This window comes from Poecile atricapillus, chromosome 2 (genome assembly GCF_030490865.1).
Source record: "Poecile atricapillus isolate bPoeAtr1 chromosome 2, bPoeAtr1.hap1, whole genome shotgun sequence".
Classification (NCBI taxonomy): Eukaryota; Metazoa; Chordata; class Aves; order Passeriformes; family Paridae; genus Poecile; species Poecile atricapillus.
In genome coordinates this window covers 63,162,477-63,234,565 of record NC_081250.1, presented here as the reverse complement: position 1 = coordinate 63,234,565, position 72,089 = coordinate 63,162,477, and the positions used below count along the sequence as shown (strand labels likewise).

The following is a 72,089-nucleotide window of genomic DNA, read 5'->3' as shown; positions in this document are numbered from 1 at the left end:
ACAAGATCTCAAGGGCCTTTCAAAAAACCAGATAATTACATAGTTTATTCAGTGGTCATTTGATAGTCAAATTAGTAAATCTCATTTACATAACAGAAAGATGTGGAGAGAAAAATTTAAGGATGAAGCAAAGTCCTATTCAGGTTACACATCAATAACTGATTGTGATTTCATACTGGCTTTATAGCAGTAAAAGCCACCAACTTCAGTGAACTTATTCCTACTTAATAGCACAGCTGGGAGAAATAGGCTGGAGTCTAAACTCATCAGAGACAAATGTGGATTTTGCATTAATACCACTGCTGCAAGAAGTGGGCTGAGCCCATGTTTTCGCATCTGTTTTCCTTTTAAGTCATCAGACAGCCTGGCTACTTGGCTTCACCATCGCAGTTTGAGGGGGTGAAGTTCTTTTGTTTTGGCTGGACATAGTCTGGTTTACCAGGCTTTTCCAAAATATACTAGACCAAATAGCAACCCCAGTGAGGTAGAAAAACTGCCTCAGTAAATAATTATATTTACAAATAAGCAAACAAAATCAAGAACGCACAATTGCAGAAGGACTTGGGCAGAGAAGAACTCAGCAAAAATAAACTTCTGGTGTTGCTTGTATACCAGCTGATGATTTTTTTGGTAGCAAATCACCTACTATCATACAGCACATAAGGATTTCACCATGTTACAAGCCAGACTCAGCTGGGGCTGGCCATACCCTCTCCTTCTGTCAGTGATTGAACTCCAGCTTGGAAAGAAGCTTGCATCTGAACTTCATCCATTAATTCTAGCCCAGAAACTCCCAGTAATCCATTGTCAATTCAACCTGCTCATGTAAATAGAGGAAAATATTAAGTTCAAGAAGAAATTTTGCATAAATGTTTCTCTCACCAGCAGCTGATTTTACAGTATGCAACAGATGCAGTCACAGCATTGCTGAGGCAGTGCAAATACTAATATTGCTGTTTGCCTCTTTATTTTTAACGTAATACCTAGATCAATGTGCTGCTTTCTTCATATAAATCTGTTGCATGTGGAATTAGTGCTGTTGTAGGCTTATTCCCGAGTTTGTCTTACTCAGGACCAAGGTGCTTAACACAGAAAAGAAAATAATATCTACTTCTCTTGCACTTAACACCATTGATTTGCTCAGTCTCTTGAACATAAATCAGACTGAGGTTCTGAAAGTCCATTTCCTGCTTATGGAGAAGGGCCAGCACATTGCCTACTCTAATCTTGGCAGTTGTGGATTTTTTTGGCTTGGTGCCCAAAGTCTGTTTGAATAAGCACACTGCCATTGCTATATGAAATAAATATAAAGCATAAAAACATTTTTTAAAAGCCCCACCCATTATATAATTAAGTGGGATTTTCTTCATTTTCGGGGCTTTCCTTGACATTTTTATGTTGGGTGGAAATGTTGCTACAAATTTTAAGCTGGAGAAATGCTTCTGAACTGTGAATACCTGGTAATGAACAGCTTTCAAATCCAATTTAATCTTTGGAAAAACTAAACAACTTTGCTGCCCTACTGCACCATCTACCGGCAGAAAAATGATCCTGTTACAAAATGTTTTAACTGTTTCAAGCACTTTCTTTAATCCTTGCAATTAATACATAAAACTAGAATTTTTCTTTTTAAATATTAATTAGTATGAGGGCATTATGCCTTTTGTGTGTAAAATGACATTTCATACAACTCTAAATACCTTGTACACTTGGACCAGGGAGCTTGCCTCTGCAAACCTTGTTTTAATTTGGATCTTATCATGGAGATGTAGAAAACAAAATTGGCTTGGTCCTTTATTGCAGTTTAGGCATTTAATGGGATGTAGATAAAAGCTGTTGCATTTATCAGCTGTCATGCACTTTTTTCATAAAGACACCTACATAAGGATTATGATTAACATCAACTCAGTTGTCACCACTATGCCTTTTTTACCCATGATTCTTCACTGGCTAGAGTTAAAGATATTCTTAAAATGACCTAGAAAATGCTGCTTCCCTTTCCCACAGCAAATAAAACCCTGCTAAGTATTCTCGTATATCATTATGATAAAACGGGAAGGGAAAATTTAATGCCTGAGCTTGTAAAATATGCTCTAGTTTTGCAAGGCTGTTTAAAAAGTGAATATTAGCATGTGAGACCACAGTAGCTGCACATCTGTAGCTGCTGGTAGCTTAAATCATGCTGGTAGCTTAAAGCCCAAACATGTGGTTTGGGTGCCCATGTTCTTTAAGTAATCAAATAGGAAAAATACAATGTGAAACCGATGGATCAAATCTCATGAACTGCTCTCCTCCTTTTTAGGAAGAAAGCAGACCTTTTTTAGTTGTTTTCACCTTCCTGAAAATACGTGTGATTAAAAAATTACATCCAAGTGAAATAACATCCTTAGTAGTGGTAAATAGATATATGCATTCTGTCAATAAAATTTGAAGGAATTGAAGTGATTTTGTTCTGGTAGAACAAGGGGCTAAACTCAAGATCACTTATCTACTTGGATTTTAGTCTCATATGTAGTTCCTCTGCTGGGAAATCTCTGGAGCAAGAACATTATTTGGTGCTGGATATGCAGCACCCAGAGGCAGTAAGGCATGGATCCTAATTACAGTCTTTTTTCATTTGTATAACGAATACTTCTGAAAACACTGCATGTTTTTGGTCTGTTCTTCCACATCTTTGCCTAGAAAATTATTAGTTTGCATTTTGATTAGTGCCTACCTCTCTTTTCCCCTAAGCTGCTGTGTAGCAGTGCTGGTTTCTAATGTTAACAGAGCTGGCATGTTTCACCCCGTCATCCATATTCAGCAGAGGCAGAAGCCACTTCCATGTGCAGTTTGTGGGATCCATCAGGATGAAAGGTGTGATACAAATATTAGATACCATTTATTCCCTTTTTTTTTCTGCAGCACATACAGTACTAATAAGTTTTCCTTTCATCTTGAGCTCCCCTGACTAAATTGTCAAACATCTCAGTAATACCATGAACATTTGCTTCAGGCAGTCATAATCACTGTTCTGTTAGCTCCATCCTTAGAAAAGGATGGCTATTCTCCAGGCACACAATTGACTCTCCTACTACCAAATGCCTCTTCTTATCATCCTTGATAGCTTCTCTTACAATTGCCTTAGAGTTTCCCTGCTTCAGTCTAATCCTCCAGATCTCGTTCAGGCCCTATTTCCCATGTCAATTCACCTGCAGTACATTGTTACGGCTGTGCTGATCCTGTATCGTGAACAAATAGGACCATAGGGATAGTTCTTTGGACTTCTGAGTCTTCCCTTCCCTTCCCTTCCCCTGTATTTAGATGGCAAAGGCTCTTTAGGCAGATCACTCTGAGGAAAGCAGTAATCAGCATCTCTAAGCTACCTAAACAGCACCTCATTCTCTTTTCAAGGGAGAAGCAGAACACAATTGCTTTTCTGAGCCCCTCTGCCCAGCTCTGTGGGAAAGGGAATAATTAGCCTCGTTAAGCTACAGGGCCAGCAGCCCCTTGCCTTGCCTTTCCTGCCCTCACTTGACCCCAGTGTTTTAGAGCTGCAGCGGTCCCTGAGTAAATACAGCTGAGCAGGCAGCCGCTCCCAGCTGTGCCCACACTGCCGCTCCCTGCTCCTTCTCTGGTGCTGCCCTGACACCCACCCAAGGCTGCACAATAGGCCCTTGAGAGCTCTGATGGTGAAAGCACAGCATGGAGGGGCACTTCTTCACACTCCCTCTTTTTCATTCCTCATTATTTCAGCTCAATTAATTTGCTCTCATATTCCTGAACCCTCTTGCATTCAACTGCAGGCTACTTTTCCCGCTGACACCCTGCTGCCGGGTGGTAGGTAATGTGTTTCTAACTAGAGCAAGAATTTGTCAAGAAAATTGATGACCTGCAGTGTCCCTTTGGGGTCAGGCAAACAAGTCTTGAGGAGTTTGTTAAGGTATGTGGGGCTATGCTGTCATGGGAGAGAAAATATAGGAATAAATTAATGTCTATTAATGTTCAGATTTCTAATTTTGAAAATGGTTCATTTGAATCACTGTGTCTGGTGCCCAATTTAGTAAAAATGCATCTTTCTTTACTTCTTATTACTTTCCCAAGCCACCATTTGGGTTGCAGTGTAGCAGGCTGATATACATCATGGCACACAATCTAGCTTCCCTCACTTCCCTAAGTGTAAATTGGGACTACATCCATAGGAACCAGTGGTGGTGTCATCATATAAAGCTCGCGAGTGTATGATCAAAGGAGTCCTTGTTTTTCTTTCCCCACAGCTCATAACAGAGCTCAGAAATACAGAACCATTTTGATATTTAAAAACCATTTGATATTTAATCAGAACAGAAGCTTGGCATATGAAGAACATAGGCATATAGCTGAGCTGAGCTTTGGGAGACATTAAAAATGAATTATGCTGATAAAGAACAGCTGTATCCTTACATCAGAAACCATTGGGACAAATAATTCATTTGCCTTCATTAATTTCCCAATTCTTTCCTGGCAAAAAGTCCAGAAATGCTTAGACTACAGATCTAATTGCCATCAAGTGAACATATGTATTAAGAGACTGTATCAATTATTGGGCCATCAAGTGTTTTTATGAAAGCCAGTTTCTCCTCGTGCAATGTTAACATCCCTGTTCACCTCCACCCACCCTGAGTAATTTTTGTTGCCTACTAGCAGGAAGTCTGGAGAAACGGTGATAAAATGTTGATGATAATTTTCTTATTTAATAAGTCTGTTTATGAATCTTGGCTGAGCAGAGCTGCACACAGCTGTGAGATGGAAGAGGGAAGCAGGGTACAATGTTAATTCCCTCTTGAAAGACAGCACTATGGAGGCCACACCATATTTGTCTCCCTTGCCATTCTATACTATGAAAAATAGTAATCCGTAGGTTTAAATTCGATGGCTCGTGTGTGGTTTAAATAAAATATAAGTAAATCAAACCAATTGATCAGATAAATGTGGGGGTTGAGTTGGGTGGCAGAAGAAAAGGGTACTGGAGGGATGGTGGGGTTTGTACCCAGGTATTTTGAAAGGATGTCAGGTACTCCTCTTACTGTGCTGGAGAAGGACAGTCTGCCCTTGCTGCCATGAGGAGTGCACACTGGAGTGCAGGAAGAATGCCAGGACACACTCAGCTGCCCCTGGCTTCCAGTGAGCAATCCCATGCAACAACCCCTTCCAGAGGGGGCTTTTCACTGTCTTCTCTGCCCAGCAGTGGCCCATAATGGGATGTGTAGAGGTGGGCTTGTCTGGAAGGAAAGTATATCCAAAGCTTTGCCTAGCTTCTGGTGGAGCCTTCCATCTATGCCTCTGATGCTGGAGTGTAACGTGGGTTTACATTTAGAAAAGATAGGGATATACACATACACAGAGTACATATATAAAAAAGCTCTACATCACAAACACCAAGCCTACAGATGGAGGAAATTTTTAGGAACTGACAGATAGTCAAATGATAGATTGGGACTCCTGGGAAATACAGGCTAAACCTCAGCTGGTGTAGCTCTTCTGAAAGATATAGACCTTATATTTATAATTTATTGAGTGCCTTTGAATGAGTCAAATTTTGTTTCAGTGGCAGGCAGATCAGAAATCTTGGCATTGTTTTTTGTCATGAAGCAATCTTGACAAGTAGATATTGCTAGTACTTAAAAATTCCTACTGTGTAGTTGAAACACTTCCAGGCATCATTTAATCAGGTGAAGGAGATCTTAGCTCACTCCTTGTTCTTATTCAGTTTTGCCAATTATAGCTTGTCTAGAATTTGTCTCCTCTTACTTGCAAACATCTCTTCAATTCTCACTAATTTCTACAGCTAGACCAAGTGATTAAACCCAACCTTTTTGGCAGGCATGGCATCTGCTCTCTATCTGTGCACCATACTGGCCATGCTGGTAATCACTGTGAGCCCTCCAGCCTGGCTGGGTGTAGGTCTGGAACTTTGTTTAGCATGGGCTGGGAGGGTTTGGGAGGTCGGGGTGTGCCAGCCCACAGACCCCTACTCATGGCCAGAGGACTCATGTGGCTCGGGGAACACCAAACCAGACAGCCAACTTTGCACCACAGGCTGGGCAAGCTGAGAGCTGTCCTCTGTGTTTGGCCTTGCCTTGTGGCCAGTGCTTGAGTGTATTTCATAGAATCATGGAATCATTTAGGTTGGAAAAAGTCTTTAAGATCATTCAGATGAACCATTAAGCCTGGCACTAAACCGTGTCCCCAAGTGCCACATCTACACATCTTTTAAATACTTCCAGGGATGGTGACTCAACCATTTCCCTGGGCAGCCTGTTCCTTGACAACCTTTCTGCGAAGAAATTTTTTTATGTAATACCCTACCTAAACTTTCCCTGGCACAACTCAAGGCAATTTCCAAGGTGTTCCCGCTGGACAATGGTGATGCTGCGTCTGTTTTGGTGTGGATTTTTTTTTTTTTTTTAAGGTGTTTGTCGGGGGATTTTCCGGTTAATATAGAACGCTAGCAGCACAGAGGGAAGCGATTTGTATTCCCGGGATCCCTGAGCCCCGCCGTTGGGCGCGGTGGATGCCGTGCCCGGGTTGGTGGCGGTGCCGGCGCCGCCTGCAGAGGGCGCTGCACCCCCGCCCTGTGCCCGCCGTTCCCTTTTCCCGGCGGGGAAAATCAGCATTTACACCGTGAAGCGTCTCCCCGCTTCTTTTCTTCCAGCCTGCTGGAGATAGAGGAAGTCACCCAATCCACTGTCATATGTTTGGCTGAATAGCATGCAGTTCATTTGCGTGGCATGTGATTACAAGGTTCTAGAGGACACTAATTAGGAAGAAAATCTGGGGAGAGAATGGGGATTAGAGAGTATCCGTCAGTCAGATGCCTGTCAGCCAACAGAATAATAATAATTAATCATGATTAACAATACGTTCTGTGTCAGTAGTGCATCTTATCTGAGGACTCTACAAGCGTTTTGTGTTTAATCTGTGCAGCTCCTTCTGAGGGGAATAGACATGATAAAATATTTAGAACTGAATTTGCAAATGGCATTTCTGAAATGAGACCCCTAAGGCAGTTATATACAAGTGCCAAAATAAAGTGCCTGGTTTTGAGACGTGCTGAGCATCTGCAAAGCCCAGAGTTGGTGTGCTAGTGTTACCTCAGATGTCTTTCAGCACAGAAAACTCGAATACCCCCTTTTTCCTTGGTGAGGGACAACATTTCAAGTCATGAAATGCAGGCTGTGCTGGGAAATGCAAATCTGACCCTGTGGCCTTGCCTGCATTTACTGCTCTTCTCTACTGTTTGCATGCAAGCATGCAGTCTGCAAGGAAATAGACTGATCATACGTGCAGGGCCAAGTTCTTATGAGTAAGATGTGACAGCTTGGGGATGTGCAAGGCAAGCATGCCACAGGCCAGTTCACCTGCAAATACTCCAGTTTCAACTCTTCTTAACCATGGTGTGAATGCTTTGAATACATCTGGGACACTGCCAGCAGTGCTGTTTGCAGGACTCAGTGTACTCACTCTGCCTAAATCAGCTCCCAAATCATTGTACAGGCATTCTCCCAAGCATAAGAAGTGTTCTGGTGAACAAAATGCCAACTTGCCTTACAAGTCAAACTTCTGAGTCATAACCAAAACAACGGTGCTGAGAAAAAATATCCAGCAGTTTTAAGAAGTGCGTTTTGTTTTCATATCTATGCTTTTTTTCAGTGCTATATGCCTCAGATAGGATCTAAGGATGTGAAATGCTATTTTTAGCAGCCTCTGAAAAAGAAACCAAAGCAAAAAACAAAGCCCCCTCCTGCCCCAAAAGCCAAAACAAAACAAAACAAAAAACAAAATCAGACTTTGAGCTCACATGTACAATGTCTTTCTGCCACGTTTCCCACACACAGATAATTTCTGTAATTTTCATACTCAGCAGCCCTGAAATCATAAGTATTACAGCCTTAAAGCTCAGACCAGGCTGTCCAGGCTCACTGGAGAGGTACATGCCATTTCAGGTGAAAAATGTTTGCTTTGTCCAACTAATAATGTGGTTAAGTCACTTAATTAGATTCTGCTCTACCTCCTGCAGACCTGGCATTTTTTTTTGCTAACACAAGTTAACTGAATAAAAGCAAATAAACCTATGCCACAAATGGCTCTTTGCAACACCAGGGAAAATATAGTCCTTCCTGGCCTGTGTTCAGCCTTTTTTGTCCTTTTTTTCTATCACCATTGTAACAAAGAACTGGTATACTCTGTAGGGAGAGAAGCCTAAATTATGCTATGTGATCTCCTAGGTCTGTAGCACAATGGTAAAAATCCTCCAAGTTCTGTAACAAATGCAGATGAGTTAGGAAATCCCTCTTTAGAATTTATATGGAATGAAAAATACAACCAGCGCTACAAATCTCTTGCTATTTATCTGAGATCACATTTTTTTCTCCTTATTTTACTAGTTCTCAAAAATTCTGTTTCTGCCTTGCTGTAGTGCTTTTGAGCCAGAATAATGCAGACCCCTAGAAAAAGACAGATATAGGACAAAAGGTTAGGAGTCCTGGCAGTGGACAAATTGCAGTACATAGATTTGTAATGTCCCTTTTGAGTCTCAGACTTGTCACTACTTTGTAAGCAAATGGGCAATCTTCACAATCCTCCTAGATGTTGTTCCAAGTTGTCTGGGAATACAGGCAGAGCCTTCTAAACTGGTGACAATCAGATACTAAAGCCAGTAATAGTCACAACTATGGGCCCCAGGGCATTTCCTCATCTTCAAAGATAAAATTCTGCAGTTCTGTTCAACACAATGCATGAAAATGTTATTTGTAGATTTGGTGATGTGGTTGGTGAGGTTTCTGGGGGTGCTGTGAACCCACTGTGACTTTTCTCCCATGTTCATCTGGAGATATGTAACTTAAGCTTCTGCAGAAATATTTCTTGCATTTTATACAGAAGGGTCTTTTTATTTCCACAGATGCCTTTTCTACCCTATAGGCAGTGTCAACTGTGCTGTGACTAAATCAACTTAAACTGCAGTTACCCCAGTGCTTCAGAGGACAGTATCACTTGGGGCACAGAGTGAAAGTTCATCCCTTAGGAAAGAGTTTGCCATGATTTTGCAAGGCACAGCAGTAACCTGGTAACCGACATATCCATTTCTGTTACATTTTCTAGGTCAGTGTGAATCATTCTTAAGGGAGAAAATTTAACCAGGCAAGTTGAGAGGATTGTAACTGCTCTGCACTCCCCCTCCCTTGGCTAGTTCTGCCCAAGGAGAGGCTTTTGTGGCACATGGTGTAGTCAGGGAAATGCAGTCCCCATCCTCTCTTCATCCTCTCAGGATGCTTTGCTGTTGACAGGAAGGCTAACAAAGGATCCCATCCCTGGCATACCACTGAACAAATGCAGAATAAAATAAGGGAATGAAGCAATTTCAGTCTGAGTCAGGAGGTGTAGATGTAAAGGCACAAGGAACCAGTAGGAAGACACTGCTCAGAGTGAGAGGCAGATTCCAAAGCAAGGTGCAAGCAGAGAGGCAATTCTGGTATACACTCTAGTCTAGCCCTATACTGGACATGTGAAGGAATCCATGGTCCTGGAAATAGTAAGAGTTCACCCATTACACATATTCAAAGATAGTGACATACATATGAAAACAATACTCTTCCATGTGCTGTGAACAACAGCATCAGTGGTTGACACACAGCTCTCTTTTATAATAATTTCAGGAATAATACTGACCAGCAAGGCAATGGTGTGTGGCATGTAAATTTGATCCTGCTGCACCCTTTCTTTGATGTTATCACTGCAGATACTGTGGGCCACAGTCTTGGCTACTTTCAAATCTAAAGATCTCATGCCATAAAGGTAAAAAAATGTACTGGCAAGGGTTACAGACTGCAGTGATTTGGGCTGAGGACCAACAGGGCATGACATACTGAGTAACATTCAGTCTTGGTTCAGCAGTTTGTGGGCAATGAACATCTCTCAGCAGGAATAAACCATGAAAAACACAGAACTCATCTTTTTCAAGTACACAGATTATTTCTTAGCCCAGAGGTATCACCAGTTAGGCAAATTCTTTTCTCTAGTGAAGAACTTCCTTTTGACCCTTTATAGGATACTCTACTCCCTGGTGCCTCAGTTTCCACACAGAGGATAAAAATATTCCTTTAACTTGCAGAGATGTTCTGCTGATTAATTAATGCCCAGCTGCACTTTCCAGGCTCTTGAGATGAAAAGTGCAATGTATGTATTTCCTTTTAAAATTGTATTTTACTATCTTCCTGAAAAAGGCATAATTTGGACCACTGCCAGTGTGTGAGGGAAGAGTTCTCAGCGGACACAGGAGATCAGAACGAAGCATATCTTGTTTACCCCTCAAACCCTACACTTCCAGGACTTGCTCAATGCCCATTGTAAGACCAGAATATCTGCAAAATACCTGCTATCTCTATCTAGGTTTAATCTTGGCTAAATATTATTCAGAGAACAAATTGTGACAGCTGCTGTTCAAACACTGGGCCTTCTGTTGATGTCAGTAGTTGTATGAGAGACGAATTTGGCTTGCTGTCCCATTTTAATGAGTGCACGAGTGTGTGTATCTCCTGTGCGTAATACTGAGACAGTGTTAAAACAGGTCAAGATTTGGTTTAAATCACTCAGTCTCTGGGGCTGTCTTATTTCGTGCTGAAGAAATCAGCTCTTCAGCAAAATGTGTGTCACCTCAGCAGAATCAGGGGTGCCATCTGCAGTTAGAAAGTTGGGCTTCACAAAATGATGCCTTTGCTTTCAGTGACTGCATTGCATCTCCTCATGAAGCCTCTTGGATCACAGAATCACTGAATGTTCTGAGTTGGAAGGGATCCACAAGGACTACCAAAGTCCTGGCCCTGCACAGGACAGCCCCAAGAATCACAACATGTGCAGCCATGGATGTGGGCCTTGATTTTGGAAGAGGGGTCCTGGTTTGTTCTGTCAGAGCAGCACTCACTGTTTCTCAGGCTGCTGTGCAGGGTGAAGTGAGTGTGCTTTTTCTTTTTATCCACCTCTGCAACATCCCCCAAAAAGTGTGTGACAGGGAGAAATAGCTCTACCTATTGGAGGACAGACAGGCTCTAAAATGAATTTTTAGGTACAAAAAATGTGTGGGTTGAGTGAGTAGCTGAGCAACATCTGAGAAGCTATGGAAATCAGAGTTTTTCTAGAACTAAGAAGTTTAAATTTTTCAATGGGAAATAACTGTGCCCTGTTGTAACAAAGCTGAATTTTTTTTGGACTGTGTATAAACCCTTGATTTTGGCAAATAATGGCTGACTGGGAAGCTGGAAGCCATGTGCTGTGCATGCAGTCTGTAAGCCTTTTGTCATTCTGAATGTTGGTTCAAGTAATCTTTCTTTGACAGCTCATTTGCATCTAAGCTATCCCCAAAGAGTCTGAGAGTTTGGAAATAATAGAGATGACATTTGGGTAAGTGTTTAAAAATGCACAGCAGCAGCATGCTCGGAGGCTTGCATTAACAAGCAGAAACGAATTCTGAAAGTGAGCTACAAAAAAAAAGAAGAAGAGAATCTGTCTGAATGAAGTAAGTTTCACTGGGCATCTGATGACTAAGTAGGAAGCATTTTGTGCCAAAACCTGGGAAGGTAGCGTTACTCACAAGATGACAGTGCCAGAAAAGAAACCAACACCAATGTGGCTTATGGCTAGAATGCAGTATTGAGCACAGCATACTCCCAACCTCTGTGAAGTACTCCATTGAGAAAATTGCTTGGAAATCAGGCTGAATGGCAATGGAAAAACAGGGCAACAAAATTATTTCAATGAGCCAAAAAAATTATGTGATTTTAAGTGTTCCTGTCCTCTAGCACAGGCATGGTGCCAGCAAATCTGTTCAAGCAAGCTTTGAGGATTAGGGCGATGCAATTTTGCTAGTTCCCGGGCAGCTGATATCATGTGCAACCCAGGAGATGTTGCTGGATACCAGTAGGGTGTATCCTGACAGGAAAAGAGATGGTGGCTGCTGTGTTTGGAAGAAAACTGTGCCAGGATGGGTATATGTCCTGGGGTGAATTTATGATGCTTGTATCCCCAATCGTCTGTTCTGTTTATGCTGGATGTTAAGTTCTGCCCTAAACCAGGACAGTACATTAAAACTGTCTTGGTGAAGGTAGCTCCATGCAACCCTGGCACACAAAATAGTAGGTTTCAGGAGCATTAAAGTTTGTTAACTGGATTTACCACTGGTGTTTCCATGTGCAAATGTTCTAATTTTCATTCCTATTGATATTGTAATAGTTTGTAAAGATAGCAGTTCAGCTGAGAGGTTGATTTTACAAACATATAATGAGAGACAGCATTTGCCTGAAAGCTCATTAGTCCAAATGGGGTGAAACTAGTAAAGAATTGAAGAAATAAAAAAGCAAGATGAGGGGAGGAATTGCTGTGAAATAAAAGGACATATTAGGGTGAAGCCAGAACTATCAAGTTCAGCATCATGCCAGTAACAACTCTGCAGAGCTACTCAGTGGATATAAACCACAACAGGACCGTCTTTATATATTTGTTTGGCAAAGCATAATTGCCTTCATAAGGGAAGGCAATGTTAGGCCCTCTGAAGGAAAAGGACATAAGCACTCAGGAATTTGGCTCTAAAATGGGCATTTTGGCTCTAGAATGTTACAAAAGTATATTTATTTGCTGTAGAAGGATGGAGATGAAATTCAGGGCACAGAGTCAGGACCCAGCTAGAAGTACCTGGACCTCATCTGGCTAGGGTTGGTGCAAGGACACAGGATTTGTGTGGTGCTCACTACAGCCTTGACCCAGGGCTCACTTCTGCCGAACTCCTGCCTGGTGCTGTTTATTCTAAACAAAACTCAGCAGAAACTGCTGATCTTTGGAAATTAGTTATAAAGGTCAGTGATTCCAGCCATTCATCCTTGCTCGATTTCCACGTGCTGGAACATACATGGTTTTACCTGGAGCCTTTTTTGGAGCTTTCCTTTCCTCGGTGGCATAAACAGCCAACCTGAAGTCTGAGCTCGTTTGCCCATCAGTGTCATGCTCTTGAGCAAAAAAAGGCCAGAAACACTCATATAAATTACCTGCAATGAAAGATCAAAGGCAGTGAGTGAGTGTTGAGTGTTCTCATCTGTTTCAATGAGCAGCCATAGCGAAGCAGAGCTCCCACAGAGAGCCAGTGAAGCCTTCCCTGTTTCATTCAGACCTCTCACCCCAAGTAGTTCCTGATCTGTATTGCTGGCTTTTAGATCCAGAGGAAACACTTGAATTATAATAGTGTTCTGCAGTAATATGGGAGCAGGAGTGCTTGATACCTGTGCTCCTGCCTGGAAAGGCCACAGGCTCACTCTAGATGCAGGCAATAAGGCAGCAGGTGAAGCAGCGTGGACAGTGGGATCTTGGACTTAGCAGGACTGAGGCCCCAAGCTAACACAGCAACACAGACAAAACAAGATAATTTGTTTTTTTGCAGAGGTCAGCCATTAGGGGGCCTTTGTACAGAGAATCTCTAATAAATAACTCAGAAGGGAACAGGATTTTCTCTGTGGTGAGAAAGGTGGAGATTTTGAGAATTTATCTGTTTCCTCTTATTCTTGAACAGACCCTCAGAGCTCTTTGTGCAATACCTGTCTTCTTCCTCTGTTTCCCTGTCAGGTGCTTTCCCCTCTTTCATAAAGGGCTGCATGAGGAAACAGCCAGGCAAGGAAACAGCTACTTGGACACTTAAGGAGCAGGATGAAGAAACTCTGGTTTTGATAACTGATGTTTCCAGAAACACAAAGTTTTTATGTTCAAAAAATTCTGAATTTCCATGGGGGAAATAAGTAAGAGCCTACCTCAGAAAAAAATTTAAATATCCTGCTCACCCAACTGCTATTCTGGAATGGAATACAAGTAAAAATGCGATGAAAGGCTCAGACAAAATAGCAATTTAAAAGAGAGTTTCTTATTAAACCAACAAATATTTTTAAAACACCAGCAGGGTCTGTTTTAGGAGAAAGCAGGTGATTCTTGATAGATTTGATACAGAGGTTGTGAAGAATCTCAAAGCCAAATGATTTGTCAAGTGAAAATTTTGTGTTGATCTAGTAAAGCTAAAATTATCTTCTACTCTTTTGTTTCTGTCTTTTTCATCTTTTCAACAAGGATTTAAGAAATTTTGGGTTAAATATGCATGGAAGTCTTTAGGATTGGAATTTTTTTGAAGATTGCTGCTGAACCCAACCCATTTCAGAGTATGGCCAGCTGTAGTGAGAACAAAGAAAAAAGTAAACAGCAGTGGACAGACCTTCTCATCCCCACAGAAACTGCTGCTCAGAGACACAGATAGAAGTTGCTGGAAAGTTCTGGGTTTTATATTGGAATGGAGAGCTGAAGAAAAATTTATTTTCAGACTTGGGTCAGGGAATAAGGAGTGAAATGACTCATAATATCCTAGACCTGCTAAATAAAACTTGTTTGAAATGACAGCCCACTGGAATGTACAGTGTTTCTTGAATCAGTTTAGAACCTCAGTATATAAATTCTGTGATCACAAAAAATGCCTTAAAAGGCTTTTTCATTTCCTTAGCACCTCAGCTCCTATGGATTCTGGACCCTCCCAAACAGAAGAAAGTAGGTGACTTGCTTGCTCTTCTGGAATAATGTGAGAAGCAGACTATAGCTTTATTTTAAGAAGGTGGGGGTGGATGTGCCTCTTTGGTCCACATCCTATCTGAGAAAATACCTTTGTTGTTTGGGAACAGGCGTTACTGTTTGGGAACAGTAAGATGCCTTGATGGGTTTTGCAAAGGAAGAGAATATTCTGTTCACTTGTCTCTAACTCTAGCCCTAACTCCCTCTAGAGCAATCACTTCTCACAAACAGACTGCAGACTAAAACACTATGAAATTCGCAAAATCCATTAATAGTCATTAACTACAAAGGGCTCTGGAGAGATTACTGAATGCTTTACTACTAGGATAATTTGCAAGTTTTTCTATATTTTATTCCTTCAGGCTTCTCCCCAGTATTTCCAAATCACCCATGTCACAAATTTTATCTGGGGAACATAAAGACACCTCCAAAGAGCACAGTCACAGTCCTTTATCAGAGTCCTTTCTTTGAAATTTCTTTCCTCTTGTTTCAGATAGGTACAATTGAACAATGTGATCACGTCCATGGTTAGTAGGTATGGTTAGTAACATGAAATACCTTATCTGTGTCTTCATCTGCAGTTGCATTTTGATTTAGTAGAGTAACATAGTGTTGAAATGAACGCCCTGCTTATTCTCATTCTCAGTTTTCACAAAATTGCTTGGCACATAGGATCTAGGCTTCCTCTGAAAGAAACTGCACCAAAAGCTGTACTCCAGATTAGCATCACACATGCCCCAGCTCTCAGTGAGGCTCTGGACCTACGACCCGTCCATCAGAGAGCTTCAAACCACTTGCCTCAGGGTGATCAGATGGCACCCTGCATTAAACCAGATGAATTCAAGCTCTAGATGCAACTTGTGCAAAAGACAGAAGGGAAAAAAGCAGCCTAGACTGCCAAGTAAAGTCAATAGCAATGGTACAGATCACTCTCTTCCCTGGAGATACTTGCTGTGTGTCAGTCTTGCTGACTGACTGATTCCCTCTTTCTCTCTAGCATTTGAAAGCCAAAAATAATTTAGGAATTTGTTATAAATAAATTAGCAGTTAGCACTGTTAGTGCTGTGCAGGGAGGCCTGTAAAATCTGGGCTAGGAGCCCTGGAAATGATGCTGCTGAAGAGTGAGGCCTGGTCAGCCATGGCCTTGGCTTCACAGAGCACTGATGCCAACCTTGCTTGGGCAGAATTCAGGGGAATTAAGAGGTTGATGTGGCTTGAACTCTGATGCCTGTCAGGAGCAAAGGTGCCTGACTGTGTCCCTACTTTCTCATATCTGTCAATTAACCACGATTTTTCCACTTCTTCAGGTGCCTGCTTTGTAGTCTAAACTATTTGGTAAGGGTAGCTCCAACTTTGAGGAGTGGGCTGAGTGCAAGCAGCTCCTATTTGTTGTTACTTTGTCTGTGTTAAGCATTGGATTTCTCTTGGAAAAGCACTTACTGGTTTGTGTCTTGCCCTTGCTCCACTCCTCAAGTACTTTATGGGGCCAGAGCACTCCTCATGAGCTGAGCAGTGTGTTGGGTGTGCTTCAGATCCTCAGTGTTTCTCTAGCTCTGAAGTAGGAGACTGGGAAATTTATTTGCTATTTTGGCTGCTTTTATATGCTATATGATTTCTCTGTGCTTCAAGCACCACAGCTTCTCCTGATTCTGTCTTCCTGTCATTATTCTGAGCACAGACAACACTGAGAAGGCACATGGTGCATGCTGGTGACACATCAGGCCAAGTGGTCACGGTGAGCTGGTTTGTGCAGCTGACAGCTAGAGGTAGGATGCATCATGTTGAGCTGCTTCTGATTCAACCACCTAAAGAAACTGATTGTGGCTAGTCCATATGGGACTAGTATGAGTTTTGAGCAAGATCTCTGGACCTGTAGCAAAAGTCTGGGTGACAACACCAGCAGGCCCTGCCATGGGCGCAGAATCATCCCAGATTGCATAAATCCTTAAAATAGCAAATTTCTGCAAATTGTCTTTCTTCTATTTCTTGTTGTGTTGTGGTTTTAAACTAGTAACAAAAATTACTTATCTTTTTGTTGTGAGATATGGATTAAAATAAGAGCAAAACAGGCTTAAAACTTAAAAGGAATAAAGACAGTTTATTAACAAACTATTAGAATAAGAGTACCAAAATAAACTTTCAGAAAACCCTTTTACTTCTTACTACTCAATTATTTCTTTGTACACATAACAACATAGAGACAAAAAAAAAAAAAAAAAAAAAAAAAAAAATTAGAATTTTGGTGGTTAAAAACAGTCTCAATTTTTTAGAGTCTTTTCATCAGTCCCTGTAGAGAAACAGAAGTCTCTTCTTGCCAATCTGTGGAGTTTCTAGAGTCCACTCCTCCCATTTCACACTATTCTGAGGTGTGCAATGGGTCAAATTGAATCTAGGGATGTTATTTTTAAGGATAAGTGATTCAAAGGTAGAAATCTTCTTCAGCTGTTTCTGTGAGCCTTCCTGGAAAACAGCCATCTCTTTGGCTCCTTTAAGGCTTTAAAATCTTCACTCGCAAGTTCCAGCAACTCACAGTATCACAACCACCTTTCTTTTCTCTAAAGTCCACACTTTGAATACTCTATTCCTCCCATACTCTAGTCATGAATTAAAGGAGTCTTTAAACTACTGTCCATCTCCATAGCTGTAACAGAAAGACTTTTCAGCAACAAGCATCTCCTTTTTTCTCTCTTTCTTATTTAAACTTAACTCTTTTCTTCACTGTTTTTGGTAGTTTATGATGTCTTACATGTTAATTGTCTCTCTTTCTCTGTCTTTTCTAAGAAAAAGGAGTAATCTGTTGTTTATCTAGGTAGTAAAAGAATTAAAAGTTTTAAGAAAGCTGCAAAAGTTCATAGTGTCAAGTTTCAGTCTAGCAGCAGACCTTGAAAACTAAACTAAGCTGCCAAGCTCTGCTTTTCTCTCCTTCCCCCCCCCCCTCCCTGCGGCCTTGTCCCGGGCCTGAGGGGGGGGGGGGAAAGCCAAGACAGAGCTTGTTACCTCTCAAAAGCCGGAAACCAAAGAGAACGAGACAGCTCTGAGTGTACTTCTTAAGGGGGTGTTTACAAGTTGAATTCACTTTTTAATGGTCAGATCTGCTGTCAATTCTTGGAAATGACTGATAATTGGTCAGGAAGAAAAACTCCCATCAGTCACCAGTAGCTTCAACTTCCCCTTTTTTTTACTCGATCTTGAAGGTGAAGCTACCCCATGACATGTTGGTTTCTCAAGGAAATGTCTTGTAAGGGCTCACTTTTTAATTCAGTCAAAGCATCCAAGTATCTTTCAGGGCAGTCTCATTTTAAGCCTCTTCTCTATGTTCCCACAAGAAAGTAAATATGACTTCAAACCCTCAGGTCTTATTCCGCTCTCATGAGATGACAACCACACATCACAGCTTGGAATGCTGGGGCTGTGATGGATTGTCTGCTGCAAGCTGGTTCTGTGGGTAAGATCAATGGGCTGGAATACCATCCATTAAAAACAGACTCCAAGAAAAGGGCAAAAATGTGGCTATATTTTTTCTGATCTACTTTAGCTACAACACTTAAATATAGTGAAATGATAGTACAGTAAATATTGTCTTATTTACCTTTCTGCTGCATGAAAGAATTTAGCTCCTTGAAATATTTAAGGACAATGTAGTCACAATCCACTGAAAACAATTACAATGGCAGAAGAACCTGAGATGCAACATAAAACACCTTTGATTGTTTTCTTCCTTCTTTCCTGTCCTTTTAGATCTCCTTAACATGGTTTTGCTGACAGCAATAAGTCGCATTTTTTCCTAGGTAACTTTTGTTGTGAATTTTGTAAGATTTTTTTTTAGCCATACTTCAAGGCGGATGATAAGATGAATTACTGAAGGCATCCCATTATTCTGCAGTTCATATCAACCTCATGATTAAATTATTTGACATGGATACACACTTTGCACATTGATACACTATTTTTTCTGTATATAAATCAAATGGGAATCAAAATAACAAAACAAGAAAACAGACAATGTGAGTACATTGTCGGGCAAAGCAAGCCACAAGGCTTCTACTAACAAGGATTATTGATATGTTTATTAAAATAATCCTCCATTTCCATCTCAATGTGCATTTGATTTGAATGTCATAAATAAACAATCAATTCTTGAGTTTTGCAATGCTAAGCATGAAATTAGAGCACAGAGAAACCATCCCACACAAAAGCCTCTGGCTTTTCATAGAATCATGGCATCTTAGAATGGCTTGGGTTGGAAGGGACCTTAGAGACCATGTAGTTTCAACCCCCCTGTCATGTGCAGGGACACCTTCTACTTGACCAGGTTGCTCAGAGCCCCATTCAACCTGGCCTTGAGCACTTCCAGGGATGGGACATCCACAGCTCCTCTGGGCAACCTCTGCCAGTGCCTCACCACCCTCACAGTAAAAGAATTCTTCCAAACATCTAGTCTAAATCTCTTCTCTTTTAGTTTAAAACCATTTTTCCTTATTCTGTCACTCCCTGTCCATGTAAATGTCGTTCTTCCTCTCTTTTATAAGCTTCCTCCAAGCAATGGAAAGCTGACTGAGTCCTTTTGGCTGAGCTTAGGTTTGTCTGAGGTGCTATTGATGGGCAGAGGTCTGTAAGTGTTGCATTCAGACCAGTTTCAGGTAGTTGACTTAAACAGTGGATCTCATTTCCTGAGAGAAGAAAATGGTGTTATTACTAATTGCTTTCTGACTGATAAACAAAACTCAGGTCTTGGGTTAGGCTTTTAATAGGAACTTCTTTACACTCAGATGGTCCACATGAGCTCTTTCTGTCATATCCAGGCAGAAGAACAACAATCAGGAAATGTTTGAGTATTGTTTTTCAATTTTTTCAATTTCAATATTTTTCAATTTCAGACTTTGAGGGGAAAAAAAAAGAATATTACAGTATTGACATATCCAGGTAAATTTATCACATAAGAAACTAAAATCCTTGATTTTGATATGCTGTACTATCATGGTCAGTCACCTAATAATTATGGCCTGGGTTCAGCTAAAAGCCAGCAGAAATTCTCCTTTGGCTTAAGTGGAAAGGACTTGCATCTTTACATCAGGAGCCCACTGGTTGTCTCCAGGCATCCATGACTGGTGGTGCAGTTGTATCTGCAGATATACTGTGGCCAAGGGATGGTTCTGCAGATACGTTTCATCGTGGAGACGAAATGTAAAGAGGCAGCATGAAAGGTTTCCAGATGGTGCTGCCTCTTCACTGAGCAAGAGACTCCATATGCAAGTTGGATATACATGACTGTTGGTTTCTTCCAAAAATAAAGCTGGTCATTAATATGATTCCGTTCTTTTTTGTTGATGTTATTAAACTGAGAAATAAATCAAGTGTTTGTGGGTATGTAGGAAGGAAGGCACATAAAAGAAAAACAGAAACCCAGAAAGAGGCAATCCCAGACAGCACATGGCTTGAAAGCACTTGCAGAATTAGGTTGTGTGTCTCTGCAGTGTTTTTATTTATTTTTCACCCTGCCATAATATGTGGGAAAATATCATAATGTGCTGATACACTGGAGGGACACAGTGGGCTTCTGTTCCTGTTCCTTGAGGGACTTTAGTTTATTGAGACTGCCTTTAATTACTGGGACTGAAATTATAATCAAAGAAGGGCTTGAATAGGGTTGTTGATATTTCTTGTGTCCACAGAAGTGAGAAAAATACCTCAGGCCAAGGTTGCTTCCCCAGAGATATGTTTGCTCAGTTATCTAACAGATCTTGCAGTTGGCAATGCCTATATTTAATTACAGCTTCAGAGTCATGGTAATAGAAAACAGTTTATCCTCTGCCCTTAGACTCTTAGATGTCAGGCTCATCCAACTGCTGCTCTTTTTCAACTCCCTGATGGAACTGCAGTGAATAACAAGCCGGTGCTTCCGGATGCACTGTGCATAAATACTCCTGGAAGCTACCCAGAAAATACCCTCCAGGAAAATTCCAGAGACTCTCTCGATGATTCACTCAGTGCTAGTGAACCACCTAACTGGATGTGAGCACTCACCCTGTCGTAAAGGGCTTAATCTCATGAGCAAAACAGGAGTCTTGACTCCCAGTCCCTTTTATTTTGCTTCTTCTTTCAAAGCCATCTGCCTCTCCGACCTATTTCAGAACATGCAAATTCACAAGCGAGGTGAAATTTCCCGTGGACCAGTAGCCTGTGAAATATAATTACTGTGCTAATTTTGAATTCCAAGCGGTCAGCACAGGCTAGGAGTGCTCACTCAGCAAACATGTTAACACAATTACAACGAATATTAAAAAAAATGCCATGTTGAGATTTGGCAATGACTCTGGAAAATGACAGGTAGCTTTTTTGGGGTCAGAAAACAGACAACAAAATGCCTGATAAATGTTTGGGTTTGTTTTTTGTTTTTTGTTTTTTATGACGCACAGATGCATTTTCAATGGAAACAGGCAAAAGGAAACGATGAGCGAGAGCGCATCACATCCAGGCTGCCTTCCCAGCAACGCTCAGAAAATGAGAGGCTGTTATGAAATCTGTGCTCCCTTGTGAGGTCTTTGCTACCTTGGATGACCTCTGTCAAGTTATGCGCTCATTCAGCACTGCAGCCTGTCTGTAACAGAGGCTAATGACACTAAGCCTGCTGGATAAATCCATGTGGGATTTATGACTGTGCAATGCACAGCATTTCAAGGTATACAGTATGCCAATTTGACAGTATCAGTGACGGGTAAGGCTGTGAAGCTGTTTCAAAAAATCTTAGAAAAATCCTGCTTATAAGTCTCCCATTGCTTCACAGTGGAATAGAAGAATGAGATTTAATACCGTATTTTAATGTAAATAAATTTACTGCTTCCAGTAAAGACAGTACATGGCTGATTTTTTTTTTTTTTTCATTTTTTCAGGAATGCCTTTGGGATTCACCTAGTATTAAAAAAAAAAAAAAAAAAGGTATTTTGATGATGATAGCAGGTGGTACATTATCCAATCTCTGGAGTAAATTGTACTAACACAGCCTTGCTAATCAGGAATGACAATTTTGCCCATTAGTACCTCTAACACCAGTGGTGGGTTTTGAGCTGTAATGCATTTGCAGAGGGAGCTCAGCTCAATGAAGCAAAGCCCCAAATCTCTTCTGGGGAAGCAACACTCTTTGACCTGCTGTGCTGTTTACCTTAGAAGAGGAGCTACAGTCTCTCCTGGTCTGGTCATGGCAGAATCTGAGGGAATCAGAGTGAAAAGCATATTGCACATTTCTTGGGAGGGCTAGTGTACAAGATGTGCATGGAGTGGAAGGGGGAATATGTTTCCTTGCATCTGAGACTAATTTCAATCTATTGTGGCATAGACAGAAAAATCTGATGTGCTCAGCAGAAAATATATGGAAAATATATGGAAAATATATGGAAGAAATGCCTAATGCAAAGATAAGACAAAATGTACTGAGGGGGTGTGGGGGTGGGGGTGTGTGGAATTAATTTTGACATACATGCTTAAATCAAACAGCCCAGTGGTTACAGCAGTGCTTCAGATGTAATATGACTTTGGTTCAGCTCTGGCTGAAAATCCAGTTACAAAAGGCAATTTCTCTCCCCCTTGGCGCTGTCTGTCCACCCTGTAGGGTTTGGGGGCAGAAGAAGGTGTAGGGATGCTGTGAGATGGAAGTGCCAGGCAGCACAGGGCTCTTCTGCTGCAGGTACTCATAGAAGCTGCCCTGCAGGTTCAGGACATCCATCTGCAGTATAAATGTGTTCTAACAACCAGGGAAAACCATCCTACATCACATGGCTGGCATGGTGTGGGAGCTCCACGAAAAAGCAGAATCAAATCCAGCTCTTCAGCCCTGAGAATTGCTGCTTTAAGCATAAAGCCAGTTTTCTCCTCCCTCCCTGATGCTAGAATGTTCTCCAAGTCAGAGCCATTCGAGGGAGGCAGGGTAGAAAGAAAAATCACCACAATGCAATGATATATATATATGCAGAGATGCAAAGATATATGCGAATGCATGCATCTATATGATTTGGATCACACACACACAAGGGTTTTGCGTAAACAAGATCTTTTAGGATTGCAAAACAACATATTTTCCCTTTGTGTCATTCTTAGAAAATTTTGGTTGAGACTTAAAAAAACCACCAGCAGTCTGAAACAGACAGGCAACACAGTAAAATCAATTCTAAGTGATGCAAATTGGCACAGTTATTTGAATAGTGTTATAGGCAGACATAATAATTGTTGCTGCCTGCCTATATTAAAACATTTCTGCTATACAAAGCCTTCCATGGGCTGCAGTTCTCCTTTCTTTAAGTAGTTGTCTGAGCTTGTTTGCTATTTATGATAAAACAATACTGAATGTTTTGCTGCCATGTGGGGTCAACCGTAATGACAGACGAATGAAAGCACAGGCAGACAAAACTGAGGGGTCAGTGTATAGATGTCTGACATTATATCTGGCTGGAAATGATTCCAAAAGTCAACATATGCAAGTACTTAAATGTGGCTTATATTTTCTCTTTGGTCCAGGGCCCTGACTTCCTTAACAGCAAACACTCACAAACACACCATCTGTTGTTGTAGAGTGAGCAGTTTAATGAAGAGGATCAGATTCTTTCCATCTCACTTATTCCTTGGTGCCTGTTCCATTTTCTGGGCAGTTGTCTACAAGTAATACAGAACTTCCTTTGGTTTCCTTGAGCTCTTGTTCAGGCTTTTAGTTCATTAGATTGGTGATTTGGGATCCAATCAAGGATATCAAATACATTTTATGATTTTTGAATCATTTTCTTTTAAAAGGAAAGAGACCTGATGGAATCACTCAGGTGTTATTGTCAGAGTAGCTGTACAGTGTTTTAAAAGCAGAGGTGTAGCATCAGCAACAGCAGAGAGCCATGCATGTACCTATGCATATGCAGCCTCTGTAGTCAGCTCAACCCAACTTTCATCAATCTGTCAACAAAGGGACAAGGTGTCCCTGTGTACTTCTTCATCTGGAACATTTTTTATGAGCTTTGGGACCACAATTTAGAATACATCTCCCACAGCACATTCCCCACACTGACCTGGAGCACTCATATCTCGTGGGCTTTTGCCTTTTTCCTGCGAAAGGGCTTCACGTCCTTTCCCTGCAGTTTCCCAGTGCTCCTTTCCCAGCACGAGCCTGCCAGGATAAATGAAGACTTTTGCTCCAGGGCATGATGATCCTTACTGAAGCTTTACCCAACCAGCAGGCTTTGTTTCCATAAACCCAAGCCATTTATTTCTCTAAGCCCATTTCACGGCTGAAGAAGCCTGACAGTCCAGGTGGAGCAGCAGAGGCTGCCATATTCCATCCCCATCAGCTACTCCCTGTGGCCTTACACTGTGTTTGTGCCAAGAAAAATGCCAGCAGGGGCCATGTCCAGACCAAGACATAACTGGACCAGTTCCTAATGTTTGAGATGACTATCCTGTCATGTCACTGTCACCATGAAATAGGTCCTCAGATATGCCCCTTTACACAGTCCAGTTGGGTTTACATCAGTTTGGAGGAACTGGGAATCTTGTTGGTTATAGCAGCATTGATGGGAATGTGTGGTTTGTTGGGATAAGGGAGACGAAGCTTGGAGAAAAACTGATATCTCACACTAATTAATGTCCGTGTAAAGACTCCTACAGTAAAATGAGGCATATGACTCACCTCCCTTAGGCCTAAGCAGCTCTGGAGAAAATGTTCACTTGTCAGAGAAATGATCACAAGGGAAGCACCACAGTTAACTCACCCACCATGAGCATTCTCTTTTAATAGAAAGGCCTATCTTTTGTAGGAGGGCACAGCATTTTCCAAAGGATGGAAATTCCAAGGTAGTAATTAGCTAATTCTTCAAATTAAAACCAGAGGGAAAGAAAGAGTGTCATGGGGAAAAAACATGTCTCACTATTTAGTGGAAACAAGAGATGTGCCCATCTCTGCACAGCTGAGATCCTGATCTAGGTGACAGTCTTAACTTTGAGCTCCCAAGCTGGAGGTTTATCTGGTTTTGCTTCAGTGTCTCTTACAGATAAAAGCCCTGAACAAAGTCTAGAGAGCTCAAACACTGTCCTTGGGCCTGTTTTTGGGCCAAACTCTTGCACCTTGTAAGATCTCTAAGAGGAAATACAGATATCACAAAAACTGTTAGGGAGATGGATGAGAACTGAAAATTCCAATCTAGACTGGAGTCTGCTGCAGGTAAGTCACTGACAGCAGAGAGAAACAAAGGTTTAGGAGGAATAAACAATTAATAACTCTGATTTATTGGAGACTGTTCAGGAAACACTGCTGTAAATACTTTCTCATCTTGGATGAGTGAACTAGAGATATGTTTCCTCTCAAACCCTTTCTAGATTCAAGAACATCACTAGGAAAATCACAGTGTGACTGACTATACTTTAGATGCATATTTGATTTTTTCTTCAGAAAGTTATTAGTAGCATCACCAGTTTTGGACTGCACACCTGGAAGGCCAGCTGTCTTTTTCTTCTTTGATACTCAGTTCATCAGAGATCCAAGTACCCACACTGTGCCATCTCATATTTTAAAAAATGCATCGATGTCCTTTGTAAAAAAGGCAAAAGATCAGAGGAGACAGGCAATTTGTAGGAAGAACCAAAATGCAATAGGTGACTGTAGGGATTTGGTGATTTGGCTTGAATTAAGAGTGGGAGAAATGCTGCTATGTATCAAAGAATATGCATGCAGGCAGAAGGTGATATAGAGTTGAGGAAGCTGGCATGCTTCTGGAATTTGCATCCAAGAAACACAGAGTGCAGAAAAGGACACTCAGAAACATGAGACTGAGCCAGGAATGATAAGCAGGGAAGTGTTTTGTGGAGAGAGGGAGAACCAGGAGATTACAAGTAGAGCAGTTATGAGACTGAAATATCATCTTGCACATGGATAACACTTATTGGTAGGTATCCAGTAAGGTGGTGGTGAAGCTGCAGAATATTCATTGCAACAGTGCTGTATCCCTTTCACAAACAGGCTGTGCAAGGAAAGGCTTCAAGGACAAACGTGCCCCAGTGCAATCCCAAAGGACTCGAGTTTTTAGAAGAAATCTGGGGAGACAACACTCAGCTGAGGATTAGCTATGAGGGTTGTATCTACACCAAAATAATGTTCTTCCTATGTGACCGGTATTAAAAAAAGAAGGGTTTAGCAACTTGGGGTTGCTGATTTAACATTTGCGTAGCCAAGAGTGAGGAAAGAAACACAATATGGTGCAATTTATTATTAGAAACCTCTGCAAGGTACTCAGTTTTGGGGGAGTTTCCCTTTTTCTTCTTGTCACTTGTTCCTTACCCTTGTTAGTTTCTCTTTCCACAGTCATATGTCCCCCTCCCACTCAAGGACATGATTTTCAGCAAGAGCTGTGCTGCTGATGTTTTAGTCACCAGACTGTGCTTGGTTTCTGGTGTTACTCTGCCTCTTTCCAGCTACTACAGAGCTCCCCACTAGAGAGAGGAACTATTGTTTGCAGTCCATGACCATGAAATAATGACCATGAATGGGGGCACAAAGATGCTGAGAGGACTGGAGCACCTCTCCCACAAAGACAGGCTGAGACCTGGGGTTATTCAGCTGGGAGAAGGCTTCAGGAACACCTTGGAGCACCTTACAGTGCCTAAAAGAAGCCTACAAGAGAGCTGGAGAGGGAATTTTAAGAAAGGAATGCAATGATAAGACAAGGGGAAATATCTTTAAATGGAAAGAAGGGGGTTTGGATTGGATATTTTGCAGAAATTCCTTACTGTGAGGGTGGTGAGGCACAGCCACAGGTTGTCCAGACACATCATGGATATCCCATCCCTGGAAGTGTTCAAGGCCAGGTTGGATGGGACTCTGAGTAATCTGGTCAAGTGCAAGGTGTCCCTGCTCATGGCAGATGGGGTTGGAACGAGATGGTTTTTAAGGTTCCTTCCAACCCAACATTTAGATGATTCTGTGATTCTGTGAGCTTGGCTTGAAGAACATGGCAGTTAATTTTCAGGGAAACTCTTCAGGTAGGAACAGAATTTGAGAGGGAATTTCCAGAACTTGCACAGCTGGGAACCTACCCAGCATCATGTTCTTTTGGGTAACAGCATCCATTGTGGCAGCACATTTCTGTCTCTTTTTTTCCTTTCAGAAGTTTTTCCACACCTTTTATTCCTACCAGTCTTCTCCAAGAAGAGGCTGGCAATTATTCTAAAAGACAGAATTTAATCTTTTTTCTCTCCCTCTGTCTCTTTCCTAAAAATAAAGCCTTTTTCCTCCTGTTGTAGCAAAGGCATTTTTCACCTAGGGAATACAATAACTGTTGTAATTTACTTCTTCATCACCAAGGGAGGTTCAAATGCTTGTCTCCCCCAGGGTTGGAGAGCTCTCCTGATAAGGTTGCAAAGCACCACCTCCAGTGTGCTAAATATAAAGACCCTGCACCTGCCCTTCAGGATTATCCACAGTGTTGTCAGTGGGTTGCACAAGCAGGGTGCTCTCAGGCCACTCCAGTATTGCTTCACTTGGTGGGTCTTGGAGAGGGGAAGGAGGAAGTCAGTTGCTCAAACCACAGCAGAGCTGAAGGCATTTTTAAAAAATTCCAGTTCAAACAGTGACCTAGGCAAGCAGTTTTAAGGTCACACACAGACACCCGGTGTGTCAGTGTACCTTCGGGGCCAGTTTGCTTTTTGCATTGCCCTTTTGGAATTGCAGCTTCTGAAGCAAGAGCTGGTTTGGCTTTGTAGCACAAGTCCAATTTTTGGCTCTGTCTCTGTGCCTGGTTTATTTCAATCATCAATACTGCTTGAATGAGAGTCCTCTATTGACTATTTATAATTCTAAACAAGGAAAACAAATACTGTCTCTTCAGATGAGGTGCCAATGTCTCTGTAATTCCCAAAGTTGTAGTGCTATGATTGGAATTTGGTGCCAGATGCATGGATTCCTCAGACAAACAGCTTTCTGGCAAGAGAGAGGAAGATCTGGCTCTGGCAAGCCTGTTTATGTAAGAAGTTGCCATGTTACTGGCTCTCATTACCTGCATTGGCTTGGTTTGAAGAAGCAAAGAAGCCAGACACAAACTACTGGATAAAACAGAGCTGGCAAACCCCTTCACACACACACACACCCCTTGTTATTCCCATTGGAACCACTAAGTGATCCTGACAGGGCAGCTACATACAAAGTCTTGTTTTGACACCCTAATGGTGAGAGGAAAGATTATTTTATACTGATTTCCTTTTTTCCAGCTGCCAGAGGTGGTGCCCTTTGCACTCCTGACAAGGCACAGAAAGAGGTCGGGGTGGTGTGTGTCTGTCATCCTTACTGGACAGGATTGGCCAAAGCAAGTCAGATTGTTTCCTGGAGTAGAGTTTAGCTACTAGATGAAGAAGGGTTGGCTTCAGAGCCTGGATTCCAGGAATCACTCGTGAGAGAACAGAAGAGTCTTCAAGAATAAGGAAGGGTTAGCAAAGAGCAAACATACTAAACCAGGTTACTCAGGAGAGAGTCAAAGTGAAGGCAAAGAAAGGCATCAGCTTTCAGGATTAGACTGATTCCCCACCCAGCCCAGTCTCCAAGCAAAGAAATGAAGTGTGCCTTTTAGTTGATGAGAATTGGCAAGTGACCTGTTGTCAAGCTCTGGGAAAGCTGGTATGGTCTGTTTGCTTGACCTTTTTCTTTCAGGAACTTGGCTTACACGTAAGTGCTTTGAAAGTTTGCTGTTGGCCAGACCCCAAAGTCCCCTACCCTGGCATGAACCAGAGGTCATGCTGAGCCCTGCTCACCATCCCTGAGCATCCAGGAGCACCAGCCCCATTCAATCTTTTGGATCCCTTGTGTCCCATGCTCATATGGAAAGAGTGTTCAGAGTCGTCACAATTTGATTTTCCTGCTACTGCACCAACCAGAGACTCCTTAGCCAGGGCTCTGAGAGTCCCTACTCAACATTCCTCCTGGTGCCTCTTCCTAGCTCACACGACCCATTGCAGGACCAGAAGACCCAGAAACCATGGTAGCTTTTACCACCCAGTACTGTGGAAGGTCATGTTGAACCATGGGGTTCCAGCTGATGGTTTACCTTGCAGTCATGTGGTCCTCAGGGTTCCTTGCAGATGGGGAGGTTTGGCTGTGGCCTGTCTGGAGAGTGCTCCAGTAGGAGTTTTCCTGGGGAATTAATGGCCTGGCAGTGGCTTGCTTGCCCAAGCATGCCTCATCTCCTGCCTGGCCCTCTCCTGCCTCTCCTAGTCTGCATCCCACCCAGCCCATCCCACCAGCTAAGGGTCAGTGGTGCTCCTGCCAGGCTAGCTGTCCCAGGTGAAGCCACAGCCCTGGACCCCATAGTGGGAGCCCCCACTCAGGCTTCTTCCAGCAAAACTGTGCTCAGGCTCTGCCTTGGAAAGTCCACCTTTCTTCTAGCAGTGTACCCCAGGTTGTGGGGTTTTTCCCCTCCACAATTTTACTTTTTAAACCCATTTGTCAGCTGCTAATTTCTGTTTTAACAGGCTCCAGCTGGCTGAATCTGAGGGCACAAAGTGATTGAAGCATTTGCCTGGCACTACAGCATTCTTTCACAGAAAATGGTGGTGGTGATGATTCCAGAAGGATGTTTGACCAGGCATTGCTGAAGCTAAAATTTGTCAATTCATAATTTTAACACTCCATGGAGTTTGTTGTTCAAAAGCATACACAGGAAATCTGAGCTGTTATTTTCCCCGTCTTTGATCAACATGCCAGCGTGCTGCTGTGAAATGAAACAGCGTAGGCTGACAGATGAGGATTTTCCCCCAAGGGCGTTCTCCTAGGAAGGCAACACTGCTGATTTAGCAAGGAAATAAATCTCAACATATATGAATGCTGCTGTGTACACGCTTTTATGGCACTTGGGGAAGCAATCAAAATAATTCAAAAATACAGAAGCCTTCATTTTACAGTTCTTTGCTATTTGAACATTTTGTATGTACCTTGAAATGAGCAACTATGAGCTGGAGGATGGAACTGTGCCTTTATACCAGCTGGAGCTTGGAACATCTCAACATGCTGCCTTTGGAGCTCCTCTCCGACTGAGCTCTCTGTAAACAGAGACCTTGGTGCAGCAGGGGGAGGATGAAAGCCAGGGAGATACCGGTGGAAGTCTGGAACTTCACAGCCCTGTCTTATTTATTAATAACACTCAAGTGTAACTGTACTTTAGTACTTTATCTTCTCCAGATTTTCTACATGTAACCCTCTCCCCACAGGGCTGCTCTTAAATGCTGCTCTGCCCTCAGGAGGTGCACCTCACTAGCAAGGCTCTGGCTCAGCAAGTTGTGTTGTCTCCAAAAGTTTTTCCCATTTAGGTAGCTGTGGTGGAAATTTGAGACTACGGCCCTTTAAAGTGACATTGCACACAGGCAGTGGGATTATAGCAGCTGCACTGCAATTCTGAGGACAAATAAAAACTGAATGTTCCATGAATTTTCTTGCTAATTTGTACCAGCTTTGTGTAGCAGATATTGGTACAGGAGCTGACTTATGTGTGAGGTACCAAATGAAGCTTTGTGATCAATGCTGCAGAGGAAGAAGTGTAAAGGACACGCACTCCAGTTACTCCCACGAACTGTGCTTTTGTTTGCTGGTTTGGGATTCTTCTCAACCCCTCTGCCATCCATTGCAATATTCAAAGCACCTCAGGAGAAAAGAACAGCACTTCGGTAAACAAGATGTGATTTTTTCTGCAGTATGACTAACTGGCATGTGGAGTTCAAGATTTCCTATCCCTTCTTTTACATTCTTCACGGCACTCGGCAGCTCACGTGGACAAGACACAGTTACTCCTTGTAATAAAGGGTACTCGACCCACAAACATTGAGCAACACAAGTCACAGCAGTGCTGGATGGTTAAGCAAAACTTTCCTAGCAGAGCATGATCAACTACATTTCAAGCAATGAAGTCTGTGAACAAATCAAAGCTATTCTTGCATCGTTTTACATCAAATTTTTTCTTACATATAAACCAAGTGAGGCTTTTGTGGTGATTTACAACACTGTGAAGAGGTGAGCTGCTGCTCAATTCTCAGGACAGGTAACATCATTTCATTAAAAAAAACCACACTCCCCACTGATCGGAGACCCCTCCCACCTAACTCCATCAGCCTTCACTTGTTGCTGCACACTCTGCTTTGCCAATACAGTCCCAGGCTCCCAGCAGCTTCAGGCACAGCCTGCACCAGGCCTGCACTCAGACCTCACAGTTTGGGTTGGTGCCCTGCACAGCTTTCAAACACTAAAGAGGGTATGTTTACACAAGTCACAGGATTTGGCTAAATTCCACCACTGCCGTATAACCGGTCTCAAACCCTACCTTGATTAGAGTTCTAACTACTGGAATTATTTTTATTAGCAAGGTTTAATTACACAGTCAATTTAATTACAAGGACCCAGACCTCATGCTTGCCTATTTTAACAGCTTGATCATGTTGCATGCTTTAAATCAGATTCCTGTATTAATATCCATTTATATTAATTTATAATCCATTTCAGCCAGCTGCCATAAAATAATGGATTAGATGTTACTAACACAATTTGGTTGTAATCTTGGAAGCAAAGGTTTGCTCAAGCTTCTGTATGCTGGAACAGTAGCTGGGTAGCTTTCTCTGAACACACTCCCTGTCATTGCAGAGCACAGATCTGGAAGTGCTGAAGCACCATCTCTTCAACAGTGTGAAAGGAGAATTCTTAAGTTAGCAAGTATGAATAGCTCCAATCCGAAAAGACAACAACACATCTGTAATTAAGAAGTTGCTAAACAAGACTACTGAAAACAACTCTCTACTCTTAAGCTGCATTCTTTAATTTCTCTCATTCCCCTGGAATACAGCTCCAGCTATATTGCTCCAGATTTGGGGCAATTTACCATAGGAAATATTCTTTACAAAGTCAATTCAGAAGGCTATATTACAGTTTGAATATGTCAGCTGTTTTAATGTTCATTGTCTGTAACAAATGTCAGTTTTCTTCCCTCCTTTGCATGCACTTGAGAAGACCTCATTACCTCAAATGTGACAAAATATTCAAGACTGTAAACACAAAAATACTGCATTGTGTTTTCAGTTCAGTAATGCCTCAGATGAATTGCAGAACAAAAATCAGTCTTAGCAGTAACAAAGATTTTTCAAGTCCTTTATTAATCTGAATATAAAAAAGACAGAAGCTGCCTACAATATAGGACAAAGCTCTTGCTTCATGAGGAAACAAAATTTTCTTTACAAAGTGAAAAAATAAATACCCTCTTAGAGTAAGGTTTATATGCTAATGTGTCATAAAAAAGTAGAGTTTTAATATTTTGACAAAATGTCTGTGCAAAGAAACAGATGCATAAACACACATTACTGCTACATTAAGGCAATATGAAAAGTATAGTCAGAAAATTTCAGTAAAGTGACAGTGTACTTTTCTAGCTTTGATTAAGCCAGTATTGCACCCAAACATGGCCTTCAGTTCCCACTGTACCCTGGAGAAGACACTAGGAAACTAGAGCCCAAAATGCCCACATAGGGGGGTGGAAATCAAGAACATTTTATTGGGTAGGTCATTTCCTGCTAAAGACACTAACTGAAGAAAGCATTTAAAATTATACACAACCCTTAAAGATTAATGGTGCATGTTTAATATTTTAAAATCAGTGTCCAAAAATAAAGCCAACTTGAAGGGCAGTTGCCTGCAGCTCCCAAGTCCACCAGCCAAAAGTAGACTGTGGGAAACTTGTGAGTTTCTGCCCACTGAGAGCTGTGAATGAAGTCCCATAGCAATGCTTCCACAGGACACTGTCAACCACAAGACTTTCCTGACCCACCCTCAAAACTTGAAGATTAACCATCTTGTCTTCCCTTTCCAAAGCTATTCTCTCAGAATTGCTTTCTATTTAATAGAATTCTGAGTTAAGCACAGCTGCTTAGAGAAGCCTTGTAACTCCAGTTTAAGAACTAATTTTTAAAAAAGATCTCTTCTCTTTAAAGCAGTTTACTAAAAGCAGAAGCTATGAGCCTTACTAAACTGGTATCTGTAAAAGCAAGTCTTACCTTTAAAATAAACAGTGCAACTGTACTAAAAAGGATTTAGAGAATGTAAAAGAAAAGGCTGCATTGCTTTCACCAGGTACGTCTGCACGTGTACACCACATTTCTCCAGGGTTACTGAGCTTTGTGGCTACACTGCCCTGCTACAAACTTACGATCATTCTTTTATGAATCAATTACACTTCTACTCTCAGAAGATGTCCCAAACCATTTTGGACATGCTGAACAAAGAATATTTATGTTAAAAAATGCAGTATTTCTTGCTTTTGATCGTGGATAGGTGCCAGAGTGATTGCCTTCTTCACAATCAATGGTTGCATTTCTTATTAGTGCAGTTTGAAGAGTACATGATGCATTTAAAGTGTGTGCGTAGATCATATCACAGTCAGATTGAGAAGACTGGTGTGGGTTGGCAAGTACACATGCTGGACATGCTCTACACGAGATCTGCAAACAGGACACGACTGCAAAGGAAAAACATTGGGACATTAGTTTACTTTGTATTTTGAGAGTCTCTGCACTTCCTGCAGACTTCACATACACAATAAAGCATTTTTTCCATCATCCCATATTTAAGACAGGGTATAGTGAGAAGTATGCAGCTCATTCTTAGCCTCACCACAAATTACGTTAGCACATTGTTCAGACAATGCTGTCTGAAATCAGTTTGCCACAAACAAAATTTTAGCAGTTTTACTAGAACATCAACACAAACATATTAATCCATGACCATCAAATATAAAAAAACAAATCTCCCCCACAAATTGGTAACTCATAACTTAATGGCACTGCATTTACCTGTAACTGGGAAGCACAGGACTTGCAGCAAACTGTATGGCCACAGGGACAAAAGGTTGAATTTATCTCTTCTTCACAACACACCATACAAAGCATGGACTCCTTCAGCTTCCGCAACTTCTCTTGCAGGGCTTTTGTTTGTTGGCAGCTGAGACCCTCACAGTTGTCACAGTTCATGCTGCTTTCTGAAGACTTAAGGGGGGAACTTGGTGGAGTTTGATCACTTCTTGAAACAAGATCCACAATGCCAGCATTGTATAGAGCTCGCCTCGCATGATCATAAACTTCTTTTGATGTTCTTTTAATATCAAAGACGTATTTTTTACCAAGATTAATGTTTTCATTCAGAAATAGAGATGCTAGGTGACCCTTTAAGTCTCGACTATACTGCATCATGACTGCACTGGTGACAGTGTCACACCTATAAAGCAACAGGACAAATGCAAACTTGGTTAGTTAATACCAGTAGAATGATCCTACAATAATTTGTTCCCCAAATTGAAGTAACAGCACTGAAAAAAGCAAATCAAACAGTCTGAGGTAATACTTAAGCTCTTGCTGATCTTTGCATGAAAACTCTCCTTTGAAACTTGTAAAATGTAAAGTGACTATTACTTTACATCTTCAAAATGTGAAGTGTCTGGTAAAATGGACTCAGCCTATGAAAGTGACTTAAAGAATTATGCTAACAAACAGCAAACAGTTGCTTAATCCACAGTTCAGCCTCGCAACACCTTTTTGCATGGAATTTCCAAACACTGCTGTTAAGAATTCCAATTAAGATTCTTTGGCTGTCAATTTTTATCAGAGTCAAGCAATGATTTTAACCCAATTTCCACCCAGTACTTTATACACTAGCATTATGTCATTCTGGAGGGAACCACAGTGAATGGAGTGTAGAGAATTAAGGCATTTGTATTTGAGTCCAGCTGTGCATTTCAGCTATCCTAACCATGGTTGTCACATATTTCAGTGATCCAGTTGAATCTTCAGAAGCCTATTAAGGCATATCACTTCTCTAGGCAACACAGGAAGGAAAACAAACACAGAACAGAAGGACTACAGCCTCACAGAGCCTATGGTGCAAGATCTAAGCTTATGGCCAAATGCTATTGCCAAACTAAAATTCTGCTTAAATTAAAATCAGAAACTGTGAAGGTCATCAGAAACTACACGCAGAGACAAAGATCAAGAAGTAATTTTAACTGGTATGTAGTAGTTATTTTTAAGATAACACTGCTAAGTGTGTTTGACAGCTAGTCATACTGATCAGTGTTGGACACCACAGTAGGAATGAAAGGGGGTTGAAAAGTTGCCCACCAAGAAATGAGTATAGTGCCCCTACCTCAAAGAACAACAGGGCAGTAACAATGGATAGCTGCTGGCATGAAGCAAAGTCCCAAGCATGTGAGCAAGGACAGAGGAACTGTAAGAAGGTTTAAATATACAGGATGGGAAGGTGGCGTACAGATAAAGTAACAGCTGAAGGAGACAAATAAAAGGTCTACACATTCTGAATGACAGGATCTTCCCAACTGCTCTCATTCTCTCTCTTACATAGGAACAAAAAATTTATGTATTGCTTATTAAGTATCAAGGAACATACAAAGTTTATACTCTGAAATGCTGTTATTCATAGCGGGAAAATTTTGCTTACTTTTCGTGTTACTGTCACCCCACAAAATGGAAAGTAGCAAGAACCTGTTCAGCTTCTGGACTTAAGAGGAAAAGAGAAGCTGCAAAGACAATGAAATTTTGCAGAGCATTTCCAAAGCGCAGTCAGACTTAAGCACTTAGTTCAAACATTGGAGAAGAGCAGCAGCACTTGACTCTAGGGGCAACACTGACCTGTAAAAAGCATGTGTCTCTGTAATTGCTCTGTAGAGTCCACTTGCTGCCCTTGTACTGATCATCTTAAACAAGAGAACCACGCTATTACCAGACTCCTTGGTAACAGTCAGATATACATTCTTCCCAGACTGAGTTGCCATTTGAACAACAGGATAAGCAATCCTAAAAATTAATGTTAAAAAAATAAAGGTTATTTAGTTGTTAAGGATTAGGGCATTTCCTACAAACTATTACAGTGCATTTTTATCAGAAGTTACAAGGATTTCTGATGGTAGTCAGCAATGCTGATTGAAGATGCTGTCCCAAAAATATATATAAAAATCAAATTTAAGGTCACTTGTTTATCTTGATTACAAGCAGGTAGTGTCCTCAGACCCTACATCCCAATACTCATATTTAGTAATTCTCAGAGTAGTTTTATGTATTTATGTGAAAACTAGAGGCACGCTCCGTATTTCTGAAAAATTGATCATGCAAGTGGTTCCAGGAAACACATACCTGTTGATTGGACTGAAGTCATCTTTACAGATGGATATGCCTTCAGGTCCAACACCAATAAGGAGTTTTTGCCCTTCACTATCTCTCACTGAGTGCCACTCTACCCCATAGTTCTCCAGTGTTGTAACAATCTGTAGAATCTGGTATTCAGCAGATGCTTGACTTAGACCTTCTAGTTCCTTGTGTTTTGTAATAATGCTGTTGATAAAAAGATTAAGGATAAGTGAAATAACTGAAATATCTGCCATTACTGTCAGCAGCAGTTTTAACATGTCACTTGTTTTAACATGGGTTTTTAGATGACCTAGTTAAACAGATTAGTAAATGCTCCTGACCTGCTTTATCTGTCTATAGATTTCCAGCAATTGTGAACTGGAAATAGTTGAGAATTACCAAAATACCCTGAGAACGTCAAGGAGAAAATACTATGCATTTCCTTAGAAATGCAAAAGCTACATGTAATTAAGGCTTTCCAACTAACACCACCAGTCCTAAATATTTCCCTGAGCTACCACTAAGTTCATAGTTAAAGAAAATGCTACAGAAAAGTATGACACAGTGAATGTTTCCTGATATTCAGGAATTGAGCTATGAAGATGTTTCAGAATTCTGTTTACTCTTCAGAGTAAGGGTACTAAGCCACATAAATTCCTTCATTCACAAGTATAGGCCTAAGACATGTTTACAATTTAAATACCCTGTTCCAGTTACTTAAATATATCTGTACCTTCCCACATACCAGAATTTTCACAAGAAAAGAACAACAACAGAAAAATCCACAAAAACAAAAAAACACCTCATAACTGAGCTTAAGAATTTAACTGGTATCAGAACATCAAACATTCAGCTTGGAGATTTTGATCTCCAAAGCTATTATTGTTAAATTACTGGTTTACCCTGCAGCATCAGCCATTAACTACGTAACAAAATCTTCTGCTGTTGGTCTCCAAAAAGGAAACTATATTGTTTTGCTTCTTACCTCTCCAAAATGGTAGTGGTGAGCTCTTTTGCACACAACTCTTCATAACTGTACTTGGCAGTGTTCTGGTTATAATCTCCAAACTTCATCTGTGCCAACAGTGCACTAAGTTCAATTGCATGCTCTGAAGAACATTGAAGATTACCAGCAAGAAGATCTTCTTTTATATGCAAGAAAAACATATGCCTGCAACACAATCAGAAACATTTCCTTACACATGACATCTGTAATCAAGACATGTAACAAGTAACATCTCTGCTATGTTTGGTAATCAAGAATTTGCAACGAATGTACCAAGCAGATAAAGTCTGGCACAAAGAAAGAAAAGGGCCTCTGTCTCATTCTTTACTTACTCTTAAACATGAAGCTACAACTGAAGATAGCATCTAAAATCACTACTAAAAGAAAAGAGCACTTCACCATCATCACAAGTATCTCAAGAGTAAGAACTGCTTTACTTCCTAAGGCCACTTAGTAATTTAAACTCAGTGAGTAAAATATCAATGAAAGATTTCAATTAGTTTCCTGTGTTTAGATTTTTTTGTTGCAATTTACAAGTTATTCTGCATTTCAAAAAAGCAAGTTCTGGAAGAGCATCTCAAGACATACACAGCCTTGTTATTCAAGAAGGAAAGCCATACTTTCTCTACGCAGTGGAAATGCCCCTGCCACTACAGCCATGGTGCCTTTGCCAGTGACATGATTAACAGAATAACTTGAAATATATGAAAAGGCACTGGGGAATAAAATAGAAAAACAGCTACTGTGCAAGCACTTATCAGACAAAACTTTGCACTTGAGACCAAGGCAGGTTTGACAGCTTGCTCAAACTTAAAAAAGCTGTTCTTAATTATCTAATAGGTTACTTGACAGACAAATCAACATTTTCACCAACATTAACAGCAGCATGTTATTATCCCCTATCGGTTGCCCTAACTTCTATAGATCATCCTTATTTTCCCTCAGGGAACACAATATAAATTTCTTACCATTTAAGACTCAGCATATTTATGGAAGCCAGATGGAGAATAATGTTTCACTGAAAAAAAATATCTTTCAATAAATGAAGCCTAGCACCCAACAGGGATGTGTCTTGGCTTCCACAGGAACAGGACATTTACTTTTCTAAAATCAAGTCTAATTTACTTTTAAGAAAAGCTTTGCTGCAGCACTGTATTTAATCTCTCATCACTGAAGTTGAATATGCTAATAAGTAATGAGCTTTCCTTACAATAGGAATTCTGAGTAATATCTTACATATATTCTGTTGTAGCGTTCTGTAACTCCTTTGTACAACAAGGCAAATAGAACCTTTTTCAGCATTATGAGCAATTGCAGAACTTGCTAAGGTTGTCTTCTTTCTTAGCTCTATTGGTAAATGTTGCAACTAATAAGATACCAGACCAAAATATGCCTCATATTCACAACTTTTTGCATCAGGAAAAAATAATTGGTATTAAATTATCCTGTAAAGTTTTCTACAGTCCACTTCCTGCAAGAAGTCTCAGCTCCAACACTGCCCTTTGCAAACTGTCATGCTAGAGTATCATGCTAGTTGTGATGCAAGTGCTTAATTACATCTCTCAAGTCTAAACATCAACTTACACCCTTCAGCAATACTAGAAGGGGTTTGGTGGAAGCCAATGTCCTCACACTGTGAAGGACACAAGTTTAGGTGGCAAGAGGACCAGAACTTCAGACAGAGTTGTCTCCACTGTCAGCAGGTTATTCCTTCTTTAGGCTCTATTTTTTGACAAAGTCAAACCGCTGCTCCCATGTGTTTTTCCTGCCTTGCAGAGTCACAGCTCTTTGGGCCTAGGCCCCATAAAGGAATATCTGCAGCCTTTTAAAATGACTTAGTTGTACAGACTCTTTTTGGTGCTCAGCCCATAAACCTAAAGAATTCAGTATAAATTGCGAAAACACTAGGGCCAAAATAAAGGCAAACAGTAACTCCTTAACTCCAATCAACATTTCATAAAATAAACAGCTTCTCATGAAGTCTTGATCCTCTGACAACACCAGAACAGGATTTCTTAAGTACTAATTACAAATGCAGCACTTCAAAGAAAGATTAGACTTTTTATTTTTCTCATTGGATTTACAACTACCACACCTAAATTCTTGTATCTTCAGGGTTTTTTTTTCATATGACAGCACTGACTACACAGGGTAAAGTCAAGAGTACTCCGCTTTCTGGGAAGACGTTATTGACATCTCAAGGGGACCTGAAAACCAAAATATTGCTCCTGCAAATATAGATGAATTACTGAAAGGTACAGCAGATGCATGGCTTGTCACATTCCATTACTACAAAGCCAGTAATGGCATAGAAAGACAAATGAGTTTAAGGCACAATGTGAAGTAGCATCACACCAACTAATGTGCAGTAACTTCCCATAACTGGCTCATATCACAAAAGGAAAAACATCTCACCAATACTCAGCTACTTTACATTTTTTTTGCTAAATAGAACAAACAGCACATATAAAGGACAGTTACTGCAAACTAACTAGTTATGCAAATTCAGTCCATATGCACCTAAGTTCGGGTAGCAAAATCTCTGCTGTCTTTTTGTGCATTGTTTTGTGTGTTGGGGTTTTCTTGTTTGTTTTTGGGCTTTTTGTTTGTATTGATTTTAAGTGTGTTTGATGAAGAAAAGGCACCTAGAAATCAAAAGACAGTGAGGGTTATGAACACATCTGAAAAAGTGGTTTTGTTTAGCCCATCCAGCTGCAGAGTGCAGCTTATTAAAGTAATATTAATATCCATTGTAAAGTCATTCCTCTTCAAAAGGTCCAAAATATGACACTAGCCACAATCATAACAAATGCAGACTTTTTTTACACAAAACTAAACAAAGTCTTTTGATCCTTAAAGAAAAAGGCATAAGAATTATTTTATTGATGAATAAAGTCAAGCAAAACTAAAGCATTAGGATCCTTGATGCAGTTACTTATCTAATTCTGCAAATTCTAAAGGACCCAATAGACTGTCTTGTAGAAAACCTGTTCATAGCACAGATACTATTAGTTACAAGAAAGGATTTATGTAAGTTCCTGTAAATTAGATTGTGACCTAATTGCTTCATGCACCATCAACCATCCCTCTTCTTCTTGGAACATTTATATTAAAAAAAAAAATTTAAGACTTTTCTAACCTCTAAGGAGTCAGGATGTACAGTAAAAGGATACATTTCTTCCAAGGAATTATTTCAGCACTAGTATTTTAGACTTAATGAAATTTTTACCTAGCAAGTTTTAGAACAATGAACTCTTAAAACTAAAATCTGAACTGTTCGTATGTTCCCTAAAGGTTGAATTTCCAATAATGCTGGTAGAAAATCTAAAGTCTGTCCACCATGTAAGAAACCAAATGGTTTTGTTTATGCATCATTCCCACTTCAGTTGTACTTGATACATTAATATTACATGTTATAAATTTGAGAAGTAACTGAAGTCAGACAAAAGGTATGTCTGTCCCTACCCCCTGCCCCAGCCCCAACATTCTTTCAGCACATTCTGCAGCTTTTTACTACCCTTGCCAAAGCCTCATTCAGCCTTTAAATCTTCACAACTCTGAACTTTGCCCATCAATTGCTGTGACTCCTAAACATCTTAACACCTGCCAGACATGTTGGGACATTGATCAGCTAGTGGCAGCTTTAAGGACAAACAGAACTTCCCACCATACTTGTAGCCCAAGTTCTCTACAAGTGACAGCACCAGTACAAAAGACAGGGTCTGTAGCCCAAAACTGCTGCTTCTTCCTCTCTGAACCCCATGCTGCCTAGACATACCTGTGTATTCAATTACAGAACAATTCCTCTGGGTTTAGTAGCTCAAAACACTATATAAGGATACTGACTAGAGTGCAATACATTAAATTTGCCAAAGCTACACTCCATCAGTCACTGCCCAGACAGATTTCTTCCTTTCCAAAAGAACAAAGGGCAGTTTTACAATTAGAACAGGATCACGGATTTTCTTCAAGCTTTAGCTATACTGGTGATTTTATAATAATTTTGCATCCTTATTTTTGGATCCATGTTTTGCATATAATTTATGTGCATACAAAACACTCAGTAAAACCAAATGTGGTGTGATTAATGTATTGCAGTTGGATGTAAATAATTTGATACAAAAACTGTAGAAAGGGGAGGTTGCAAGGAGATTTCAGCAGATGGTCTACTACACAAAAAAGTATAGCTACCAAACCAAAGTCACAGACCCAGATATCAATCACATTAATTGCTTTTTACCTTCCTCTGAAGCAATTTATGCAGGCTGACAATACTGAACACCACTGCCAGAAACAGACTTCACTACAATGAAATTCCAAGAGGGGGAAAATCACCTAGTTAGTCTTCACCCAAATGAACTGGCAATAACTCCACAAAACACACTATGAAAAGTACATGTAACACAAGATCATACTTTCTTTTGTAACTCATTGAAGACAATTATGCGCATTAGGAATCAAGGCTCTGCACTATTACTGGTCGTTTGTACTACAATTTTTTTAATCAAGACAAGAGCAAATAGGTAGTTAAAAATTTTAAGCTCTAAACTTAGCTGTCAGTGGAAGAAGTGACAAACCCCAACCCTTTACCAAGGCTGGTGTCTGCATATGACATCATTATCTGCATATGACTAATGACCCCTAAGCTAGAAGCATAGCCAAAGACCTCATTCTCTTGCCAGACTGCTGGCAAGAATCTTAGCATACCTCCTAAGGAACTACCTGTTCTCTCTGGGGTATGGTTCCTTACCACCTTAACCTTACAAGTTAAGGCTCTTTCCTATTGTGGAGTACATTTACTGCTCTGTAGTCTAAAATCAAAATTAAGAGGCGTAATTGTTCTCCCTAAAAATATATTGTTAAAGATTTCTGAATCTATAATTCTGTTTTTTTAAAAGCAGTCAAGGCCACCCCTTTGGAATAAAGCAACCTTTTCGCCTATTCTATGCTCCTCGGTATCTTTGTTCTTCCTTGCTCTCAGCAGAGTGGGTAAAAAGATTACCAAACTGCAATTCAACTCTGATTTAGACAAACAGATCCATTCAACTCACCCGAGTGTCTACCACATACACTTTTATTGCCTTGTAACAAACACTATGTCACTGCTGCACTGGCTACCCAGTGCTATAGGATAACAGGTTGGTTTCCTCACTTTTTATCTACTACATGTATCTGACTCCTCAACAGATTTAAGGTCATTCTTCATTTCAGCTAGTTCATCAATACAACTGAGCAACATAGCAAGAGAGTGTAAATATAATTCAAATACTGGCAAACATCACACAACTTTTAACAACCCCTAAAACTATAATTGCCACTTCCAAGGTTGGAAAAAGACAGCTCTTTTGCATGGTCCATGATATTGTGTGGCTCACCAGAATCTGATGTATTTTAAGTTGCCGTGGCTTATGTATGAATATCTGATTTTCAGTCACACTACACAAGGCAAATAATACTGAATTTAAAACCTAAACCCACCATTCTCCCAGACTGCTGCCGGGCACCACTGGCCTCTTGGGTGGCCCGGCAAACACTCCTAAAAAATTAACAGGTGGGTGCAAGTCTCAAGGCTCCTCTGCTCCACATTCCACAGCAGCCTGTGGCCGATGCCCGGAGCTCTCTGCCCCAGGTAGGGCTGTGGTAGCCCAAAGCAGAGCTGGCTCCCAGGCCGTGCCCCAGCACCGCCAGGCCTGGGCTACTCCCGGTCACTGCGCTGACACCACATCCAGCACAGCCAGACCGCCTGGCCTGCACCCCTGCCGGGCACCTCCTCACAGCCCTACCCCCGTCAAAAAGTCTCCTGAAAATTCCGATTAGCTTAGTATAATCCTTTCTCTAAGCCCTAGCTCCTCACTGCAATTCAACACTTCACAACATTTGATACACAAACCACCCACAAGTCATTCAGTAAAGAAGTGAAAAGCAGGTTTGCTTTTTCATCCCCCCAACTGTTGCGCGACCTATCAAAGAAATACAGGAAACAGTGAAAACAAACACAACACAAGCCACAGTTAAGATCTCGATCCTGGACCATCATGTGTCTTTAGGGAAAGAGATAGCAATTCTTTTCAAGCCAATGTGATTTTCCATGCTAAAGAAAACTTATAGCTCTTCAAACTCCTCTAAAGCAGCACACTGTTCACATCTCAGACTTGTTTGCAAAACTGACAGCAGCAGATTAAATTTGAATGACATTCTTTCACTGAAGCACTTTTATTCCATTGAAAACAATTCTAAACTATGAAATCATGTGGTACAATTCAGTACCAGGTAGTCAAATAAAAAACCTAGAAGTTGAGATCCAAAGAAGAATAAACTGCTTTTAACCCTATAAAAAAAGTGCATTAGAAAGGGTTTCTCCATGCAATTCTCAGACTCCCAAAGCACTTAGTGAATGTGGTTTGTTGCCACAGTGGTCAGAAGTACAATTACAACCTGCTCTGTCTTTGTGCTCAGTAGCAAGAGGCTGCTTTGTATAAGAATATTAAAATTGGCTGCAATCTTCCTCAGGGCTGATTAAAGATAACAGAGGCAGAGGTCGACATTCTGTTGCCAGATCAGCTTTCACAGCATGTAGAAACCTGAACATTAAATTGCTACAAACAAACATACAACTGAGTTTTAAACTCAAGCACAAGGCAAGGGTCTCTAATGAAGCACTGCAACTGGGGTTGGCAAAGCTTCCTAAGTACACAGAAAAAAAAACCTGGTATCTCAGTCACAATGCTTGCCTTTATAATCATGATGAAGCACATCAACAAAATTTAGAATTACTTGCAGCTTCTCAGATTTCAAAAGCAGTCTCAACATGCATCTAATTTATATGTAAAAACAGGATTGGAGGCTGCAAGCAAAAGACTGGAAAACTTCCCCAGTGCTCTTTACACACAGGACCACAAAGCAACAGCTCTGCCAAAAACACCAAATACGGACACAGCTGCTAAAGGAAACTAAGGATACCCATCACTTTCTTCATCAAGACTTGGCAACAGGTTTACGAGTTTTTCATCTTCTCCTTGATGCTTACACACAAACTAAGTATGGACTCACAGTTACATGCATACATAAATCCTCAAGCAGACCTGAGTAGAAAAAAAAGTCAATCTACCAAAACTCAGTGTCAACAATCCAGGAGAATAGACATTTACCACAGTCACTGGAAATCTAGGTCTGCTACCTGTGGACTACTGGGCTTACACAACTAAAAGGCAGTTATTGTAACATGACATACAACTTGTATTTGGTTTTAATATATCTCTTCCGATGCCTAAGCCCAGGTTAATTTTTAAATTGTTCGTTAAAAATATTAGTTTCAGAACCATCTTAATTAACACATAAAAGAAAGCTTGCCCCACCTGCATCCTTTTAAATCATCTTTACAGTGGAGAAATACTTGCTGCTTTGATGTAGGTATATAAGCTCTGTTACATTTTAGCTACACAAGCCCAGTCTTTGAGGCCCTTGGGGCATGTTTCACCAGTTCAACCTCTCTATTAACTTCTACCTCCTGCCAAGTCTTGCATTGACAGTGTTGAAGGCAGGGACACAGACATCTGTAAAAGCCTTGTGAAGTTGAACAAGTATTCATCAATGATAGCATAAAAATGCCACTTTTAGGATTCCTCAGACTTTCACCCTGATTTGTTTTGTGAGTGGAGACATACCCGACAAGCTCAAGGTAATCTCTTCTGCCTCATCAGGTATGAAATTGTGTGGCTCCTTTTGTTCTAAATCAATCCCATTTGTTATTGGGTTTTATACTTACCAAGAATATTTAAGTTAGAGGTTTTTTTTAAGGAAAAATACTCCACGATATGCCATGGGTAGTAGAAATTATTTCCTAAATAAAAGTATATCAGAACTGGAATTCAATTTCAATACATATGCCTAACTGGAGCAATTATCCAGGACAACCATGGTCTACCACTACAGCATTCTGAAAACTTCAACCATATTGATAAGCTGGAAACACTACTCCCCCAAAAGCCTCTCACCTCCACATTAGATTAAAAAAATAAACTCAAAAACTTTTTCCTATGAAATAAACACCAAATCAGACTGTCAGGATCTGACCAAGTTCTTTAGACATTCTGTGCAGAATCACCACATTGTACTCAAGGTCTTAATTCTGAAAGTACTAAGTCAATGATTCTGAGAGTAACAAGTTCTGGTGGAGTAGTGAAAATGAGTTTTGGCATTATCATACAGACACTAGATTTCAATTGGCCCCATTCATAATAACTGTACTATCCAAAATTAACAGGAAAAAGTAGTTGGAAGGTCAGTATTAAATACACATGTGTACAGCATTCTTTAAAAGAGAATCTTATTGCAATTCATGTGGTAATCAAACTCAAGGAGTAAAAGCAAGTGCTCCACACTAATTGTAGAAGGCTATTTCTTCTGATTTAATAGCAGTATAACAATTTAGTTGAGGACTTGCCACAGAAGCAGCCAGACAGCTGTTTCTTTTGTAGCCTCTAAGGGCCTGTAGCTATATGAAAGTTACTGTAACATAATACCAGACAAAAAGGAATTCAGCAAGTTTTTTTTGCACTGTGGGAGGAATTGTTTCCTGCCTTTCTGTACTAGTGGTTCAGAATGACCTAGAGTAACACCACAGAACAGAGGTTACTATCGGACACACAAACACCATATGAAAAAGTTTGCTACTGGTAGCTTAGTTTCTTCCAGTTCCAGCACTAAGTGCTCACAAAATTACTCACAGTCATTACTTACCAGTAGCTACACAAAGCTTAATGTTGCCAATTTAATTACTTTTTTTCTAAAAAAAAAAAGCAATAATAAACTTCAAAAAGAGTAAGATTTTAAAACTACATAGAAAAGTCAAGCAAAATTACCATATGATGAAAGAAATAAAAGTGTGCAATCATTTTCATAAATTACAGAAATTGAAAACAAAGTATTAAATTAAGTGTACTTACAACCATAATTACTTACCTTGTCTGTTCCTGTAAGATAAGATGTGGCTCAACAAAAAATTTGACTCTCAATTTCAATCGATAAGGAGCTAAACCATCCATCTGCTGGGAGATCCTGTTCCTCAAATTCAGCCATAGATTCTCCCCTTTGCTGCCAGTGAACTGCAGTCCAAAATAATCAACTTCTATAATCCCCAACCTTCTGCAAACCTGAAATAATAAATTTTTTTACAATCAGACTACAACATGAGAATGACAAGTAACATCTGAAGTGGTCTTTCAGACTGCTCACTTAAACACACACAAGATCCTGCTGTCAGCACCTTCATACAAAGGCTTAATTACTTGGATTTTAGGTTGCATACAAAACAGCCCAGAAAAAAAACAACTAAGCATGAACTGGGAATTTCTCTACTAGCCAAATATACACTGGCTCCCACGGACGAATTTCACCCCCAGGACAGGCACTTCAGAGGGTCAGCAGATTTCCACAAGAGAAGAGCTAATACTCAATATCACAGCCGACCGCATTTGCTAGGCAAGAATGAGTAAAGAAGTACAGTCAACCGCAAGTTCTATTTAGGTGCCACCAGCTGACCGGACTGTTTGCTTGTCTCTCCCCAGCATCCCCAAGGCAGCCACCGCAGACACACCGAGGCGCTGGCGATGGACAGGCGAGAAGGCACCTGGACGGCAGCTCCAGCGCGCTCGGCCCCGGATGCAGAGGGTTGGATGCAGCGGGTGCTACATCCCCCGCTCCTGCCCCCAGTGCTGTCCCCTCCCCGGGGACACTTCCAGTGGGATTCACCGGCGAGGCCCGGGCCTGCGCTTCCCACGGAAGAGGGGTCGGAGAGCCCCGTGGCGGGGCATGCAGCACCCTCTGCATTCAACATGGAGAAGGGGTTAGGGAGGAAAAAAAAAAACCACACACACACAAAAAAGGAAAATTAAAACCAAGAAACCAAAACCATAAGGGAAGCGGGGAGACTGCGGCGCTCCCCGCCCCCACCGCCGCCGCGGCCGCCCCCGCACGGCCCAGCCCCGCGCCACCGCCGCCCCTCGCCCGGCGTCCGGGCCCCGCCGCGGGGACAGGGCAGCGGGCTGGCAGGGGAGCCGCGCGGCCGCCGGGCACCAGCGCTCGGCGCTGCCCCGTGGTCACCGCCGCGCTCGTCACAGCCCCGCCCGAGCGCTGGCGCCCGGCGGGCGGGCGGCGGGGAGCAGCCCCTCACCTGGTTGAGGCAGTCCTCGCCGTTGGCTTTCGCCTCTACCTCCACCTCCATCACCACCGCGTCCGGCCTGGTCACATAGCACAGCATGGTTGGGGACAGCCGGCTCCGCTGCTGCCGCCACGGACACCCGGAGCGCCCGCCGCCGCTGTCGCCACGGGCTGAGCCCCACACGCGCCGCCCGCCGCCGCCCACACCCAGACCCCGGCAGCGCCCGTCCCGCGCCCCTCGCCGCCTGCGCGCCGCCAGCGCCGCTCCCTCCTTATGTACCCTCCGCCGCCCCGCCCCGCCCGGGTCCGCACCTGCGGACCAATCAGAAGCCGCCGCTCATGGCTGCGGGCCGCCGCCGCCGCCAATCAGCGCCGCCATGGCCGCGCGGGCGTGCGTTGTGCCCGCTCTCTGGCGCCACCCGCCGTGGCCGCGGGGTCGCAGCGCGCGCTGGGGTCGCTGGCGGGGCTCCCTCAGCGCCCTCAGCGCCCGGCGCCTCTCGGCACAATCGGCCTCCCTCAGCCAGCACTGCCCGCGGCTGCTCACCCCGGCGCTGTGTCCGCCCAAATCAAAGGAAAGTGTGCTCTTCCAGCGCAGGTGGAGGCCAAGCCTGCTGGGCAGGGACAATCTGTGATACATATGAGAGAGGGCAGCCGTGGGCTGTGTGACAACCAAATACTGCCTTCACAGAATCACAGGATCAGTTAGAAAAGACTTCTAGATCATTGAGTCCACCCTATGATGAATCACCACCATGTCAACCAGACCATGGTACTGAGTGCCACGTCGAGTCTTTCCTTTAACACCTGCAGGGACGGTGAGTCCACCACTTCTCAGGGCAGTCCATTCCAATGTTTAATCACCTTTTCTGTGAATAAATTCTTTCTAATTTCCAAACTAAATTTCCCCTGGTGCAGCTTGAGACTGTGTCCTCTCATCCTATTGCTGGCTGCCTGGCAGAAGAGTCTGCTCCCCACCTGGCTACACCCTCCTTGGTACACCCTCATTTCAGGTCGTGACAGAAAGTGTTAAGGTCCTTCTGAGCCCTGACTCGTGTCTCATCTTTCAAACACTCCTTTTTGTCAAATGGAAGATAAAATCCAAATGGATGTTCTCACTCCCATACTCTCTTTGGCCTCCCCAACTCTGTGTTAATGCAGAATGCAAAACCCCAGAAAAGATGGAAATTAGAAGAAAACTGGTCAAGGCCTGTCACAGCCTCTATACATCACCATGCCAAGGGATGGTGGAGATTTTACACTCGTTGAGCTCTGTAGATATGAATCTCGTAGGTGATTCCTGACCAGGGGAAGAACATCTGCACCAGGCAAGCCCTTGGAACTATGTATTTGTCAAGCATACCCAAGGTGCATGAAGTAGTTTATGGCTGCTTTTAACAATGTAAATCGAAACAACAGGGAGGACTACGTACAAAGTGCTTGCTGTATGTATTGCCCAAAAGAAGTGCAGATCAAAGATGTACTGAGCAGTGCAGTGGTGAGGAACAAGTAGGCTATCAGGGGAAGAGCTATGAGAGAAAATGTCTTCACTCTGAAAACAGAGTGAAGAATAGCAGGAAAAAGAACAAAGCACAGCACTAATGCAAGGTCACCACAGGACTGAATATTAGCTTGTCCCCATGCGCATGGGTCACTTGCTTCTGTTTCATAATTTCTGCTATGCTTGTCAGGGTTGTTAGTATTTAAAGTTTTTGATAAAACAGTGCTCCGAAACAGATGCTTATTCTGCTGGGAACTCTTGCACACATGGTATAGGAATCTTGATGCATTTTGTTCATGTGAACTCTAGAAGACCTCTCAGTTCTGAACCAGGCAGAACAGTAGGAGACAAGAGTCAGGACATGAGATGTCAAACCTGAGTGGTGCTACATTTCACCTGCACACTTCCTAGCTCACATTTTAATGCTCAGGTCTAGAGTGTTTAATTTGAAGAACTTGCAGTCTTAAGGACCAGACCCATGGAGTGGAGGGTTGAAAATGAGAAGTAACATGAAAAAAAGATGAAAAAAATTGCAAAATTAATTGCATCTCAACTCTGTAATTTTGTGGTGGAAAGAAACCCAAACTCTTTGGGAGATGCTTAGTTATAAGGGGATCAGCTACTGACAAAAATTACAAAATATTTCAGTATGGGGAAAAAAGCCTGTGGTTCCCACTTCTTGTTTATTTTTTGTTGGAATTGATGCAGGAAATTAGATTTTAGTTCTATTTTGGTTTTACTTCCATATATTGTGGTGGTGTGATATTTTGCGTGATTTTGATGTTTCTGTCATAATCAAAAAAGTCCTAGATGTGTTATGCAGAAGAAACACCAAAACTGCCACAATGACTCATGCCATTAGTATTCTGATATCCTCTCCCTGACAGTAGCTCAAATCAGATGTTACAGAGGAAGGTGCAAGAAATGTTTATATAATTGTGAGATGATAATGTGCTTGTATATTTTCTCTCACACTAAACAATTAAAGCTGTCCTGTACCTGATAGATTAGCTTTTACTTTTTCTTGTATAGTAGAAATTCATTCAGTTTATGCTAGGTGTTGTCCAGACAAAGAGAAACTTACCCTTTCTATATGTATTAATATCCGTTCTGTGTTTTCCTTTTATCTGACTTAATGTAAATGCAGGTGTTCTTATTATGTCTGTAAAAGTGTTATCCTGCTTTGAAATCTGCTAAACTGTAAGCCACAAAAATAGCTTGTGGCAGTAAATTGCGTAAATTGGTTAAGCCCTGTGTAAAACAAGCATTTGTTTTCGAGGGTGTCATCTGGACACCTCTGTCACAGAAATACATTTCATTTTACAGTCTCTCTGTGATATTTTATTCATGCTGTACAGGAGAGAGTAAAGGACCAAGCCCTGCGTTTGCACATAGGAGACAGCTCGTGTGACAAGTGCCCGCTGCAACCCTTTGGGCTTTGTCTGAGAGAAAAAGCTGAAATATCTTATAGTCCTCTGCCTGAGGTCTTTGATGAATTATCAACACTCAGTGAGCTACACTGTCAAACTGCTCATAGCATGGATGTTCACCTTTTGTGTATCATAAAAGAGCAATGTTTATCAACATGTCATCTCAGTGCTGTATTTCACAAAATTATGCGTGCTGTATGACATAGATCTCTATGGTGGGTCAGTCTTTTGCTATGGTGTAATTTTGAGCATAAGTGATTCATCTTATATATATTTATATATTTACATTTCTTTGCCTAACACTGGCTATTTCTCCTAGATGTAATGTAACTACAAGGTTAATTCTTTGTCACATCCTACTTCAAATAGTTAGTTATAGTGCCTCCTTGTCTTTGGCACTTGAGTGGAAATCCTGTGAAAAGTCTAATTGCTAGAAGAAGGGATATAATAATCTCCAGACCTTTGAATTTAGTTCCCATCATGACAAGATTGACCATCGTTTCCAAAGAACACTCATGCCTCTTGTACAGATTTTTATTCTCAAGGTTTCCTAGGTAGTTTCCTCCAACCTATTGTCATGCTACTCTATCTTGTGAGGAATTCAGTAGTGTAGCTGTGGTCTCTTTACCTAGATGTTTATGCAAGATCTCAGAAAAGATCCTCAGTTGCTGCTTGTTGTCTATGGTATTGACTCTGATCAAATTCATGATATTTTACTGCCACAGAAAGCCAGGGTAAAAGATTTAAAATGCTCAGTTGCTGCCAGTGCTCAGGATGAGGCTTCATCGAGTATTTCGAAGTTCCTATCATTTATCTATCTCGTTTGTGGCAGTCACATGAAAGGCATGAATGAAGTGCTGCATTACCTCAGCTCTTGGTGCCAAAGGTGTGCTCTGAGGGAGACAGTAACCCAGACAAATGATGTGCTTCTGTAGCCCTGCAAAGAAGAGGCCTGACCCTCTATAGGAATTCTAAGCACCAACAGACGTCTCACAACACTGGTGGTGTGTGGTGTCTTTTGTACTAGCAAGAATGAATGGCTGCAGGAGAAAATATTTCTAATTGGAATCCCAGTTTATATAACAAACAAAAGTAGTATGATGATACCGATTCTGGCTTTCTGTTCCCTTACTCTCGTACTTTGTGTATGCTCTCCCATTCTTATTTGTTGTTGTCTAATCTTAAATAAGAAATATTAAGTAGGTTTAAATACATGGTTTGTTAGACTACTGACAGATTGATTGGTTAACAGCACAGCCACCATGGGAGAGTCATGAAAGGCCCATCTTTGCAAGCCCAAAGGAGCACTGTGACAATGGCAGATAAGAAAGCAAAGTAAAGACTAAGGGGAAAGGAGACCCTCTCTGGTCCTCTCCCAGTGCTGTCCCAGCAAAAGCTCAGCCCTTGTGTCCAGGTATGAAATCTATCAATCCATCTATGTGTGATGGGGAGCAGCTTTCCAGGTTACTAAGTGGACATGCTAGCTGGAGGTGTGGGGCACAAAATGTGGTGCAGGGCAAGAACTTTTGGGGATTGCACAGAATTCATCAAAGGCATTCAGCTGAGAAAACAAAAGCAGGACAAAGTAGGGGTTTAAGAGACTGGGCCACTGAGAAGTGTGGAACAAGGAAATAATAGGGTTCACCTGTGTGAAGAGTTGTGTGGTTGTGCAGTGCCCTGCTCCTGACCAGCACAGTCTATCTTCTCTCTTCAATAACTCCACCTTCAACTGCTTTCCAGTAAGGGGCTCTTTATTCCCTGTGTGTATGGGGGTAGAGGAGGTTGGCTGTGGTGTAGCAGCTGGGGCGAGTGTGGGTGTGATTGCTGGCAAAGATAATGCAGATGAGTGGGTTGGAGGCAGGGATGGATTTGGAGGTCTCTGAGAGCCACCTTCGGGTGGGGAGTGGCTGCTGGTCTCTAAGGACAAGAGCATGGGAAAGGGACTATAAGGACCAGGGAAATATGTGACAGGTGTGAGTGAGTGAGTGAGTGAGTGAGTGAGTGAGTGAGTGAGTGAGTGAGTGAGTGAGTGAGTGAGTGAGTGAGTGAGTGAGTGAGTGAGTGTGAGAGTGTGAGAGTGTGTGATGAGGGTCTGTACCAGCAGCAGTAGTGGGTCTGTGGCTTTGAGACCTTGTACATCCAGGCAGCAGTAGCTGGGGAGGTCAGGATCCAGGAGCAGCTAGATATACCAAGGCCTTCTGCTGGAAGACTATCTTGTAGCTGTGTGTGTATATAGATATATATATATAAGCACACTTGAGGACCTCTGCTCTCCTCAGCTAGAGCAGACAGCAGGATGAGGCTGGTGGTGCTGCCAGTGTTGGTGTGAGTGGTCTGTGTGTCTTTACGTGATCTGTATGGCCAGCAGTGTATATATGTGTATTTTGTGCTGTATACATGTGCTCTGTGTGTGTCAGCTGGGAATACATGTTCAGCCTCATTACAGGTTGCACCTGGGGATGTGGAGTGGCAGCAGACTTGCCTCTCTCAGGCTGCTGAAATAGGTATTTTCCACTAACACAAATCCTTAGAGAAAAGCACTGGAAAGCACATATCTTGCCATTGCTATTTTAGTCCTGCTTTCAGGTCGGTTTTTTTTCATGTTACATTTCCTGACTGTCTCTTTGTATTCTGTATCAAATTGAGTAACTATAGACCAGGTCAGCACAAATGCAGTTTAGGATGATTTGAAATGAAACTGAGCAAGATCATATGATTGTAGTCAGTCTCTTCTACTGTCTCTTCCCTGGGTAAAATTGCTTTGTGCATGAACACAGCAGTAGTGTCTGTCTTCCTTCTTGTCACTGTCAAGACTGCTGGTCATGTTGCAAATGCGCATCACTCACGTGGATGATGATCTTCTGACTGAAGCATGGAGAGGGGCATAAAACTGAGAAGCTATTCTGACAGTGATGGTTGCTTAGGGGAAAAACCATAATCCATCCATAAACACACAAACATTTTTTTTCCTACCTAAAATATTATTTTAGTGTTGACACATACATCATGCCTTTGCCTAAACCCTTTGAAAAATATTCCTCTGCTCTGCACTGTCCACGGTGCATAATTCTATGGAAAAAAGAGTGTGTCAGTGATTGACATTCCCACAGTGCTGGTTCTACTTTACCAAAATAATGAATACAGAATGAAGTGCTGAGATTGTCCATGCAGATAACAGGCCATAAGCTGATTGTTTTACAAAGCATTTTTTGGTGGTCATCCCCAGGTCTTTTGATAAACTGGTCTAGGATGTTTTATGAACATAATGACTATCCTGGCAGATCAGACCAAGGATTCACATAGCCCTGAATCCTGTTTCTTGGGAATTTTGTCCAGTGGTAGATGACATGTGTAACATACAAGAGGTACTTATTGATGTCTATATGCTGCAAAGTGCCCAAGGCAAATACTTCATGTTGTATCAAAGAGTATAAGAAGAAATTATTAATCTTACTCCCCAAAATCCTCTCCAGCTTCCACTGTTTTGTAATTCAGGGACTTGTTTTTTGTATTACATAAATAATTTTATCATGAATTGCATTTCATACTCCAAAACTTTCCCAGTTGGAGACCAGACTTATTGCAGAAATCCTGTTCTTATTGTTGGGACATATATCAGCTGCTCATGAAATCTATTAATTCAGTTTAATAACTAATTATTTTATAATTGCTATCAGAAAGAAATTCCTCCGTCTGCACTTTTTCAGAAGCTCCAAACATCAAATCACCCTTGAATTTGAGATTGTTTTCTGGGTCATTGATTCAATTTCTGAGCATTTTTCTTCCTTTAGTGCTTGTAAAATGGAGTCATCATTGATTATTTTCACATTGTTAAAATGTGTTCTTGTGGTCTGGAATCAAAGCTTTCACAAATTAAATTCTCACCAACATTTGTTCCTACTACTGTCACTATAAGCTCATATATTAAAGCTGTTTGCCCTTCCTCACACCACCTTCAGAACTGCCAAGACATTCAGAAAAATGAGCTGGAATTTGAACAGATTAAAATATGAAGAAAGACTTGTATAATAGCTATTTTTCTATGTGTCAAATAACTGATAACCACAATTTAAAAAAAACTGAGTGTATCTCAGAAGGTTTTACATTGTCATAATAACAGTCAGTTCCACAAAATAGAAAGGAATATAATGATAATAAAAAAGCCTTTAAAAAGCCCTTTTTTTATTCTGCTGTATCATACCTGTCAAATATTGATTTTATAAATCTTGTAGTATAACTCTTCTGTTTTTAACTCTGCCCATCAATCAATATAACTTTTGTAATGTGCTTTTATTACAAATAACACCTAACAATGAGGCCTGACCAAATACATATTTCTCTATTTTCAGTTGAGCTGATCAGTGCATTTGACCTAACTTTGCCTGTACTCATTTCCACTGTTTCTCTCCTGCAAACCAATCAGTGCAAGAAAATGCAAAATAACATCACTGGCAGAAAAATTGAAACCTAACAGTGTCATTAAATCTTGATATGATAATAGATAATGTAAAATAGTAAAATAATGTAAACTCTCATAATAAATTCTTCTATTTATTTTTCTGTTTTTCTTTCCTTTTTTTAAACTTCTTTATTTTAGGTTATTTTTTCATCTGTGTACTTTTCCTCATTTCACAGACCCTGAACATCCTGAGCTAAAATCTATCCTCACTTTTTAAGTATCTGTCTGGGCAATCAAAAACATGTATGATAGGGCACATATACAAGCAAAGTGAATGCTAAAGACAAAGATGGCATTATTGTAACATTTTTTAAAATTCTGAATTCATGTCTGAAAATTCAGTAACTATTCAACAAAATAACTATACTAATTTCTATTCAATGAAATAACTATAATCATTTCAAGTGGTTTACAAGAAAACATCCTCTCATTTCCTCTTTTTCCTCTTTTCCTTGTTGCATTTTGTACTATCAAACATTCTTAGTGTGACATTCTACAGAAACATTAACTCCACCACACTGACCCAGCTTAAGCTAATAAAATTATTTATAGCAGCATATTTTATTGCAAAAAACAGAAATTATATTCTTCTTTTATGATTGTGAAATTTAGGCTTCTGAGACTACTCAGAGTCCGGATGATGTCACACTGGTTATTTGATTGCAGAAACTGGAATTATGTGAGGTGAATTCCTCCAGAATTTTAATTAGACAAAATGAGTAATTTCTAATTCTGTTTCCTGTGATAATGGTCTGTCCTTCTGATTTTAGATCTACTTATCAGATTTCATGAATCCATGTGCAGATCAAAATTGTCACATCAAGTTTTTAAGAAAATAAACTAACCCATGAATTATTCACAAAAGGTTGGAAAGAGAAGTGGCCATTTTATGCCAAAAATTTAACAGTAGGTATTCCCCTGGCTTCTTTGAAATACTAATTCTGAGGAAAAGAAAAATAATATAGTTTCCATGATCAGTTTAGTTTATATTTTTATTTCACTTAGAATTTACAGAAACATAAGAATTTCTATAACCTAGCAATATTTTTTTAATGTTTAATATCTTCAAAATATTATATTATTTTAGTCTATGTCCGAATATCTTTGTATAAGTTTAATTCACACCATTCTTTTAAGCAATTGAATACAAAATTTGCTTGTTGTCTAAAAGGGATAGATGATAAATACCTGAGCTATCATATATCTGTCTTCTGATACACACTGAGGAATACTGTTTGCTGCTAAATATTGTGTCCCCCAAGTGTTATTATTAAAACAACTTGTTTGAGAGATAGCATTTGATAGCAATCAACTGATTTACTGCAAAAAATATAGTCTCTTGGAATTAATGTCCCAGTATTTAGCCATTGAATGTCTGAAACAAAGGCACATGAGCACAAAAGCACTCTGATTGCACAATTTTATAAGCATATTTTTCAGGAAGGCATTTTCATGGACTATTATCTTTCAATTGCAAGTATTTGCAGTCAAAACAATTACGTTTTGTTCTAAATGTCAGCCAACAAGATTGCCAACAAAACAGAAGCAAAGCTGGTTGCTCTTAGAAACAACATAACTCACCAGTGTTAGTCATTTTTTTCTCTTACAATCTCTTCAAATGAGAGTATCTCAGTAGCTTCAGTGTTCTCATCTCATAATTAGAATAGACTTTAGGGTCTACAACTCTCATGATCACAGTAAAGAGTTCATAAACTAATTGGAGGATTAATACTTTCATAATTTTCAAATGTTGCTCATTATTTTTAACAAAAGCAGAAGTCTAATCTGACAACATATCAAAAGTTCCTTTTTAGGGCTTGAAGCGTGCATGGAATTTGTTGTGAGTAGAAGAGAAACGAATACCAAGTTGTGGTAATTCCAGTTAAGTGGAAATACAATGAGCAAATTAAGATAAGTCAGAAACTTTCAACTGTGCCATAAAATAGGAACAAACCTTTTACAGAGGTGATTATTCTTTTCTGTGAATAAGCTTATCCTTTCCTAAGGTCACAGCAAACAACTGTAGATAGAACAGGGTTGAGAAGTTAATGCAATGTGTGTGGGTTCTTCTCTCCATACCATGTTTTAGGGAGAATTTAGGTCACAGCCAATGATTTTGTCACTTGACAGATCCAGTACTTATCACTTCTACAAATAAGGGAAGATCCAAGTGACACAGAATTCTGCCACACTGGCAGCACACAGTGTTTTTCTCTGATGATGTATGGAGTAGGTAATGACTTCTTTCAAATCCTGAAGGGAAATTAGCTCACAGATTAGCTTTTTGCCTGTGTACTTACACCAAAGACAGCACAGTTAATGGGGAGGAGAGGGAAAAGAAAAAATAAAAAAGAAAAAAGGTATCATGTCATTTAGCTAAGAAAAAATATCAGTTCCTGCTAAAGATATATAGACAGGTGTATGTATACTTATATATATGCATATAGTTGCACATATACCTTGATTATTACTAAATAATGTCTTGCATTGTAATTGTTACTCCAAAGGGTGATACCAATTGTTTAATGAACTCAATAAAAACATGGCCAGTTTCAAGAAAGTGTGACAATTGATTTTCTGACACATTTGTCTCACCCTTACATGACACTTTTTTAGCAGGATCAGGAACTTGTTAGACAAGATGCAAAGCTCATGATACGCACTGTGAATGAATTTGTTTGCCTGAATCAGCTCCCCAAACTGACATTTGCTCAGTGTATTCTCGAATGCCAAGAAAAATCAGTGATCATTTTCTCAAAGCTGTGATCTGGTAGGTACACTGCTTATTGCAAATGTTTTTAATAAGCTCCTGAAGAAAGATATTTTATTCATAGAACACCCCCACCTCCACCCCCAAAGTTAGTGGTGGTTGCTTTTACAGCAGATAACGAAACTGCTAACAGTTGGTAGAAATAATTAGATAAGTTGTTTGATTAAACTAGTATAGTAAATTATCAAAACAGAAGTCACAAATGTCATACATATTTAAGGAGACATAGTTGATATGTGTGAAATGCTCAAATAGCCACATCTGCAGCTGAAGGGCACTGCTATGCTCCTCTGGTACAGTAGGTGCCTACTGTGGAGGTTGAAAAGAACATCAGCAAAGAGAAAAAAACTATGAAGATTTGGGGAGGTGCATTTTGTAGGAGAAAGAGGTTGTTTGCCTGGTGCAATTTGGGAAATAGCCTGAGCACTCGCGCTATTTGTCTGGGGAACCAATGCAATGCAAAGGAGAGAAAAACAGACAAACCAAAAATAACATAAACAAGTTTAGGTATAGGGAGAAGTACAATGAAAAAGTTATGTCCTTGATAATGAAAGAAGATAAATAGAATTTGTTTTTCTTTGGTTGTGAAAGACTGGAGAAAGAAAGGGGATAAATTTGAAAATATGAAGAAAACTATATGAAATAGCTATCTGGAAACTCTTTGGGGAGAGCTCTGTACAGTAACCACAGAACACACAATTGAATACAATACTTCACAGACAACATAACCTCTTGATTCAAGATCATCAAAAACTTAAGAGACTTTGATTTTATTTTTTTTTCTGCATTTGCCTTCTTCTTAATTTGATTTAATACTTGGTGAGTGAGAATGCCTATCTGCAGGAAGCAAAATATCCTGATAATCTCTGATGCCACAAGTGAAAGCATTGGCCAGGCTTTAAGAGAAACACAAGAAAAGTGGCCCAGAATTGTACTTTTAACTTAATAATCAAAACAAAAAACACCCATTCACAGTTCTCAGATGGTAGACTGGATATGCAAAAATAGGCATCCTGTATGAAAATATCTTGAAGTTATGGTTTATTTGCAGTTGACCATGTCTGTGAAGAGAACAAAAAGAAAATTGTAGGCTTTTCTGTAACATATATGCGTCATAAGTAGAAGTCAGAAAAATTATTCCTATTCTGCTTTGTGTGTCTATAGCTTGGCAAGAAAAACAATAATTTCCATAGATAGTTATTGTATCTGCAGTTTTTTGTGGGAAAACTGTATTGCTTGAAATAATTACAATGTGTTTTGTTGTAGTCTGTGTGAATCATGTGCAAGTCGTTAAAGTCAGAGCCTGTCCTCTGTAAACCCCATCATTATGTAGGCCAAGGTTAAAGAGAAAATGTCTGGTTTATGGTTCTCCTCACTCTTCTAGCTGTATACAAATTCTTCTAATGAGAAAAAAAAAAAGTTTTTGAGAAATGACAATTCTTTGCACTTTCCAAAATTCAGTTCAACATCCATTACACAGCATCTGTTTGCAGACTCACTTAGCTAAAATATTATTTTAGCTTGCACTTGGTAGCTCTCACAAACATTGAAGGAAAAGAAAGACCTGTACAAATTACAAAAGACTACATTCATGACTCTAACTTTTATCACCATTTCTCTGTTTCTGCAGAAGGCCCTACATGTTCAGAAATTCCATTTACAAAGGGGATCATCTTTATATTAATTAATATTTTTGACTGAAGAGAAAACTAAACCAAACCAGAAAAAAAAGTAGTGCTATGCCCATGAAAGAGTGCAGGAGTGTAACTCTTGCTTGAGGAAACCTATTTTTTATGTGCCATCAACATGGGCTCTTTCACTTGACTTGCTCTGTATTTTTCACAGAGCTCTAACAACTACTTTAATGTCAACGTTCATTTAAGGCCAGTAGAGAAGAAGCTGTCTTTTCCCATAGATTTTTAAATCCCTAAATGACCTCCAGATAGTTTTCAGAATTTTTTTTTTTCCCCTTAGTGTCTTCGGAATCACTAACCCTGTGCCTTTTAGTGACGCTTTGGTCTTATTGCTGAGGTCTTCCAATTAGCTGGCAACTGGAAATATGTTGTCCTGTGCACTAGTTTAATTACTGTTGTGGGAATTCATTCTCAGCAGGAGCTCTGTGAATCAAAACCTACATTTTGTAAGAACCCAGTTGCCTTTTTAAGCTCCTGCCATGTAGGTAACACAGCCCTCAACCCTGCTCTGTTATTATTAGATGTTCAAAAAGGTTGTGGTTTTGTTTTGGTCTGTTGTTTTGTTGGTTTTTTTTTAACATCAAACCACTCCCAGTTTTGTATTCTATTTGCAAATTATATTTTGGTAGGTGAAAAAAACTACCTGTTTGTGAAGCTGCTTTTGGCTATGTCAGGAAGTCATTAAAGGGAGGTTTCAGTGAGTGCTGGCCTCCCATAAATAACAACTATTTCCATGAGCATCAAAACTAATGAAGCCTATGGATTTTTCTTGTGGTTGGATTCCCAGCTGCCTAATAATTTGCTGCCTCTCACTGAAGCTCTTCCTTTTACTGGAGCATTCATAATGTCCCTCTTGTGGTTTCTCTGGTCTCTATTACAGGCTGTTTGTGCTGCAATCTTTCCTTGCTGAAGAGACTGATACTGTCTCTCTTCTTTGCACAAGTATCCAGCTTCACAAAGCTTATATAATAATCTGATGTCTTTGAGACAACTGCCTTTCTGTTAGGCTTAGCTCAGACTGGTCTACAGCTTCAAAAGTTACTGGATTAAGAGTCAGCAGAAACAGTGATACATGTACCATTCTTTCTTAGGAATCTAGGCTCAGTGTTCCCTTTATTGGTTTTTCTGAGTTTTTTACCTCTAGGAACTAAGACCACAGCCTCCATGTTGGTTCATTCATGCATGTCTATCAGTTTTTGCTAGTGACAAATAAGTTTTCAGCCTTTGGGTTTGACTATACAATTGTAAGAGGAGTGTGTTTGCAACCTTCTTGAACTATCCATGGCCATTTCTCATAGGACAGGCTGTAATTCAGTGTCATAAATTCCCTTAAACTTTCTGTTCCAGACATCTTGCAGTATAGGTTGCTTGGCAGAGCACTACCCTCAGATTGCTTGTGCAGGTAAAGTGGGTTAGACATGAGTTCTACAGCTTTTCCAGTGGCTACTTGCACCCCTTCTCTGTTGGACAGAATTACCAGTGAAGACCAATATCTCAGGGAATTTCTATATATGTTGTGGCATTTGCTAATTTTAGCATGCTAATTCCATTATTAGGAATTGGCATTTGTATTTCCTCAGCTTTGGCCCAGTAATCTTGTTTCTACCTCAGTTTTTATGTGAGACTTTTCAGATGGTCTCTCTTAGATCAAAGCCAACCTCTATGCAAACATTCTTGCTCTACATCAAAAACAAATCATGACACTTTCTGGTGAAACACCTCATGCCAAACAAAAGAGACAAACAAAGATGTGGCAGTTTGTGGGGAACACCTTATAAAACAAATCTAAGTGCAAACTCATATGCACTCTGTTTTGCCAACAGAGCCCAACAGAACCCTGCAGATACAAAAAGAAGAGGAAAATATTTGACATAATTTCATCTAGAATTTCTTCCTGTGTAAAGAGCAGAAACAATAGAAAGTTTTTCCTTGTATATATTTGCTAATTTTTGCTATGTGAAGCATTACTTCCATGGGGTGTTTAATTTCTTCTTTATTCCCTCTATTTTCCCCATCACTTCCCAAGGAAAAATAATTTCAGACATTATTTTAGCACATGCTTTACCATGGGCTTTTGCTGGGTCACAAACGGTGATCCAGCCATAACCCTTCTTGCTCTGCTCTGCAGAGGTCTTTATTTTGCTTTGGAAAATATCCTTAATCTCTCCCTCAGTTGTTCTATTCCTCCGAACTTCAATTGAGATTGTCCTATTGATTTGAGCAAGAAAGGTAGAAAAGACAAGGCTCTGGCATGACTTAGGTGTGGCCTTCCAGTACCTAAAGGTAGCCTAGGAGAAAGATGGAGAGAGATTATTTACAAAAGCAGGTAGTGATAGGACAAGGGGTAGTGATAGGACAAGGGCTTTAAAATGAAAGAGGGGAGGTATCAGATGAGACACTAGAAAAGCAAACCTCTACTGTGAGGGTGGTGAGGTACTGGCACAGGTTGCCCAGAGAAGTGTGGAAACCCTATCTCTGGAAATGTTCAAGGGCAGGTTGGATGGAGCATTGAGTAATCTGGTCAAGTGAAAGGCGTTCCTACTTACAACAGGGGTGTTGGAACTTGATCATCTTTAGGGTCTTTTCCAACCCAAATAATTCTATCATTTTATAATAATTTTAAATTGAATAGAATACTATTGCAGATTAACATTCTGCATGGAGAAAGAAGTAGGGGCTTAAAATAGTTTCTTGAACTGCTGGTAGTCTTTTCTTCATTGCTCCAGTATTTTTTGGGGCACCATACTGCCTTGTACATCTTTATCCAATTAAAACAGACAGAGAAGTATCCAATTTACTGTCAGATCTCCATCTTCTACTGCAAGTATTTGCTTTTTCTATATTGGTGATTTTTTTCAAAATGGAAGGTGCTGTTTTTGGTGCTGTTTCACTGTATTTACACCAGCGTGCTCTGCTAGTACCATCAAATCGTTGCAGTGATACATTCACTGAATTTCCTCTGTTTTATGTTATGACTAACAAGCCAAGCTCAGCTTGTGTTATTTACCACAGCATGTGCTGCTTTTTGCAGGCTTACTTTGACCTCCACATGTCTTTCTGCTTCAAGCTTCTTTTATCAGAACTGTGTTATCTGAACATTGTCTATTCTCTACAGCTGCTCTTCTGGACAAAATAATTTCTTGTTATCAAATCCTTGTTGTTTCATTGTGGACTAGTTTTAGTCTGCCTGTTGCACTTGTAAACAGTCAGAGAAGACACAGAAGAATTCCTTACTAGGAGAACTGTGGCATTAAACTGAATTTTTAATTATTGTTTAAGGAGCCTCCTTCTTTCAGCCCTTCGCTTTCTCTCTCTCTTCATTAATAACATATGAAAACAATCCCTCTCATTCAGTTACCTAATTCATAACATCAAATTTAGACAGTCTGAGTAGTCCTAAATGTTCCTTAATGTATTTTTCCTGGTATGTTTCTTTAAAGTTTTATAGTTACTTTTTCTCCTTGAGCTAACAGGAAGCTATTAAAATGGTGCAATACTATTACACCAAAAAAAAGCTACTTTCTGACCAATCATCCTGATTTTGCTGGCATCCACTCATTTAACCTTCCCTGGTTGTCCTTTGCACTGTACTTCTCCTGCAGAGATTTTAATTGCTCCATCCCTTTGCTGATGTTATTTTCTTCATTTGTACCACTACTCCTGGTATCACATTCTGCACTTAAAAAAGCATTCAGAGCCAAATATCTGACAGAGCCCTGCTTCATTCAGCATCTGACTCTGACTGATCATCCTTGTCTGCCATAAGTCTCTGAATAATCTCAGCATCCACTTGCAGCTGGCTCATGTCCCAGCTTCTTAAAAAACACAGTTGTTCAGAAACAGTGCGTTTTCCAAAACATTGATATTATAAATCCAAATATGTTCTTCAAAGCAAATCCAAAGAAAGGTCCAGAACATAAAAGTCATAGACTTTGAAGCCTGTCCCAACCCCAGTGTGCCAGTTTCCGATGGCATTAGTCTATATTCAGGCATAACTAATAACCAAAATCAAAAAGAAACAATTTGCACTCTGCAAAGCAGATTCCTAAAGCACTTTAGCCAGATGGCTGTGCTAATCCATGAAGACTAATTTATAAAACAAAACAAAAATGTTCCAATGTTAAGAAACAAATTGCAAATAGTGGTACTAAACCAGGATGTGATTTTATTGAAAGTTATGTAGAGTTCCATTAAATTACTGACTGTGCTCTAAAAGATGTAGAAATAATGCCTTGTTGCTCTAGCTTTACATGTGCAATTACAATTTTTGAAGGTTTGCATCAGTCATATCAAGACCAAGACTCAATTATTAAACAGGGAGTGGAGGAATTTGAGTGTGGAGTTTTGTGCCTACATCTTGCAGACAGTTATTGAAGAAAAGAAGGTTTTATTTTAAACAATTTTAGTTAATATGTCCATGAATCTTTTATGCTTTTCAAATTTGAATAACTTGCTAGGAATTTGACATGCAGCACAATCTAGAGATTTAAAAGTACCTGATACTATTGTTCTTTGTTATTTTAAGTACTAAAATATTTAGTCATCTTCAGCATGAATCAGAGTCCTAATGCTTTAGGTGTTTCAACAGATGGGAGATCCAGGTTCCAGTTCTCATATTTGTGCAATAGGTGTGATTAAGTACTCTATGATATTGCTTTCATCATGAATTGAAATTCGTTGGCATCTGTCTGAAAATAGGAGGTGTTTTAAATGGGTATCACTAACCTATCAAATCACTCATTTAAATCAGAAATTTGTTCTTGAATCATGGGTACCTACAAACATGTACAACACACTGTTACAGTCCAATATTTGGGAATTTGATGAATTTTTTAGTAAAGCTTATCACTGTTTCTGCTCCTATAGAGTACAAAGTGCTTTACAGACACTTGAAACAGATTCCAAGTTCTTCAGCTACGTTGGTATCATGTGGGTTGTTGCTCTTTGTTATCCACCAGATTCATCAGGATTTTTCGCTATCGTGGCTCTAGATAATCTCAATATGGGCTAAGTCTGGAGGTGAATACACCTCAATGTGAAAGGACAGAGGGGTGATAATGAGAAAGGAGATCTAAAGGATAAACAATCATTCTATATTCAGTGGTATTTATAGGCCAAAGGGCTTCTCAACCCTTCACCAGGATTAAGCAAAGCAGAATTAAGTAAAAAGACTACAACAACCTAGGAAGTTATATAGTAGAGGAAAATATTCTGAATCTGGCATGCTGCAACTCCTTGCCTCCAGGTCCAACCAGTACAAGGACAGACTGTGCTGTTTAGTTGCAGGACATCACCAGACACAAGTCTTTGCCAGCCCGTTTTCCATACAGTATCCTTTGGGAACTTTAAAGCTACTAGCTGGAGGATTTTGTATACTAATGACAGCTGTAGCTATTTATGATCCCCACACAGGTATTACAGAGGATTATCCTTACACCCTCTTCCCTTAAATAACCATGAAAAGTTAACTAGAGTCTCTAAAGCATTATAGTTCATGTAAAAAATCACTGGAGAATGAGTAAAGTGATATCAAGTCCCGCAAGAAAAAGCTAAGAAGAGCTTGATGGGACAAGAAAAAAATTCTCCATGAGGAAAGAAATCGACTGCATCTGTGGATTATGCAGCAAACTCAAGGGAACACACAGTGAGCAGTAGTACATAACCTGGATCCCCTCAAAGGATGATAGTTTTTATGATTTTAGATTTAAGACACTTACTCATCTTGTCTGCAATATGACAGCAGGACTGAAAGCTGTGTTTGAGTTTTCAAAAAAGGTTTTACACCTCTTGGAAGGACCATTCACAAACAACAATTTGGCATTTATCTTGCTTAAATCATGTACATAAAAATAAGAAAATTAAATAAGACTTCTTAATAAGATATTCATCTGAATAAATCTGTAATTGTCTTGAACTAAAAGTGTTTATGAACTCCTGAAAAGAACATTTGATCTTCACAAACTGTAAGACAGAGTTTGACAAGCAATTGGGAGTCTCAAGATAGAAGTTGCTATGAAAGTCCAAGGTATTTTTGTTATTAATCTTTGTGTAGCTCCCCATTACTGTACATTAACACCAGTACACTAAAGTGAAGGAGTTCTTGAAGCAACATTGATTTTTCACAAGCTGCAAAGCTGACCCAGAGCATTTCAATTTTATTCAGGTTTCCTTAAAGAAATATAATTCTATTTTTTTATTTCTCCCCTTTCTGTAAGTTGAAGAAAGTAAATACTAAAGCTAGATTACTTAGGTGTTTAGAATTGAGCACATGAGAGGATTAAGAATTTATATTAAGGTCTTTTTTTCAGTCTTTCATGTGTAAAATGTTTCTTTATTGTTTTGAACTAAATTGTACTTTCAGTTACAACAATGTATGTGTGGAGCATTGCTAATGAGATATAGTGCTATTACTGTGATAAACATCTGACTGGTAGTACTTTACAAACACTCCAGCAATTAATTTACAATGTAGCAATTTTTCATATAGGAAAAGTTTGCCAGAATACATTACAAAGATATTTGTGTAGTCACAGAATTATAGAATTGTTTGGGTTCAAATGAACCTTAAAGATCATCTTGTTCCAGCTCCCCTGATGTGAACAGGGACACCTTTCACTAGATTAAGCTGCTCAGAGTCCCATCCAACCTGGCCTTGAGCACTTCCAGGGATGGGGCATCCACAGCTTCTCTGGGCAACCCGTTCCAGCGACTCACCACTCTGTCTTTCAAACCAAGGCACACCCTCACAGTAAAGAATTTGTCACTAGTAACTAAACCCACCCTCTTGCAGTTTAAAATAGTTCCACCTCATCCTATCACTAGACTCCCTGACAAAGAGTCCCTCCCCATCTTTCCTACAGACACCCTTTAAGTACTGGAGGGTTGCTTCATCTGTGCTTATTTTTCATCAGGGTGAGAAATAGATGAAATAGATTAATGAGAGGAAGGGAAGTTCCAACACATACCAAATAAAATACAATGCTCATTGAAAGTAAACTTTTATGTATTGACTTCTCATGTTAAATATACAGGATATGTCAAATAATACTGGGATACAAACCATTTACCCCAGTGTTTTGGATTACCTGAATTTAAGGTGTTCATTTTGAGCTATCACATTTCCAATAACTAAAAAAGCGGAGCAGGCGAGAGAGGAGAATATCTCCATAGCAGCCCTAAAGGGGTGAGTGGGGAACAGCACCATTCATGTCTGTGCTTCCATGCCTGTGCCGGCTGTACAAGCTGGGAAGGACACAGACTGCCCTGAAGTCACCTCCAACCCACTCCTCCCATCACATCCCCATTCCTTTCTCCTTTCCATCTCCCAAGCTGCAAGTTCTCACTCTTTCGCCTCAAGTCTGTGAACCCCAATCTGTTACTGCAAACCTCCTCCTTTCCTGCCTTTCTCACAAACAAAAAAAAATTATGCTGGTTTTGCATTTTTCCACTACACACACGCTGCAGCCCCTCACTACCTACACCTCCTTTTTGCTGGGTGCTCCTCCAACCCTGGAGCTCTGAATTTGTTGCACGTCTTACACCTCTGCCTCAGGCCCAGCTTCCCTGGGAGCCTTCTGTATCTGTCACACCCGTGCAGACTCCTCCAGCTGTTGCCAGTCAGCTGCTGTTCCTGCTGTCCTTCTCCTTTCTGTCCACACTCCCATGGCTACCAGCACACACAGGGCCCCCTCCTGATTTCAGTGCCTTACCTACAAAATCTTGCTTGTTGCAGATAGAAAGAAATACAGAGACAAGCTGCATTTACCAAAAATCCACTTGGATGGGACACTTAAGGAAGAAAAAGGTATGTTCAGAAGGAAAGCCCACAGATGTATCATGGCCTTACTAATTTCTCAAAATTAGCATTGTACTAATGCATTGTTTATTTGAACATGCTGCTAAATAAATGCAGATTCTGTTATGCAACATATCACATCACAGAGTATACAACGTACCATAGATTCATCATATCTGACATGGAATAACTTCCAGCAACAGGTCAAAATGAAAACACTTTTGATTCTTACTGACAGTTAACCCATGGAAAACATCCCGTTTTGAAAGAATGGGTCTGATTTGGAAGCCTGTGAAACAACGTCTTAGAATCTGTGTGGGGCTCTTCACCAGATCTATATTTACCCAAGCCTTGTCAGACTGCCACCAAACAGATGTAAATAACACTTGTCTAAGAGTCATATAATTTTATTGCTGAAGTAAATGAACTGAGGAGGAGACAAAGAATGCAGAGCAGAATAGAAAAGGTCAGTGTTACTCTCTCCACAGTGACAATAAAACATGGTAAAGTGGGGGCTCCAAAGCAGAGGTGGGAGGAGGGGAATTGCATGGAAGGAAGGAAGGACAGATAGATACCACAATACTGTCTTGCAGTAGCATGTGATTCATAAAGCAGCAGTGCGTGAAGAGGAGAAGGGTGATTCACCTGGGAAATTCACACTGCTTAGTACTGCAGCATCTCTCATTACAGGGATCTGAAAGCTTTGACATATCCGTACCACAGCCTCAGTGCTGCCCTTGGTACTGCACAGACTTTCTCTGCAAGCAGCAAGTCTGAAAAAGACCTCATGTCTGATCAGCTGCCACGGAAATAAAGCCAAAAAGTATTATACACCAACTCCCAGTGTCTTTTTGAAAAAGGAATTGTATTTTTACCCCAATTTGATTGAAAAATAACAGGCACAGATAGATCAACTGCCTTTCCTGAACTCAAAACACAAATAAATCAGTGGCTAAGCTTTCGTTAAAACCCAGACACATTCTCAGCTGTGTATTCTTCCCTCCCACCTTTTAAACGACCTCTAAAAATCTGTATTTCTTTAGAGTTCCCCTGAATTAGCCAAAGGGCAGCAGTGGCTGCAGCTGCTGTGCAGCAGCAGCTGGTTAGGTCTCTCCATTCCACTCTCCCATCACACCTTTCCCATGCCTAGCTGCCTAAACAGGAACTTTGTACCTTTTAAAGTCACACTTCAAAATAAATACCTGCAATTTTTAAAATTTTATTTCTGTATTGTACTTACACTACATAATTCAAATATAATGTCTGCTGACACTTGAGCATTTCATACACACGGGGGTATCAAACCTAGTAAGCAGAGAAAAGAGAGCTACAGGAGTAACAGCATCAACTTCCAAGCAGATTGATTGAATTTAACAAACCATAAAGCACTTCATTTTGGGGTCAGCAAGCTGCTAAGCCTAACATATGCAGATTCTATTAATTTCCATGCCTGGCTTTTGGAAAAACTGAAAGGAGAAGAGGAAGAGATACAGGATACACAGGCAGAGCTGGCTGCACTGCTGATGAAGAGGACACAAGAAAGCTTACTCTGCAGTACCAAGTGCTCGGATGCCATCTGTCTCTCCTCAGAAGATCCAAGTTCTGCAGTGCTGGACAAAGAGATGGGAGGGCTCTGGGTAAGCCAGCCAGCCCTGGCAATTCACTGCTGCTCCTGATCTAGAAATAAAAGGATTCACTCATCTGTCATTTGCATGCATGTCTGAGGCACGGAAAGGAGGATTTTCCTTAGGATGATTTCCACAGAACTGATCAAATCTAGTGATAGGAGGGGAGTGTTTCTTTGCTGGATATTGAGAAGCAATAAGTGATATTACATTGCAACTGATATCTAACATGCTCAGAATAGCTAAGTGTGCTATCATCTGCCCTCAAAGATCAATCATCTCATGGTGAAGGCTGTCCCAGGTTTATACTGAATTAAGGACACTATAAAAGTAAATCAGGCAAGGCTGGAAACTCAGGAATGCTTTTTCCAATTAAGAACACAAGAAGCAATTAGTTAGGCAAAATGCAGTTGGAATTTGGCCAGTAAAATCAAACCCTGTTTTCATAAAAAGCAGCTCAGGATGCTTAAGAGCACAAATCAAATCTAAAGAAGGAGAGAAGATGCAATAACTGCTCTTTTTTTTCCTGCCATAGCATGGTTCTTTAATTTTCCTGATTTTTGCTTATAAATTACTTAATTATATTCTCTATTCATAAACATTCAATGATACAGTTGCTTGGAAGTCTAGTCCTACAACTGTCATTGTAAATGAACAGAAATATGATTTGAAGGGCTATACACTGAGAATAATTCCTTGATCAGGAAATAAAGCTTATTTTAGTGAACTGAGTACAGGTCTTATAATAAACATATGTATTCTAATACAAATGTGAAAACTCTGAATATGAATTTGGGGACATGTTTAATTTTTATGTCTGAATCAGTCACTTTTTGCTACTCTAATGATTACAAAAGCCAGACAGAAGAAAGGTGTCATTTTTGATATAGATGTAAATTTGTATTATGTTGAACATTTTTTATTTGTTTGCAAAGTAAATTTCTGTTGCATAGAGTGTAGGTAAATTTCTAAACAAAATGAAGAACAAAGCATAGTCATAATAAGCAATGTTCCCTGAAGCTTATAGGGCCACAGCTTGTAAAAAAAAAACCCCAAACCTATGATAACAAAGCACCATGAAAGTGGATAGAAGTTTGTTGGAAATATGAAAGGTATGAAAGCTGAACAAAGAAACCTGACAGGGTAGGATGATTTTAACTTTTAACTGTACGTATAAATATGTGTGTGTGTGAATGTTACTGAGAATGAAAAGAAAATATTTCTTTGGATGGGTTTACAAAGAGAAGAGCTAGAAGAAGCAATTTTCATTTTTCTTTTGTAATCTAGATAGTGTAAAATTATTCTGCCTTCACAACCTCAAGGCAAAGAAGACAGTCTGCTTCTCTAGCTATAAAAAACAATCTGTCAGGTTTTTTTAAAGGAAGTCATAAACTGATTTTTCATAAAATAAAAAGCAAGAGGATTAGAGCTTTGTGGTGACAATGAAATGTGCTCAAAACTCTTACCATGAAACCTAGAGCTCCAGTGAAGTCCTGCTTGAGGCATTGATCCTGCAATAAATGAAGTTTAGGTTCTGTAGATTTGGGGTTTGAACTGTCAAAGATGTAGACCTTCTTATTCATCCAGATTTAAATTTTCTTTCATAAACCCCTATATTCTAACAGAGCTAAAGGTTATCAAACTAAAAGCAACCCACAGCACACAGACCCCAAACCTACAGCATCAACACTATCCTCATAGAAAAGTGGCTGCAAGGCAGATGGAGAAATATTTTTCTGAAAATACAGTTCTAAACAAGCCATGTAATGTAATGTGTCCAATTTACTATTCTGCCATATTACACACTACTGTGTCCTACTGGCATTCTTTTTGTATACTACCTATTTGCTGTAACAGCTGATTTCTGCCTCTGGGGTGATCTTTAATCATTTTTCTCTTAAAGATTTGAATATTATCAGAGTCTCCCTAAAGTTTTCAAAAGCACCAATATTAAGTTATTGGACTACTATATAAGAAAATCAATGTTCTTCTCTGGGTCTAAGGCCCACTCAGGTGCTTGTGAAAAGAATCTGATGAACTTCTAACCACTAAGCTTAGGTATCTGGGGTAGAGTCAGATGAACTGAGGCAAGGATCCAGCTCTTCTGCTTAAAATCATTTTGTAAAAGCTGGATCATAGTCTTACTTAGAGCTAACAAGCTCAATTTTTTCAATTAGGGTGCAAGAAAATCTTCCAGTACTGCTCATATTTGGTCATTTGTCAAAACAAACCAGAATCTATTTCCAAATCAGTGAGTACTTAAGATCAGAAGAATTATATGTCTGTGTTTGTTTCTTTGTAGTTAGCATGCTATGGAAGGTATACAAACAATCAGTTCCAAACCTCCTGAATACAGGCAGTGCCCCCCTCTGTGCCAAGTTATTCCAAGCCCAGGGTAGCGTTTAATTTTCCAGTGTACAGAAATTGGCAGTTGTTAGGTGCTGGCTAGCACAGCAAGATAGCACAACTCTAGTGCAGATAAAAGAGATTCATGGCTCTCCCCAGGAGTTGCAGAGAGGTTTTTAAAACAAGAGGAACAGAAGCCTACAACCAGTTGAAAGTCAGTTACAAAGATGATGGAGCCAAACTCTTCTTGGTAATTATGGACAATGTTGGAAGAGGCAATTGCCAAGCCTGTTTGGTTTAGGCATTAGGGGAAATAGAGACATGATGGAACTTCTGTCCTTGGAGGTGTTAAGACTTTGGCCAGGCAAGCCATGGCTGGCATTAATTCTGCTTCGAGGGGATTTCCAGAGGTGCCTTCTGTTTCTGTCTGTACCACAATGAAGCCACATATAAATTTCAGTTACATAATCTTGTGCTTTTGGAAACCCTGAGTTTACAGGATTTTAATCTTAACATTTTGTGTATGAAACTGGAGATGGGAGAAGTAGCAGAACTGACAGGAAAGAATGAATACTCTTTGTTGCTTACCTTGACTGGTGTTTTCCAAGCCCAAGGGAAAATTTAAGTAGGTATTTTGTTACTGACTGAAAAGATGCGTCATTCATGTAATCCTCAAAGAGACAACATTCAGCACCTTAAGCTGAATTGTATTTGGATTTTGTGCATCCACACAAAAACCTCAAAAACCAAGATAACTAAAGTGTGAGGGGCAGAACCTGAGTCCATGGAACAGACTGGAGATTCACTTTTTAAAAGTGTGTTTTCCAGATAGATGCATTAGGTAGGTAGGTACTTCTCATTACACTCAGTTTCAACAACAGTATCTATCACTGTGCAAGTGGGGTAGGTACTGGAGAAATAGATTTGTTTAGTTGTTTGCAAACGACATTTGCCTTTTGCTTATTTAAATGGAAATTTCAAAATCAGCTTTGCTAGTACCTATATTATATTTAGAGATATATACACTTCTATCAAAGATAAGTTTCCACCCCCTCATCAAGAGGAGTGTGATAATTCTCAAAGCTCAAGCACGCAACCTGTCTTCAGCTTGAAGTCATGCCTTTGAAAACAAGCATCCATTTTCAGTTACTTGCGGAAGCTTTGGTTTGGGGAAGGGAGGAAGACTGGAGGCTGGCTTATTTTTCTTGCAGTCAAGCGGAAGAAGTCTCACTCCATGTTACTGTAATAGAAACACAGGGAAGGAATGAGCCATGTAGAAATCTGTGGAGTTGCCTGGAGGACAGAGCTGCGTTTACAGCAGGCTGCTCACCTCTGGGCACAGCAGACTGTAACAACACCAAAAAGCAAATATCCATGCCAGACTAAGCAGAATACCTCACCTATTTACAAAGAGAAACATGTCAAAAGCAATTTTCTTTAGAAAATTCCTTATTACTCATGGTGGTTTAAAGCCCTCCTGCACAACTTATGGAGACAGAAAAAGAAGAGAATATGTTACAACAGAAC

General features: G+C 40.4%; 1 protein-coding gene across 1 annotated transcript; it reads right to left on the bottom strand.

Moving 5' to 3' along the window:
* Window positions 1–31,728: 31,728 nt before the first annotated feature.
* Window positions 31,729–47,190, bottom strand: MYLIP (myosin regulatory light chain interacting protein). Its single transcript, XM_058832427.1, has 7 exons — window positions 46,959–47,190; window positions 45,749–45,939; window positions 36,767–36,952; window positions 35,788–35,985; window positions 35,287–35,451; window positions 33,439–33,859; window positions 31,729–33,104 (listed from the first exon to the last, which is right to left on the bottom strand). The coding sequence occupies exons 1-7, from the start codon at window positions 47,043–47,045 to the stop codon at window positions 33,015–33,017; spliced, it is 1,338 nt and encodes a 445-aa protein (XP_058688410.1). The 5' UTR covers window positions 47,046–47,190; the 3' UTR covers window positions 31,729–33,014.
* Window positions 47,191–72,089: the final 24,899 nt, after the last annotated feature.

Excerpts from the sequence above, each read along its gene's own strand:
- MYLIP (XM_058832427.1), bottom strand. The coding sequence starts at position 47,045 with ATGCTGTGCTATGTGACCAGGCCGGACGCGGTGGTGATGGAGGTGGAG. Across the intron at positions 36,953-45,748 it reads ATCTTACAGGAACAGACAAG|GCATATGTTTTTCTTGCATA; the intron begins GTAAGTAATTAT and ends ATTGTGTTGCAG. Across the intron at positions 33,105-33,438 it reads CCTGTGCTTCCCAGTTACAG|TCGTGTCCTGTTTGCAGATC; the intron begins GTAAATGCAGTG and ends TTTCCTTTGCAG.